We start from the raw sequence: 66,592 nt of genomic DNA, 5'->3' as shown, positions 1-66,592 counted from the left end.
CCCACGACCAGGGCTTCCTTTGGGCCAGGGCTGAGCCCCGGCACCTCCGGGCCCGGCTGCTCCGAGCCCCCCCAGCACCTCTGGGCCTGGCCGCTCCGAGCCCCCCGGGACCTCCGGGCCTGGCCGCTCCCAGCCCCCCCAGCGCCTCTGGGCCCGGCCGCTCCGAGCCCCCCGGCGCCTCCGGGCCCAGCCGTTCCGAGCCCCCCGGTGCCTCTGGGCCCGGCCGCTCCGAGCCCCCCAGCGCCTCCGGGCCTGGCCGTTCCGAGCCCCCTGGCACCTCCAGGCCCGGCCGCCCCGAGCCCCCCGGCGCCTCTGGCCCCGGCCGCTCCGAGCCCCCCGGCACCTCCGGGCCCGGCCGCCCCGAGCCCCCCGGCGCCTCTGGGCCTGGCCGCTCCGAGCCCCCCAGCGCCTCCGGGCCTGGCCATTCCGAGCCCCCCGGCGCCTCCGGGCCTGGCCATTCCGAGCCCCCCGGCACCGCTGGGCTTTCTCTCTCGGTTAGGAAAGTAACCAAATAAAAATGGCTTGAGCCGCGGCCCTGCTTTCCTTGCAAATCAACCTCTGCCCGGCTCCAGCCGGGCAGACGGGAAGCGGCTGTGGGGGGAGGAGGGGGCTGCCGAGCCCAGCACATTTGGGGGATGGGGGACTGGGGTGCCCCATTCCCGCTTCCACAGGCAGGCGGCTGAGACCCCCGCCCTTCCCACTTCCCGCACTCCCGAAAGGCAGGTGGTGCCTCTGCAGACCACAAGGTCGCAGGGAGGACACGGCCCAGCCGGTCACTGGAGCATACGGGGGGGGCGGGGGCTGCGGAAGGAGGGAGCAGGCCCCTGGGGTGGGAGCGAAGTGGGGAGCTGCCCGGTGGAGATGCCAGAGATGCTGAGAGTTCCCCCCCCCCCCCGGCCACCCCCTCAGAGCAGTCTGGTGCCGGGGGCACTCAGGGCCTATGCTGGAGCCCTGGGTCTGGGGAGGGCAGGTAGCTCTGAGACAATCTCCCCCAGGCCCAAGTATCCTGCTCCCTGTGCGTCTCTCTGTCCTCCGGACACAGGCGCCCATTGAAGAATCGCCCCCCACACACACACACACATGCACACACACACCCCACACACAGACACACACACGCACAGAGACACACACACACACCCCTCTCCCCCACACCCCAGCTGGGTTTTGCAGACAACAGGGCCTGCCCCCGGCTGCAGTGTTGCTACCACCTGGAGCCTGTGGCGTTGCCATGGTGATAAGGATCTGCAGCCACAGTTGCCATGGCGATGGGGATCTGCAGCAAAGAGGTTACCCTGGTGACCAGGATCCACAGTGCTGCCCCCCCCCCCCGCCCGGAGTTACCACGGCAACTGGGATCCACAGTGATGTTGAGCATCACAGCCCCCTGGCTGGGGGGACATGGGCGGGGGGGGGGTCTTGGCATGGAGAGACACTTACCTCCCGTTACAGCTGGGGCTGTGCCGGGGGAGGCAGGGGATCTGCAGAGGGGCCCCAGGGCCCCGAGGGGCAGGCAGAGAGCAGAGCCCGGGGGTCCCACGCTCCGCCCGGAGAAGCCGGTTCCCACCGCACACGGCACCGGCTGCCTGCCAGTGGGAAACGCCTGGCTCCCCGCTGGGGGCCTGCCAGCGGGGATTTAAACATTGTGTGTCCCCCCCACCCCCGGGGAACCTCTCCCCAGGAGACACAGAAACGCTCTCCCCAGCCCCTGACCTCCTGCTTCTCCCAGCCCTGGGAATCGCCAGGCCGGCGGGACGGCCCCCAGGCGCTGGGCTGAGATCACTGGGGGGGCTTGTTCCCTTTTGACCTACACCAGTTTGGGAAGCCAGAGGCCGGAGAACAAGAGCCCCCTTTGTGCTTCCCCCCCTCCCCGTGCCCCCTGGCCGATTCCTGGCCCGGCTCGGCAGGGACAGACGGGCCTTGAGGCGGTGCCTGGCGGGAGCCAGCAGAGGGGGAGTCATGGGTCAGCACGGGAGGGGCTCTGCCCCCCTGCTCCCAGAGCCAGAGATAGAACCCAGGAGTCCTGGCTCCCAGCCTGCCCTGCTCTAACCACTAGACCCCACTCCCCTCCCAGGGCCACGGATAGAACCCAGGAGTCCTGGCTCCCAGCCCCCCCTGCTCTAACCACTAGACACCACTCCCCTCCCAGGGCCGGGGATAGAACCCAGGAGTCCTGGCTCCCAGCCCCCCCTGCTCTAACCACTAGACACCACTCCCCTCCCAGAGCTGGAGAGAGAACCCAGGAGTCCTGGCTCCCAGCCCCCCCTGCTCTAACCACTAGACCCCACTCCCCTCCCAGGGCCGGGGATAGAACCCAGGAGTCCTGGCTCCCAGCCCCCCCTGCTCTAACCACTAGACCCCACTCCCCTCCCAGGGCCGGGGAGAGAACCCAGGAGTCCTGGCTCCCAGCTCCCCCTGCTCTAACCACTAGACCCCACTCCCCTCCCAGGGCCAGGGAGAGAACCCAGGAGTCCTGGCTCCCAGCCCCCCCGAGCTCGCTGGCTCCCAGCTGACTCTTGCAGGGCTGCGGCGCTCATTGCCAGGCTGCAGGCAGTTCCTGGCCGCGCTGCCAGGCCGTCGCTTTCCCTCTGCTGGGTTTATGCGACGAGGAGGAGCTCAGAGGGAAAGGAGGCTGCACCCGCCGCACGGCAGCCCAGCCCGGGAGCGGGAGGCCGCGACGCAGCTCGCTGTGCCCGGCTGCAGAGCAGCAAAAGAGACGGTAACAGAGGAAAACATCTGCCACAGAGAAACCCCCCCACCCCAAAACACCTGCTCCTGGCAGCCCAGCGCCCACCTCGCACCGTGCCAGGGCATCGGGGCCTGGCCTGACCCCCGACCTGCAGCCCAGCGCCCCCTAGCGTTGCCTTAGGGCACCGGGGCCTGGCTTGACCCCCAGGGCCCCCGACCTGCAGCCCAGCGCCCCCTAGCGTTGCCTTAGGGCACCGGGGCCTGGCCTGACCCCCGACCTGCAGCCCAGCGCCCCCTAGCGTTGCCTTAGGGCACCGGGGCCTGGCCTGACCCCCGACCTGCAGCCCAGCGCCCCCTAGCGTTGCCTTAGGGCACCGGGGCCTGGCTTGACCCCCGACCTGCAGCCCAGCGCCCCCTAGCGTTGCCTTAGGGCACCGGGGCCTGGCCTGACCGCCAGGGCCCCCCGACCTGCAGCCCAGCGCCCCCTAGCGTTGCCTTAGGGCACCGGGGCTGGCTTGACCCCCAGAGCCCCCGACCTGCAGCCCAGCGCCCCCTAGCGTTGCCTATGGGCATTGGGGTCAGTCCTGGCTGCCAGCGAACACCCCCAGCCATGCTCCCTGCAGCCCAGCGCCCCCTGGTGTCTCAGTGAGGGTGGGAGCCTGGGGGGGTGGCTGTTAGTGAGGCTGGTGGGGGGGATCTTTGGGGCTTTGCACCTGCGGCTCCAAATCCCCTTCCAAGGCGCCAATCCCAGCCTGGCCCAGGGGACTGACATTCCCTGTTCTCCGCTCCTGGCCCGCAGCCCCCCGCCCCGCCCACCAAGCACACCTCCTCCCCCCTCCACCCCCCCAAAAAAACCCTCACTTCGCCAGCCACAGAGAGAGGGCGGCGTACGGGAAGATTCTCCATAGCAACGCCGCTCACCATGGCGACAGGGGGATGCTGCTGTCTGGATAAAATACATATATTCTAGTAAGGAAAGAGGAGTGTGGGGGTATCCCATAATACTCAGCTCCCCTGGGATCCCACCCCACCGACTGGAGAGCGAGATGGGGTGGGATAGATAGGTAGATAGATAGATAGATGGGGTGGATGGGGATGGATAGATAGATAGATAGATGGGGTGGCTGGGGATAGATAGATGGGGTGGGTGGGGAGTGGGGGTGGCTGGGGATAGATAGATAGATAGATAGATAGATAGATAGATAGATAGATAGATAGATAGGGTGTGGGGGGGATAGATAGGGTGTGTGGGGGGATAGATAGATGGGGTGTGTGGGGGGATAGATAGAGTGGGTGGCTGGAGATGGATAGATAGATAGATAGATGGGGGGTGTGGGGGGATAGATAGATGGGGTGGATGGGGATAGATAGATGGATGGGGTGGATGGGGCGGGGGGCTGGATGGGGATAGATAGATAGATAGATAGATAGATAGATAGATGGCGTGGATGGGGATAGATAGATAGATAGATAGATAGATGGGGTGTGTGGGGGGATAGATAGAAGGGGTGTGTGGGGGGATCGATAGAGGGGGTGCCTGGAGATGGATAGATAGATAGATAGATGGGGTGTGGGGGGGATAGATAGATGGGGTGTGTGGGGGGATAGATAGACAGATAGAGGGGGTGGCTGGGGATAGATAGATAGATAGATAGATGGGGTGGATGTGGTGTGTGGGGGGATAGATAGATGGGCGGGAGGGGGAGAGAGAGAGGGGGGGGGTGGGGAGTGGGGGTGGCTGGATGGGGATAGATAGATAGATAGATGGGGAGGATGGGGATAGATAGATAGATGGGGTGTGGGGGGGGATAGATAGATAGAGGGGGTGGATGGGGCGGGGGGGTGGCTGGGGATAGACAGACATCAGTAAATGGGGGGGGACTGGAGAAACACAGAGCTCCCCCCATGGCCAGCGCCCCCTGCTGGGAGAGGCCGGGGCTGGCCTAGGCGGGAGCTCCCCCCACGGAGATTTCCCCCACTCGCCGGCATGCAGCGCCTCTGAGGCTATTTCCCTTTAGTCCCAAATTCCCCTTCCCTCCCCCCGCCCCCGGCCTGTGAGGCGTGGGAAACCCAGTTTCACTCCGCAAACGCAGCCCGGAGCCTGGTGTCACCACCTATGGGGCAGGATGGGGGATGGGGAAAGGCTGGGGGGGGGCTCTCAGGTGGAGGTGGGGGCTGGGTCTGACTGTCCCCTTCCACCCTAGGGGTACATTGCAAAGGTCACCCCCAAAGCCTGCCCCCCCCGGACGGCATCTCCACAGCTCCCTGCCCTAATCCATCCCCCACCCCCTGGGAGGGGGCAGCAGACCCACTGCCTCCCGGCATAGACCCCCCCCCTGCCCCGAGCAGAGCAGACCCAACCGCCTTGCACACCCCCCACTCTGCGAGCCCCAAACTCCCAGCAAGGCACGGGCCCCTCACAGAACAGCCTCCCTGGGTGTGTCATGCTAGCCACGCGGCTGGGAGCCAGGACTCCTGGGTTCTCTCCCCAGCTCTGGGAGGGGAGTGGGGTCTAGTGGTTAGAGCGGGGGGGGCTGGGAGCCAGGACTCCTGGGTTCTCTCCTTGCACCTGAGTGGCAAAGGAGATATGGTGGGGGGGAGGCCTAGTCCAGTGGCAGGTCCCTGGGGTCAAACCTGCAGCACAATTGGGGGCTGGGAAATAGCTAATAACCCCCTCCACACTGGGCACCACCCCACATCCTGCACAGCCCCCCCTGTCTCTCCCTGACCCCCCTCCCGCACTTTGGAGGTCTTCCCCCCAGCCGCTTCGAGAGGGTGGTTTTGCCTCCAGTGGCTGGGGCTCCCCGAAGGCAGCTCCCTGGCCGAAGTGTGTACGCTTCCCCTCTCGAGAGAAGAGACACCCAGCCTAGGCAGACCCTCTCCTCCACCCCCCCTCTGCTGGCCCCATGGGGAACGGAGCATTTCCCGCTGCAGGCCTCCATGTGTGAGGGCGGCTGTGGGCACATGCATCCAGTGCGGGGGGCGGGAGTTGGTGCCGAGGGAGGTAGGTGTGAGAGTGGGTGTGCAAGCTGCTGCATGTGAGGGTGGGTGTGCGAGCGAGAGTAAGCGTGCAAGCTGGTGCGTGTGAGGGTGGGCGTGCGAACTGGTGCATGTGAGGGTGGGCGTGCGAGCTGGTGCATGTGAGGATGGGTGTGCGAGCTGTTGTGTGTGAGAGCGAGCGTGCGAGCTGGTGCATGTGAGGGTGGCCGTGCGAGCTGGTGCGTGTGAGAGTGAGCGTGCGAGCTGATCCGTGTGAGAGTGAGCATGCGAGCTGGTGCGTGTGAGGGTGGCCATGCGAGCTGGTGAGTGTGAGAGTGAGCGTGCGAGCTGGTGCGTGTGAGGGTGGGCATGCGAGCTGGTGCATGTGAGGATGGGTGTGCGAGCTGGTGCATGTGAGGGTGGGCATATGAGCTGGTGCGTGTGAGGGTGGGCATGCGAGCTGGTGCATGTGATGGTGGGCGTGCGAGCTGGTGTATGTGATTGTGGGCGTGCGAGCTGGTGCGTGTGAGAGTGAGCGTGCGAGCTGGTGCATGTGAGGATGGGCGTGCAAACGGCTGCATGTGAGGGTGGGTGTGCGAGCTGGTGCATGTGAGGGTGGGCGTGCGAGCCAATGCATGCGAGGATGGGCGTGCACGCTGGTGCATATGAGGGTGGGCGTGCGAGCTGGTGCATGTGCTGGTGGGTGTGCGAGCTGGTGCATGTGAGGCTGTGAGGGTGGGCGTGCGAACGGCTGCATGTGAGGATGGGCGTGCGAGCCAGTGCCTATGAGGGTGGGCGTGTGAGCTGGTGCATGTGCTGGTGGGTGTGCGAGCTGGTGCATGTGAGGCTGTGAGGGTGGGTGTGCGAACGGCTGCATGTGAGGATGGGCGTGCGAGCCAGTGCATATGAGGGTGGGCGTGCGAGCTGGTGCATGTGCTGGTGGGTGTGCGAGCCGGTGCGTGTGAGGCTGTGAGGTGGGCGTGCGAGCCAGTGCATGCGGCTGGTGCACACTCCCTCCTTCCCCCATCCTCCCCCCCTACCCCCACCCCTGCCAGCTCTCGGAGAGACGCTTGTAAACACCTTTATGGATTTTATTAAAATAGGAAACTCGGACGAGACCCAGAAATGGTTGGGATCACAGGCTCCGGGGGAGGGGGGCAGGAGTGCACCCCCTGCAAACCCCCCCCTTCCCGGCTCCGCCCCTCCCAAACCCCGCCCCTCCCCAGATTATTACAAATTAAAAAATACCTCTGCTCTGCGTTTCGCGCGAGGAGCAAGGGCTGGGGTGCCCGGAGTCACATAGTCATTAAAAAACCCCACAGCCTGTGCCAGCCACGGCCCCATGGCTGAAAATAGACTCTCGACCGAAACAGCCGCTACCACAAAATAATATTTTGTCGACCCCCCCTCCCCCACCACCTCTTTCTCTGGGTGCCGGGGGTTTTTCCACCCTCCCCCCCACCCCGTTTAATCCCACGACCACCAAAAAAAAAAAAAATTTATTCCAGGGTTGGTTGGTTGGTTGGTTGGTTGGGTTCCTTTTTTTTCGCTTTTAGTAACCTGGCAGCCCAGGCGGGGCCGGGAATACCCAGCGGTATCAAAAGAGTTTCAAGTTTCGGGGAGCGGCGTGGGGGGGGGGGGGGATGGACACGCAACTTCCCGGCCTTTGATTGGGGCGGGGCGGGGGGGGAGAAACGGAGACATCTCGGTCAACTGGGCACTGAGAAAACTGCCAAAGTAAAAGCCAAAGGGTAAACCAGAGAGAGGTGGAAATCTCAGGGCAGGGGAGGGACAGACAGGGAGGGAGGGGGACAGGGACGGGGCAGGGGGGACACAGTTGGGGCGGGAGCCAGGAATTGGGGGCACCCTCCAGCGGGACATGGACATGGCGTCCAACGGGAGCCGATCCGTCGTGGGCGGGTTGGGGGGGTCTCTCTCCCCGGAGGCATTTCCCCACTCCCCCTCCCGGGGCTGCCGGGGGGGCGGGCCGCGTGGTCGGGGCGGGCGGAGGGGGGAAGGCAGGCAGGCCGCGAGGGGCGTCCCCGTCCTCAGATCTGCGTCTCCTGCACGTTCTCCTTTGAGCTGCTCTTGAACAGCAGAGGTTCGTGGATGGAGTTCAGCAGCGGGTTCTTGGCGCACGCCAGGGCCCCCGCGTTGTTGTTGTAGTGGGCCTTGAAGGCCGCGTAGTGGTTGAGGTGGTCGTGCTCCAGGGCCGGCAGGGCCAGGTGGCTGTCGCCGGGGGCGCCGGCCGCGGCCGGCAGCTCGTCCTCCACGTTGATGATCTCGATGGTGCGGGTGGGGCCGTGGTGCTTGTGGAACTGGTGCTGCTTGCGCAGCTTGTAGAAGACGATCAGCATGACGGCCGCCATGAAGGTGATGGCCACGAAGCAGCCGATGATGATCTTGGTGGTCTTCATCACGTCGTCCAGGTCCTTCATGCCGCCCTCGGCCGCGTCGGTGATGGGCACGGTGTAGGGCTTCTCCGTGGAGCGGGTGGAGCGGGGCGTCAGGGAGGTGGTGGAGTAGGTCACGTCCCAGCCCACGGCGGGCGTGGGGCCCGGCTCCTTCTTGGTGGGCAGCGCGTCCTCCTGGGCCGTCTCCAGCGTCTCCACGGTGACGGTGGTGAAGTAGGTGTAGCCGGTGGCGGCCGGGTCCACGGCCGAGACGTTGAGGGTGGCCGAGGCCGTGGTGTTGCCGGCCGAGTTGGTCACCATGCAGGTGTACTGCCCCGTGTCCTGCACCGTCACGTTGGTGAAGTTGAGCGTGCCGTCGTGCAGCACGGAAATCCGCACCCGGTACGAGCCGTGCGTCATCAGCGTCCCATTGGGCGTCAGCCAGTTGACCGAGGTCATGGAGGTGCCCGTCCGGCACTTCAGCTCCGCCGCCATCCCCTCCGTCACGTTGAGGTCGGTGGGCGGCTCGACGATGACCGGCGCGTAGCAGGTGAAGTGGCTCTGGTCCAGCTCGCCGATGTAACGCCCCTTGAGGTTGGCCGGGGCGTGGCAGCGGGCGCAGCAGGTGGTGTTGTTGGGCACCGTCTCCTTCAGCCACCAGCTGAGCCAGAGGACGTCGCAGTTGCAGTGCCAGGGGTTGTGGTTCAGGTGCACCCGCTCCAGCCGGTGCAAGGGGGTGAAGAGGTCGTGGGGCAGCGACATGAGGTTGTTGTGGGACAGGTTCAGCTCCTCCAGCGACTTGAGGTCGTCGAAGGCGTTGCGCTCGATGGTGGACACCTGGGCGTGCATCAGCCACAGCTTGCGCAGGCTGGTGAGGCCCTGGAAGGAGCCGGGGCGGATCATGTCCAGCCGGTTCCCCGACAGCTCCAGCTCCTCCAGCCGCACCAGCGCCGTCAGGTTGGGGATGTCCTTGAGGTTGCACATGCCCAGGTTCAGGTACCGCAGGTTCACCAGCCCTTCGAAGGCCGCCTCGGAGATGTACTCCAGCTTCTTCAGCTCGCCCAGGTCCAGGCGGCGCAGGGAGGGCACCCGGTTGAAGGCGTAGGACGGGATGCTCTCGATGGGGTTGTTGCGCAGCCACAGCTCCCGCAGCTTGGAGAGGTACTCGAAGGCCTGGGTGGGGACCGTGGCCAGGCGGTTGTCGAAGAGCTCCAGCGTGTTGAGGTTGGGCAGCCCGTTGAAGGCGCCCACCTCGATCTTGCGGATCAGGTTCTTGCTCAGCTGCAGGATCTCCAGGTGCCGCAGGTGCTTGAAGGTGTCGGTCTTGATGAGCTGGATGTTGTTCTCCTGCAGGTTGAGGTACCGGGTGTTGATGGAGATGCTCTCCGGCACCTCCACCAGCTCCCGGCGCGTGCAGATCACCCGGCTGGCCTGGTTGCTGCAGGAGCAGGCGGCCGGGCAGGAAGTGGGCGACGCTCCGGCCCACGCCAGCGAAGGCAGCCACAGGCCCAGCAGCAGGACCGGCTTCCAGAGCATCCTAGAGGGACGGGGAGGCGGCGGCCCCCTCCGGGAGCAGCAACGGGGGGCAGCCATGTCCAACGTTCATGCTTTAATGGGCAAAACCTCCTCTGGGCAGGCTCCTGAATCCCTAGAGACTGGAGACACAACGGAAGAGAGAGACTCGTTAGCGTCATCCCTGCACCTCGGGGGCCATCCCCACGGGGAGAGACCAGGTAACATCGTCCCTGGGCCCCGGGGCCCGACCCCATGGGGAGAGACCAGGTAACATCGTCCCTGGACCCCGGGGCCCGACCCCAGGGGGAGAGAGACCAGGTAACATCGTCCCTGGGCCCCGGGGCCCGACCCCAGGGGGAGAGACCAGGTAACATCGTCCCTGGGCCCCGGGGCCCGACCCCAGGGGGAGAGAGACCAGGTAACATCGTCCCTGGGCCCCGGGGCCCGACCCCAGGGGGAGAGACCAGGTAACATCGTCCCTGGGCCCATCCCCAGGGGGAGAGAGACCAGGTAACATCGTCCCTGGGCCCCGGGGCCCGACCCCAGGGCGAGAGAGACCAGGTAACATCGTCCCTGGGCCCCGGGGCCCGACCCCAGGGGGAGAGAGACCAGGTAACATCGTCCCTGGGCCCCGGGGCCCGACCCCAGGGGAGAGAGACCAGGTAACATCGTCCCTGGGCCCCGGGGACCATCCCCAGGGGGAGAGACCAGGTAACATCGTCCCTGGGCCCCGGGGCCCATCCCCAGGGGGAGAGACCAGGTAACATCGTCCCTGCACCTCGGGGGCCATCCCCACGGGGAGAGACCAGGTAACATCGTCCCTGGGCCCCGGGGCCCGACCCCGGGGGGGGAGACCAGGTAACATCGTCCCTGGGCCCCGGGGCCCGACCCCAGGGGGGGAGAGACCAGGTAACATCGTCCCTGGGCCCCGGGGCCCGACCCCAGGGGGAGAGAGACCAGGTAACATCGTCCCTGGGCCCCGGGGCCCGACCCCGGGGGAGAGAGACCAGGTAACATCGTCCCTGGGCCCCGGGGCCCGACCCCAGGGGGAGAGAGACCAGGTAACATCGTCCCTGGGCCCCGGGGCCCGACCCCAGGGGGAGAGAGACCAGGTAACATCGTCCCTGGGCCCCGGGGCCCGGCCCCGGGGGGGCGACCAGGTAACATCGTCCCTGGGCCCCGGGGCCCGACCCCAGGGGGAGAGACCAGGTAACACCGTCCCTGGGCCCCGGGGCCCGAGCCCCGGGTGAGAGAGACCAGGTAACATCGTCCCTGGGCCCCGGGGCCCATCCCCAGGGGGAGAGAGACCAGGTAACATCGTCCCTGGGCCCCGGGGCCCGACCCCAGGGGGAGAGAGACCAGGTAACATCGTCCCTGGGCCCCGGGGCCCATCCCCAGGGGGAGAGACCAGGTAACATCGTCCCTGGGCCCCGGGGCCCGACCCCAGGGGGAGAGAGACCAGGTAACATCGTCCCTGGGCCCCGGGGCCCATCCCCAGGGGGAGAGAGACCAGGTAACATCGTCCCTGGGCCCCGGGGCCCGACTCCAGGGGGAGAGACCAGGTAACATCGTCCCTGGGCCCCGGGGCCCGACCCCAGGGGGGGAGAGACCAGGTAACATCGTCCCTGGGCCCCGGGGCCCGACCCCCGGGGGAGAGAGACCAGGTAACATCGTCCCTGGGCCCCGGGGCCCGACCCCATGGGGGGAGAGACCAGGTAACATCGTCCCTGGGCCCCCGGGCCCGACCCCAGGGGGAGAGAGACCAGGTAACATCGTCCCTGGGCCCCAGGGCCCGACCCCAGGGGGAGAGAGACCAGGTAACATCGTCCCTGGGCCCCGGGGCCCGACCCCTGGTGGTGAGAGACCAGGTAACATCGTCCCTGGGCCCCGGGGCCCGACCCCAGGGGGAGAGAGACCAGGTAACATCGTCCCTGGGCCCCGGGGCCCGACCCCAGGGGGAGAGAGACCAGGTAACATCGTCCCTGGGCCCCGGGGCCCGACCCCAGGGGGAGAGACCAGGTAACATCGTCCCTGGGCCCCGGGGCCCGACCCCAGGGGGAGAGAGACCAGGTAACATCGTCCCTGGGCCCCGGGGCCCTGGCTGAATTTCTCCCTCCATCATATATGCCCTGTGGATCCCAGGCCCGTCTTTTTGTGCCCCAGTTTCGAGTTGAAGTGCAGGGACGGTGCTGGGTTCTGGGGCTCGGGGGGGGGTGGTTACATGAAAGGCCCAGTTATTCTGGCAGGGGGGTGACAGACGGGGCCAGCTATAGTTAGCCGGAGACGCGGGGTGAGGGCCGCACCACCTCCCTCAATGGCCCAGTGACCTTCCCTGCCACTCGCCGCAATGCTGAGGTCACTGTCGCAACAGGATCCACAGTTCCCTTGGGGCTAAAATCACCTGCAACAATAGTTCCTCCCTCCGCCATCCCCCTTTTCAAAAAACAAACACAAACTTTCTCTCCGGGAACAGTTTGCAAAGGCCCCAAACTTTCCTCCCCTAAATCCTTATGGAAACCCGAACACCCCCCCACCCCCACCCCGCCCCGCCCCGCCCGCTCCAAAACACGGGTTTGGAATCTCCACGTTTCTTGGTTCCGCATTTTAAAAAACGGAAATTTTTCGATGGGACGAGGAGGAAACCCACCCTCAAGTGTTTTGAATTTCCCACAACGAGTAACTGGCCCGTTGTGGGTCGCCCAGAGGAACCAGGACTCCGACGGGGGCTAATCCGACGCCCAGGACGGTCCCGTCCCAAGCCGGAAAACGCCTGGCTTACCCCCTAGAACCAGGGCACCGTCCCTCTTCGAACCCCCAGCGCTAACTGGTTTGCCTCTGAACATCCCCGCGACTCTGGCTGAATTCTTGGCTTCAAAGCCTCCAGCCCCACAGATGACCCATAGCTTCATAGCGTTTAGGGCCAGAAGGAATCATCCAACCATCCAGGAGGTCTTGGATATCACAGGTCATGAGATCTCGCCCGGTTCCCCCACTACTGAGCAGGGGTGGCTCTAGCCATTTCGCCGCCCCAAGCACGGCGGCACGGCGCGGGGGGCGCTCTGCCGGTCGCCAGTCCCGCGGCTCCGGTGGACCTCCCGCAGACGTGCCTGCAGATGCTCCACCGGAGCCGCGGGACCAGTGCACCCTCCACAGGGACGCCTGCGGGAGGTCCACCGGAGCCGCCTGCCGCCCTCCCGGCGACCGGCAGAGCGCCCCCCGCGGCAGCCGCCCCAAGCACGCGCTTGGCGTGCTGGGGCCTGGAGCCGGCCCTGATCCTGAGCCCAAAGTCTTGACCTGCGGTTCTCAAACGGTGGGTCGTGACTCCGTGTCGAGCAGGGGGCTGAAGCCCCGAGGGACTACACTATTGTGCACCACAGGGTCCCGTCTCCTCCTCTCACCCTCCCCAGCCCCTACTGAGATACAGACACGACACAGGGGATAACAACCTACCATACCCACCAGACCAACCCACGGTAGAGCAGCAACCCCTCAGTAACAACCGGCTCTGCACAGGGTATATCGCAACAATGCTACGGGAACAACTACCCCGACACACAGTGTATGTATACCAGCAACCCGACCTTGGCCACCATCCACACACCCAGCAACACCCCCCACGGGAACAATCGTGCTCACGCAGGAGGTATATAGGGTGACAGCAAATGTGAAAAATCGGGACAAGGGGTGGGGGGTAATAGGAGCCTATATAAGAAAAAGACCCAAAAATCGGGACCGTCTCTATAAAATCGGGACATCTGGTCACCCTAGAGGTATAGTAACACCCCAATATTAACACCTGTCCCCAGGCAGGATGTAGAGTAACAACCGTGGAGTAAAAATCATCCCCACACACACAGTAGACCATCAACCGTCAGACTTCCCCCAGCATCACTCCATAACCAACCGTACACACACACACACACACTAGCAACAATCCTACATTAACAACCATCACCACAGTATATAGCAACACCTCTACGGCAGCAAACACACACACACACACACACACAATAGCAACATCTTACATTAACAACCATCCCCACAAACAGCATCTAGCAACAATCCTACATTAACAACCATCACCACAGTATGTAGCAACACCTCTACAGCAGCAAACACACACACACACACACACAGAGTGCATATTGACTTCTTAGCAATATAAGCCATCTCTATATACTGGGTTACAGCAACAATCTGACCTTAAATACCACCGGGGGGTGGGTGGGGGGTGTAGCAACATTCCTACAATATCAACCGTTCCCCCGGTTATTGCATAGAAGCAACCACACGTTCACCACCACCACACCCACAGTGTGGAGCAGCAATCTGACATTAATAACTATCCTCACACACAGGGGATAGCAACATCTGTCCCATAGCAACCCTCCCCACGTGGACTGCAGAGAAACAACCCTACACTACTAACCAGCCCCACACACAGGGGATAGCAACAGCTCTACAGTAACACACATTTGCACACACAGTACAACAACCCATTAACAACCATACACACACGGTGTAGAGCAGCAAACCTACATTAACAACCAACCTCACATGCCACATGATAACAACCCTACCTTAACAGCCGTCTCCACACGCAATTGGTCGTAACAACCCTACATCAACCAATACACTACAGGTGTCATTGGTGCAACAGCCACACAATAACAACCCCCCTCACACACACACACACATGATCTAGCAACATTCTTGCAGTAACAACCTTTCCCACAGTGTGTAGACCAACCATTGTTCATTAACAAACCTCTTCACACACCACACATAGCTACAACCCTATATCACAGCCACTATTTGACACCGTTTATTGCAACACTCTTCCAAGAATAACGGTCCCCACAGTGCATTGTAGCAACCCCTATATAAACAACTATCCACACTCAGTGTGCAGTGACCATTTTAATTAACAACCCATTGCACCCAGTGTATGGCAGCAATCGGACAGTAACAACCCTCTCCACGGTGTACTGCAACAACCCTGTACATACGGAGCCTGGTCGACACACACAGTGCAGATCAACATCCCGACCATAACAACCGTCTCCACACACGGGGTAGCATAGAAAACGTACACTAATAACTATTCACACACACATGGCGTGTAGCAACCAGCCGACTGGTGTTAAGCAACCACCCACCATAAAAAACCATCCCCACACACAGTGTAAAGCAACAACTCTGCAATAACCACTGTCACTAGAGACTATAATAACCGCACATTAAAAACCATCACCACTCACAGACTATAGCACCCACCTGACATTAACAACCATGTATACACACACTATACCTGTATAGTGCCCGTCATCCACACCCACAGCATCGAGTTACAATCCTATATTAGCCACTGTTGACACGACAGTTTATTACAACCGTACCCACACACCATCTGTAGCGGCAACCCAACAGTAACAACCGTCCACAAAGTGTACATGAGAACAGCCAGACTGGGTCAGACCAAAGGTCCAGCTAGCCCAGTGTCCTGTCTGCCGACAGTGGCCAGTGCCAGGTGCCCCAGAGGGAATGAACAGAACAGGGAATCATCAAGTGACCCATCCCCTGTCGCCCATTCCCAGCTTCTGGCAAACAGAGGCTAGTGACACCATCTCTGCCCATCCTGGCTAATAGCCATAGATGGACATGTCCTCCATGAATTTATCTAGTCCTTTTTTGAACCCTGTTATAATCCTGGCCTTCACAACATCCTCCGGCAAGGAGTTCCACAGGTTGTCAGTGTGTTGTGTGAAGAAATACTTCCTTTTATTGGTGTTAAACCTGCTGCCTGTTCATTTCATTGGGTGACCCCTAGTTCTTGTGTTAGGAGCAGGAGTAAATAACACGTCCTGATTTACTTTCTCCACAGCACTCATGATTTTATAGACCTCTACCATGCCCCCCCCCCACCCCAGTTGTCTCTTTTCCAAGCTGAAAAGTCTCAGTCTTATTAATCTCCCCTCATACGGCCGCCGTTCCATCCCCGTCACCATGTAGGGCAAAGACCTTACCATAAAAGCAGTGCAGACACGCGGCTGCCGGGCATCAGGTTTGGATCATTTTTGGTGGTGCCCAGAACGGGGCCAAGCAGAGCCGTCCCGTCCATAGGACGGAACAGGGCAACCCCCCAGGCCCCACGCTTTGGGGGGATGTGGGGTCCAGGACGGCCTGGGGGCTTAGCGAGGGGCCTCGCACCGGCAGCAGCGAGCGAGTCGGCCCCAGCCCGCCCCTGCTCTGCTCTCTCCCCGCCCCCACTTCCCCCCTTCCCGGCTTCCGCCCCGAGCGACACCAGGAGCCGGCAGGGCGGAGCGGGGCAGGCTGGGGCCGGGTCGCTCGCTGGCTGCTCCCCCGCTGACCCCCCAGGCCAGAAGGGACCCACTAGATCGTCTCCTCTGACCTCCTGTCCCACCTCACGGGCCCCGCACGCTAAAGCCAGCGACCGAATCGAGACCCAGGGGGTCTCCCAGGCCACAGGAGACTGGGCTACGAGGCGCCACAGGCAGAGACGGGGGGACCAGTGTCCGAGGCAGGGAGAGCCGGAGAATCCTGGCACATGACCCGCACCCACACACTGCAGGGGAAGGCGAAAAGCCCTCGAGGCCACTTCCAATCTGACCTGGGGAGGGCGCGGGGGGGCGGGGGGGAGTTAGACCCTGCATGCCAGCAAGTCCCACCCAAGAGGGAGAACGCGCTGGGCCACCCCGCCCAGCGTCCCGTCTCCAGCCACGGGCATCCCTGAGGTTTCAGAGGAAGGAGATTAAAAAAAAAAAAAGTTACCCCTCCTCCACGCCCCCACTGCCTCGGAGGGAAACTGAGGCAGCGGGGGGGGGGGCTGACACTGGATGAAGAGAGACCCTGCCCCGGACACAGTTCCAGGGCAGAGCGTCCCTCCGGCCCCTGGCAGGTTTCAGACCCTGCATCTTCACCGCTTACGGAGACCGTGCCCAGGGCTACCCACCCCCCACCCCCCGGGTACCAGTGCTGCGGCCCCAGTGGGTCCGACTGGGACTGGCCCCCGTGGTTCTCCCCTCTGTGCCCACTGGGGAATCCAGTGCCCCGGGGCAGCCTGCTCCAATCAGAGCCTCCCCACCCCGCAAGGGGAGGACCCAGCCGGTCCAGCTCCGTCGGCCCCACCAGTGGTGTCCGTGCATCTGTCTGTCCCCCCTCCCCGCCCCCACCTCTGGACACACAGGGCCCTTTTAACGAGTTATCCGCCGGGTTCACGGCCTCGCCGAGGCCGGAAGGCAGGGTCTTCCCAGCGGCGAGCTCCGGGCTCCCTGTTCACCCTCCCCCCACCCCCCAGCCCTGGACGTTTAACCCACTATAACCACCCAGCCGCCACTTGCCAGCTCCAGCCGTCCAGCGACCTGCGCCACTATCAGGCCACCTAGCAAAACGCCCCGCTCTTTAACCCGAAATCAAGCACCCCCAAAACTTCACCCACGACAGCCCTCACCCCGCCCCCGAGGAGGGATTCGGCGACTGTTTCACACCGCAGTCCATCGACTCGCAGGAGCCCCGCGGCGGTTAGTGCGCGGCAAGCTAGCGGCGGGCCGTAGATTCGCTCGCTGTGCTCCATCGACAGGGTCTGGAAGCCGCTCGCCAGACCCAGGGTCTCCAAGAATACAGAACGGGAGGTGGGAGAATTTTCCGTTTCGCCCCCGGGATTCGCATCCAAAGCCACGGGGGCGATTCTTCCTCTTTGCCAAAGAGCAGGAGGAGGAGACCAGGGAAGACCCCCCGTCTCTCTGGGAAAAAAATCCAAACTTTTTAACAAGGGGGAAGCTTCAAACCGAAAGGGAAAACTCTGCATGGCGTCTGCCCCCTTCTCCAGCGGCGAAAACAACGGAGAAAAGTTTTCCTTTTGTTCTCCTGTTCGTTCGCAGTGGCCCCCTCGCTTTTTAAAAAAAGTTTGGATTCAAACTTTTTCCTTTCTTCTTTTACAACAAAATAAAAAAAAGAAACTTCTGGAGGGAAAAATGAATTTTCTTTGTTGACAATTGGTTTGTTTTCCCAGCAGCCCCTGGGATAGCCATCCGCCCCGTCACCGTTATCAGCTCATCTCACCGTGTCTGGTTCGACTCCCATTAGATCCTCCTTCCCACCTCCGACCCGCTCCTTTTTCAGCCCCCGGTAGCCACCAGAGCCAGGAGGGACCATTAGCTCAATCTAGTCTGATCCCCGCTGCGTCACACAGGCCGGAGAGTCCCACCCAGTTCCCCCTGTGCCGAGCCCAACGACTTCCCGAGAGGCCCCCAAGTCTGGAGCTGAAGACGCCAAGAACCGGAGAATCCTTAACAAGCTCACAGCCAAAGCTGCGACTTTAAACCCATTTCGTTCAGCCGCTGCCAACCCTGGGCGGACGCCGCTTAATCCAATTGAAACCCGGCTTAGCCGTATCGATTTAATCCGATTTCTGCCAAGCCCGGTTTAAGGGATCTCGAAGCAGCTGCACTTTTCGCCGGGGGCTTTGTCGGCGCGCCGCGCCCGCGTCGCTTTGCCACGCAGCCCGCCGGCGTGAGGCGGCATCCTCGCGGTTTCAAGCTCAGGGGAGAGCGACACCACGTGCGTGTGAACGCAACCCAGATCCACCCGCAGCCCCCGCCACGGCTTCCCTGGGGGGTCCCTCAATCGCCATGGGAGTTTAGTCCAGCGGTGAATCCCCCCTGCCCTGCCCCCGGTTCAAAATTGCACCCAATTTCTTTTTAGATATATACAAATCTCGTGATTTTTAACCCAACTCGTGGTTTTCAGGGACGCCATCACCGACGCGAGCTATCCCACCACCGCGAACCGGATTCACACCGGTTTGCGAGTCCACACTCAAACCGGGGCCAGTGGCCACTGAGGCAAGGTGGGGATAGAGGGTTGGGGGTCCCCCTGGGAGGGGAGACCTACATTGTGGGGTATTGCAGGGGGCAGCACCCCAGGGCAAGAGGCGCCAGGGTCCGGGAGGGACACGGGGCCCTGAGGCAGGCGAGACTCCGGGCAGCAGAGGGCCCTCCGAAGCTGCTGAAGAGCTAATTCCCAAGACGACCAGCAGGAGGCGCCGCAGCAGTGAGTCTCACTTCGCCACAGCAAGACAAATCAACCTCCTGAACGGGGGACGGTGGTCTGGACAGGTTGAGAACCACTGTGCTATGGTCATACAAAGAGTTAAATAATAACAGTAAGGTAGAGAAACCGCAAACTTTAGCGCTACGAGCCCTTCATGCTGATATTGGCAAGCAAAGAGCTACCTTAAAAAAAAAGTTAAGGTTGCAAAATCAAGCCCTGCAAAGTTAGGGGCTGCCAGCACGAAGGTGAGTACCCTTAACTCTGACCCCCAGAGCGTCTGCATGATCATACAGTCAGTAATGCCACGGCCACGTACCATATTTTCCACAAGGCCCCTGCCCGATTCAGGGCACAGGAGAGAGAGGCCTCGCGGAATGAGCAGCTATTCAATAGATCTTTGCATCCGCATTTCTCAAGACCAGATTTACCGCACACCATTCCAATCCCGTTCTGAGGACAGAATTATTCAGGGTCCGGCAGGTTTTCCAATGGCCTTCACCGCGCCCCTCCCAGAGCGCTCCGTGAGCACGAATAAATGCACGCTGTGGGGTGAGGAGCGGCATTCACCCCATTTTGCAGACGGGAAGCGGCAAAACGCCAAAATCTGCCAAAGCACCCACTGATTTCCGGTGCCCCATTTGTAAACCAGAAATTTCCTCGTGGGTCGCCCCACAGACCATCCCCACGGGAGGCCACCAGCAGGGCTGGGACCTTCAGAGCCGCCCCGCGTGCCTCTGCACTTGAGCTGATCAAGTGACTGGTAGCACTAGAAGGCTGTTATCCTCTCCGTGGGCCTCGTCACCAGAGGGTGACGGAGACACACACGTGGCCAGGGGCATTCACAGCCACTTGGGAACGTGGGGACTCAGGACTAGGGCTGGTCGATTCCCAGGGCTGGAGGGGAGCATGCTCCAGTGGTTACAAACCCTTCTGCCCAAGTTCCCCCCACCTCTCCCTGTTCCCTTCTGCTCCTAACCCACCGCCCAAGGTCCTGCCCCTGTTCCCTTCCCACTTGTACCCCTCTCCGCTCCCCTTATTCCAAAGCCCTCCCGCAGCCTTCTGACCCTTCTGCTCATCCCCTTGTTCCTCACCACGCCAGATTGGGCCAGGTTCTCACTGCAATGGCAAAAGGCACTTCCCTGGCCCCAGGGCAACCCCAGCCAAATGCTCCGAAGCGTGGTGTTCCTGGGAAAATCCATCCAGCTCGGCCGAGTTATTAGGCTCTGAAAATCGCTGTTCACACATAAAAACGGCCATAATGGATCCGACCCCTGGTCCATCTAGCCCAGAGTCCTGTCTTCTGACAGTGGCCAGTGCCAGGTGCCCCAGAGGGAGTGAACCGAACAGGGAATCATCAAGTGACCCATCCCCTGTCGCCCATTCCCAGCTTCTGGCAGTCAGCGGTCTAGGGACACCCAGAGCACAGGGTTGCCTGCCTGGCTAATCACCATGAATTTATCTAATTCTTTCTTGAACCCTGTTATATTTTTGGCCTTCACATCTGCCAGCAACAAGTGCCACAGGTTGCCTGTGCGCGGTGTGAAGAAATACTGCCTTACGCTTGTTTTAAACCCCGCTGCCTGTTCATTTCATTGGCTGACGCCTGGTTCTTGTGCTGTGTGAAGGCGTAAATAACACTTCCCGGTTCCCTCGCTCCACGCCAGTCATGGTTTTACAGATCTCGCTCATATCCCCCCGTAGCCGTCTCTTTTCCAAGCTGAGCCATCCCAGTCTTTTCAATCTCGCCTCACACGGAAGCCGTTCCACACCCTTGATCATTTTTGTGGCGCTTCTCCGTACGGTTTCCAATTCTGATATATCCTTCTTCGAGATGGGGCGACCAGAACTGCACCCAGTGTTCAAGGTGTGGGCGTATCATGGATTTATAGGGTAGCAATATGACCTTTTCTGTCTTATTCTCTCGCCCTTTCTTAATGGCTCCCAACATTGTTTGCTTTTTTTTGACGGCCGCTGCGCACGGAGTGGATGTTTTCAGAGAACTCTCCACAGTGACTCCAAGATCTTTCTCGAGTGGTAACAGCCAGTTTAGACCCCATCAGTTTGGATGTGGCGTTGGGATTCTGTTTTCCAACGTGGGTTATTTTGCATTTATCAACACTGAATTTCATCTGCCATTGTCCTGCCCAGTCACCCAGCTTTGTGAGATCCCTTTGTCGCTCTTCGCAGGCTGCCTGGGACTTAACTATCGTGAGTAGTTTTGTATCATCTGCCAACTTTGCCACCCGTTTTTCCTGTTCATTTATAAGTAAGTGAAGCAGCGCTGGTCCCGGTACAGATCCTTGGAGGACTCCGCTGTTTACTTCTCTCCACTGTGAAAACTGACTATTTCTACCTCCTATTTCTCATCTTTTAACCAGTTACTGATCCATAAGGGGACCTTCCCTCTTACCCCCAGGACAGCTCACTTTGCTTAAGAGCCTTTGGTGAGGGACCTTGTCAAAGGCTCTCTGATGGTCTAAGTCAGGGGTAGGCAACCTATGGCACGGGTGCCGAAGGCGGCACGCGAGCTGATTTTCAGCGGCACTCACGCTGCCCGGGTCCTGGCCACCGGGGTCCAGGGGCTCTGCATTTTAATTTAATTTTAAATGAAGCATCTTAAACATTTTAAAAACCTTATTTACTTTACATACAACAATAGTCTAGTTCTATATTATAGACTTACAGAAAGAGACCTTCTAAAAACGTTAACATGTCTGACTGGCACGTGAAACCGTAAATCAGAGTGACTAAATGAAGACTCGGCACAGCACTGCTGAAAGGCTGCCGACCCCTGGTCTAAGTACACCATATCCACCAGATCACCCTGGTCCACGTGGGTGGACCCCGCTCAAAGAATTCTAGTAGATTGGTGAGGCGTGATTTCCGCGTACAAAAGCTGTGTTGACTCTTCCCCACCATATCATGTTCATCCGTGTGTCTGGGAATTTTGTTCTTTACTAGAGTTTTAATCAATTTGCCTGGTACTGAAGTGAGGCTTATCGGCCTGTAATTGCCAGGATCACCTCTGGAGCCACTTTTTAAAATCAGTGTTACAATAGCCACCTGCCAGTCATCTGGTACGGAGCCTGATCTCAGCGATAGGTTACATACCGCGGTCAGTACTTCTGCACTTTCCTATTTGACTTCCTGACGAACTCATGGGTGACACCATCCAGACCTACTGCTGGCTAATGTATTGAATTGTTCCCAAAGCACCTCTACTGGCAGGTCAATCTGGTACAGTTCCTCGGGTCTGTCACCTTACAAGAATGGCTCAGGTGTGGGAATCACCCCCAGACCCTCTGCAGCACAAACCGACGGAAAGAATTCATTGAGCTTTTCCACCACAGTCTCGTTTTCCTTGAGTGCTCCTTCAGCCCCTCGATAGTCCAAGCTTCCTCCATCTGACGGACTTACAGCAAACATTGGTATTTTAGTTTTAGTTTTTGCGTCTTTTGCTAGTTGCTGTTCACATTCCTTTTCGGCCTGCCTAATTATACTTTTACACTTGACTTGACACCGAGCTTTTTGTTCCTTTCTCTTTTCCTCAGGAGCATTTGACTTCCAATTTTTAAAAGATGTTTCCTTGTCTCTAATTGCCTCTCTGACTCTGTGAGATACATATACAGTTTAAGCCTCTTTTATGGTGGGTTGTTGGGTTTTTTCTAAAGTTTCCATGCAGCTTGCAGGCATTTCACCCTGGCGGCTGTCCCTTTTCATTTCCATTTAATTAGCCTCCTCGCTTTTGCGTAATTCCCCTTTTTGAAGTTAAATACGACTGTGGTGCTTTTTATTTTCGTATTTTCCCCCCTACAAGGATGTGAAATTTAAGTCCATTTGGTCGCTATTACCGAGTGCTTTAGCTACACTCACCTCTTGGACCAGATCCTGGGCACCACTTAGGACTAAATCAAGAATTGCCTCTCCCCTGGTGGGTCCCCGGCCCAGCTGCTCCAAGAAGCAGTCATTTCGGGTGTCTAGAAATTTTCTCTCTGCCTCCCGGGCTGAGGGAGCATGTGCCGTCAGTCTGGGGCTAGCTGAAATCCCCCTCTCTAATCTCCCTGAGTCACTATCACCCTCCTGGTAGGTGGTCAGTCGTATGCTCCTGCGGCTGCACGCTTGTTATTCAAGCACAGAATTGCTATCGATATAGATTCGACGGGACACTTGGATTCATTTACTATATGACTTGATGTTTTATTTCACGTGTAGCGCCACCCCCCACACCCACTCTGTCATTGTGAGATATTTTTAATCGCTCTTCCCGTGCCGCAGGGATTATCGTCAATCCACCAAGTTCCTGGTACATCAGTCGCCTCACGATGCCAGGCACTCAACTTCACCCCTTTCAGTATTTCGACTCCTTGCACTGATCAGATGGGTCAATATGTAGTTGCCTGCCTTCCTGTGGGGTAATCAAAGGGGACTCTCACGTTTGACGGTTTGTCTTCAGTTCCTACCTGTTCTTTATCGACTTCTCTCCTCTCCTATTTACTAGGAGCGAGAGATTCCCTTTTACTAGCTCATCCCCTAAGGGTGCGTCCATCCAAACCACATGCACCTCCGCACCCGTCGGCCCTTAGTGTCAAAACTCCTCTGGACTCATACGACCTCAGGGTTGGAAGGGACCTCAGGAGGCATCTAGTCCAACCCCCTGCTCAAAGCAGGACCAGCTCCAACTAAATCATCCCAGCCAGGGCTTTGTCAGGCCGGGCCTTAAAAACCTCTAAGGAAGGAGATTCCACTACCTCCCTAGGGAACCCATTCCAGTGCTTCACCACCTCCCTAGTGAAATAGTGTTTCCTAATATCCAACCTAAACCTCCGCCGCTGCAACCTGAGCCCATTGCGCCTTGTTCTGTCATCTGCCCCCACTGAGAACAGGCTAGATCCACCCTCTTTGGAGCCCCCGTCAGGGAGTTTTTAATTTGACATGACAGGAATCTGGCTCCAGTTTGGTTTAGGTGGAGTCCATCCTTCCTGTCAGCGGTGACTCCAGGAACCAGCGCTCCAAGCGCGTGCCTGGGGTGGCAAGCCGCAGGGGGAGCCCTGCTGGTCGCCGTGAGGGTGGCAGTCAAGCTGCCTTCGGTGGCTTGCCTGCGGGAGGTGCCCGGTCCTGCGGATTCAGCAGCAATTCGGTGGCGGGAACACTGAAGCCGCGGGACCGGGGACCTCCCGCAGGTGCACCGCCGAAGCCGCGGGACCAGGGACCTCCCACAGGCGCGCCGCCGAAGCCGCGGGATCAGGGACCTCCCACAGGCGCGCCGCCGAAGCCGCGGGGCTGAGAACCTCCCGCAGGAGCGCCGCCGAATCCGCGGGACCGGGGACCTCCCGCAGGCGCGCCGCCGAAGCCGCGGGACCGGGGACCTCCCACAGGCGCGCCGCCGAAGCCGCGGGACCGGGGACCTCCCGCAGACGTGCCGCCGAAGGCAGCCTGCCTGCCGTGCTTGGGGCAGCGAAAAAGTTAGAGCCGCCCCTGCTTCCTGTACAGGTGCCTCCTTTCCCAAAAAGTTCCCCAGTTCCCTAATATACCTAAACCCTCCTCCCTACAGCATCGTCTCATCCACGCATTGAGACCCTGCAGGTCTGTCTAACTGGCCCTGTGCGTGGAACCGGGAGCACTTCAGAGAATGTGCCCATAGAGGTCCTGGACTCCGATCTCTTACCTAGCAGCCTACATCTGGCCTCCAGGACGTCTCTCCTACCCCTCCCCATGTCGTTGGTACCTACATGTCCCACGACCACCGGCTCCGCCCCAGCCCTGCGCGTGAGTCCGTCCAGACGTCTCGGGAGGTCCGCAACCTTCACACCCAGCCGTCAATTCACCCTGCAGTTCTCCCGGTCATCGCAAACCCAACTCTCTATATTTCTGATGCTCCAATTGCCCCTGAGTACTACCTGTCTCTTACCTAGCCTCAGTGTGAGAGGACACCATGACCATCTGGAAGGAGGGGCCCAGCTACTGGACTGTCTCCCTCTGCTCCAGCTAGATGTTCTCCTTCCCCGAGACTTTCATCCTCCTCCGCAGCACAGAGGGTGTCAGACCGGGGGTGGGTGAAAGTCTAGGTCCCTCTCTGTCTCCCTCAGCTCCTCCAGTTCCGCCACTCGGGTCTCCAGAGCCCGACCTCGGTCTCGGAGGGTCATGAGTGGCTGGCACCGAATGCCCACGTCCGCCCCCTGCCCAGACGGCGGGTAAACGGACTCTGCTCTCAGTGCTATAAACCGGGTGGGCCCTGCGCTGCGGCTGGACGGCCGCCTGCGTTCAGTTTACTCTTGCGGGGGTTTGTGGGTTTGTGTTCTTTGGGGGGGGGGTCTCTGCACGGGCGGGATGGGGGTCATTGGCCTAAATTTAGAGAATGTTTATTAGGTGTCTCTGGCTCGCATGCACCCTCTCTCAAGGCCGGGTCTGGCTGCGAAATTGTCCCCAAATGATGTCTGCACGGAGCATGCTCCCGTCCCACAGAGCTCCATCAACCACACAGAGCATGCTCCTGCCCCACAGAGCGCCCTGAAAGCTGCACGGAGCATGCTCCCACCCCATAGAGTGCCCTGAAAGCTGCATGGAGCATGCTCCCGCCCCACAGAGCACCCTGAAAGCTGCACAGAGCATGCTCCCACCCCACAGAGCATCAACCACAAGGAGCATGCTCCCGCCCCACAGAGTGCCCTGAAAGCTGCATGGAGCATGCTCCTGCCCCACAGAGCTCCCTGAAAGCTGCACGGAGCATGCTCCCGCCCCATAGAGTGCCCTGAAAGCTGCATGGAGCATGCTCCCACCCCACAGAGCTCCCTGAAAGCTGCACAGAGCATGCTCCTGCCCCACAGAGCTCCCTGAAAGCTGCATGGAGCATACTCCTGCCCCACAGAGCGCCCTGAAAGCTGCACGGAGCATGCTCCCACCCCATAGAGCGCCCTGAAAGCTGCATGGAGCATACTCCTGCCCCACAGAGCTCCCTGAAAGCTGCACGGAGCATGCTCCTGCCCCACAGAGCTCCAACAACCATACGGCGCATGCTCCCACCCAGGGGTGAAAGTAACTTAAGGGACTTACTGGTCCGCAGGGCGGCCGGGGGTTCTGAGCAAGGAGGGGGGGGCTCAGGCAGAAGGGGCGGGGCTTCAGGCAGAAGGGGCGGGGCTGGGGCCCTAGGCTGCCCAGCTGGTCTCGCTACAGCTGCCCCTGCGGGTGGCACCAGGCACCAGAACTCAGAGCCCAGACGCCCTCGCCCCGGGGCGAGCCCCAGCTGGGAGGCAGAGGGGAGAGGAGCAGGGGGGCAGGAGAACAGGGCGACCTCTCCAGAATCTGCAGCCGAACCCAGGAGCGGAGGTCAAAGGTCCCAGCCACAGGATGAAATTTCCATTTCCCCCCCACCCCACCCCAGTTTATTTTTAACAACCTAGGAAATTAAAGGCAAAGAACCACGTCGCCGAGCGTTACGGCGGCAAAGTCAAGCCCACAAAAGGTGGGGGAATTCCAGGGGTAATAATAGGGCGTTAACTCTCCCCCCCGCCGCCCCCTCGCCCCAACCAGCTCCGGGGCCTGCACCAGGATCTACTCTCACATCCGACTTCCCTGCAGGCTCCCAAACCGCAGTGAGTGCACAGCACCCCGAGATCAGGGTCCCCCAGCTGCTGCCCGGACACGCACCCCCCCCCCTCCCGAAAATGAGATACCAGCCCCAGCGAGCGCTCGGTGACGCGACAAAGAATCTGAGCGGCGCTCTCTGTGCTGCCAGCTAGCGTCCCGTGGAGCGCGGGCCAGAGCCCCCGGCCCCCCCAATCCCCCAGCGGGGGAACATCCCTGTCCCTCTCCCAACCCATCTGGAAAGGGCAGACGCTCATGCGGGGCTGTGTTCCTGAGGGAGGGTTTTGTGGGGGGGGCAACTGCCCCCCGGCAGCAAATCCGCTTCCTGCCCTCCCTCTGAACCCCCCAGACGTGCCCTGCCCCAAATAGCCACCTGGCGTCCTCCCCACACAGGGGACCCTGTGCCCCCCAATACACCCCCCACACCCTCTGTACAGACGTGTCCCCTCACCAACCGGTACAGCCTGCACTGCCCACCCCCAGCCCCAATGCACAGCCCCTCCCCCACCCACACAGCCTACCCCCCCAGCCCCAATGCACAGCCCCTCCCCCACCCCACACAGCCTACCCCCCCAGCCCCAATGCACAGCCCCTCCCCCACCCCACACAGCCTACCCCCCCAGCCCCAATGCACAGCCCCTCCCCCACCCAGCCTACCCCCCAGCCCCAAAGCACAGCCCCTCCCCCTCCCCCCCAGCCTACGCCCCCAGCCCCAATGCACAGCCCCTCCCCCACCCACACAGCCTACCCCCCCCAGCCCCAATGCACAGCCCCTCCCTCACCCCCCAGCCCGAAAGCTCAGCCACTCCCCCACCCTGCCTTCCCCCCCAGCCCCAAAGCACAGCCCCTCCCCCACCCACACTGCCTAACCCCCCCAGCCCCAATGCACAGCCCCTCCCCCACCCACACAGCCTACCCCCCAGCCCCAAAGCACAGCCCCTCCCCCACCCACACACCCTACCCCCCAGCCCCAATGCACAGCCCCTCCCCCACCCAGCCTAAACCCCCCAGCCCCAAAGCACAGCCCCTCCGTCCCCCCCAGCCCCACTCCTCAGCCCCTCCCCCTCCCAGCCTTCGCCCGCAGCCCCACTGCACATCCCCGCCCCCCCCAGCCTACCCCCCCAGCCCCAATGCACAGCCCCTCCCTCACCCCCCAGCCCCAATGCACAGCCCCTCCCCCACCCCCCAGCCCCAATACACACACACACACACACACACACACACACACACACCAGAACAGTTTGACCGCAAACCCATTAATCTCTCTCACACACACACGTGCTATTCTGGGGCCTATCAGCCCCCTGAGGGGAGGGGGTCCCCTCAGCCCTGCCCCCCCCCCGGAGACGATACCAGCCTGGGAGGGGGAGGATTAGAAGCAGCTGGGGTGGCGGGGGGGGGAGAGGAAATGGGGGGACGGATCAGTGGGGGAAGAGGCTTCAGTGCAGGAAAAAAGGAAGGAGAAACCCCCCCTTCCCCCACCCCCACCGCTCAATGGGTCGGCATGGGCCGCGCTCACCTTCTCCCCCCCCCCGGCTCCTCGCAGGGCTCGGGGGGGGCGCTCCGAGCCGGGGGGGCGGGAAGGGATGGAGGGATGCGGGGAGGGAGGGAAGGATGCAGGAAGGAGGGATGCGGGGAGGGAGGGGGGATGCGGTGACGGAGGGAAGGATGCGGGGGGGGGGAGGATGCAGAAATCAGCACCTGGTTGGGGGGGAGGAAGCGGAGCGGCCCCCCCAGCCCCGGTCCCTCGGATCCTGCTTCTTCCCCCTGCTCCGACCCCGGATCCTGCCCGTCTTCCGACGACACAACGCGCCTCCGTCCCCCCCCCCCCCGCCTCCTCCTCCGACGCCGCTCCCTCCCCTCCTTCCGCCGCCCCCGCCCCCCCCGCCAGGAGCCCGAGCCCCCCCCAGCCCCGAACCCCGCTCCCGCCCGGCCCCTGCTCCGGGCGCTAATTAGGGTTTCCAGTCACACTGCGGTGCAGGGGCCTGCGCTGCTCCCCGCCCCCCAGCCCAGGGCACGTCCCCCCCCGTTCCTCCCACCCCCGGCACCTCCCCCTCCCCCCGGTTCTCCCCAGCCCAGGGCACGTCCCCCCCCCCGTTCCTCCCACCCCCGGCACCTCCCCCTCCCCCCGGTTCTCCCCAGCCCAGGGCACGTCCCCCCCCAGGCACGTCCCCCCCGTTCCTCCCACCTCCGGCACCTCCCCCTCCCCCCGGTTCTCCCCAGCCCAGGGCACGGCCCCCCCAGGCACGTCCCCCCCGTTCCTCGCACCCCTCCCCCCGGTTCTCCCCAGCCCAGGGCACGTCCCCCCCCGGCACGTCCCCCCCGTTCCTCGCACCCCCCCCCGGTTCTTCCCAGCCCAGGGCACATGTGCCCCCCCCCGCACCTTCCCCCCACCCCCGCTTCCACCCTCCCCCCCTGTTCCTCCTGCCCCTCGTCACCTCCCCCCCCCCACTGGTTCCTGCCAACCCCGGGCACCTGCCCCCCAACTCAGGGCACCTCGCCCTCCCCCCCATGGCATCCCCCACCCATGCTTCCTCCCCACAGCCCAATGTGCCTTCCCTCCACCCACCCCCCGCTCTCCTGCCCCCCCATGCCAGCCCAGGGCACCTCCCCCCCTCCATTCCCACAGGCTCCATCCCCCTCCCCCAGCTCCAGGTCCCGCCCCCGTCCCCTTCCCGCCAGCTCCAACCAGGACATTTCCAAACCCCGACCCCAGGCAGGGCCCGTCTGGCCCAGCCCTTTGCCTCAAGCTCTCAGAGTAACTGGGCTGCTCCCCGGTCCGTCTCCCCAACCCCCCGGGCAGGTCAGTCACTGGTGCGGCCCCCACGCCCAGAGGAGCCGGGTGACTCACTCTCCTCACAGCCCCGCAGGAGGCAGGGCAGCACCACCAGCCCCGTGTACAGGTGGGAAACTGAGGCAGGGGGAAGGCAAAGGGGGCGCCGAAGGTCCCACCAGAACAGCAGAGCCTGGCACCCGGCTCGCCCAAGCCCAAATCACTGGTCTCCGCCTCCTCTGGCGACCTTGGCATTTTGAACCCAGGACCAGACACAAGCCCCCGAGTCCCAGGCCAGCTCCGGACTGGGTCCCGCTCTCTCAAAGTGCCTCCCTAGCTCGACCGCCCGATATGGGCTGGAGGCAGGAGTCGCCGGGCGACGTTCCCCGGCCGAGGGCTACGGAGGCAGCCAGACTGGCTGACGCTATCGTCGCCGTGAGCTGGGTTGCATTTCCCAAAGCGCCCGCGCGGCTTCGGAGTTTTGTTTGATGCGGGCACCTGGGGTGGGAGAGGGACCCGGGCCCCTAGGGGACGGGGTCACAACGCTCCGGCCTGCTGGCTGAAACAGGACGTCCCGCTCACTCGAAACCAGCGAGCCAGCAAGCCCGGGCTACCTACCTCCAGGAGAGCATCCCATCCCCTCAACCCGGGGCCACCAGCCCGTCCCTAGCTCTGCGTCTCACTCCGGCTCAGCTTGCTGGCTTCGGAGGAGCCGTCTCCCTACAGGAGCCTCCGGGGCCCTGTTCTCCCATAATCCCGCTCAGAAACGTCACCAACTCACTCTTAAAACCAGCTCAGCCCCATGTCCCCACCCAGAACCTCCCCCCGGCCCGGCTGCGGGTTAGAAACCTGCTCATTTCCAGCCTAAACTTCCTCCCGGCCGGTTCTTGTGCCAACGGAAAAGACAAAAGGCTCCTCCACTTCCCTGGTGTTTCCCCCACCTGATCCCGTCCGTCCGGCTGCGTCCCTCCGGTGTGAAAAAGCCACAGCCCCGAGAGACGGAGCTAGACAGACCAACCCCCGGCCCTGGGTCCGACTTCTTCTGCCGCCCTAGCTAGCGCCTCACCGGCGTAGGTCGCGGCTACGCGGCACCAGGCGGGAGCGTTTTAAGTGTAGACCGGGGAGCTGAGGATCACACTAGGCCGTGGGCTTGTCTGCACTCAAAACAAAAGTGCAGAGCCACCGTAGCCGCGGCCTATGCCAATTCTGCCCTCAGCAGAGGTAATCCGTCACCCCGAAAGCCAGGAGCTAACTCGACTGAATGCGCCCAGCGGCGTAACCCTGTCTACACCAGCGCTGCGGTGCGTCCAGCCCCGTCTCTCAGAGGCGGGTGGGTTTTTCCCCGGAGCGACGCCGCTATCAAACCCTCGTGCAGACCAAGGCCGCGGGTTAGGTAGCGTCGCACCAAAGTACCTTTTGTGCCGCCAGCCCTTATCCGCCTTTGAAAGTTACTTCCCGTGTGGACCCCCCCAAAACCCTCGCCCGACCCAGGAGAGTCTCTTTGAATTGTTGTTGTGGTAATCACGTCCCCAGCTGGGTCGGACGACTTTTTAAACACACCCAGAGTGGGTGCGTGGGAAGGGGGGAAATGAAACAGTTTTGCCCATCTCTGGAGAGGGAGGCACCCTACCAAACCCATGTCCCCGAGGGGACCCCAAGCAGCCAGGAGGTGGGAACAGCTTTTCGCTTCTGCTTGACCGGGCAGGATTCAGCCCGGGGCCCTGCCCGCTCCGGGCGTGTCCCCACACGCACCCCCACCCCCAGGAGAGTGACAAAGTTCTCGGGCCACAGGAGCAGCATCTCCCACACACTGACACCCCGCTCGCACCCCCAGGCCAGCTCCCCTTAGTCAAGCGCAATTCCTGGGAAAGCAGCCGCGAGAAGCCTAAGACCACAACATCCAAAGCCAACCATTTGCCACCCAGAAACCACTCCAGCTATTATGAATACGGATGAGGGCTGCGTAGTGGCTGGCACAGGCCTGCCGGCTGATCGCATCGGGGGCTGCCATAAAGACACCTAATAACAGGTTCAGACTCAACCTGATTCAGAGACGAGTTTTGGGGTTTTTTTTCCTGGAGAGAATCCCAACCCGCTCTGGCGATCGGAGCTCAGGTGCTGGGATCTGGTTTCATACAGAACCACGGTCCAACTCCCGCCCCCCAGCGCAGAAGGGACTGAACCAAGCGGGCGTCGCCCTGAGCAAGTCTCACTCGCACAGCGTCCGGTGTCTTTCATGAAGCCCCAGCTCCCGGAGTCAGGGGATGACGCGAGTTGCTCTGCGGCCACTTTTTTAAGCGCGAGTCATTGTCTCCCGCGCGCGGCTGCAGAAAGGGGCTTGGAAAGCTGACGTGAGCACAGCCTAAAGCCTCAGAAACCACACGGCCCGGAGAACACACTCCGCAACTGTCCTGCTTTTTTAAAAATAAAACTCTTGGGCTTGACAACGCCGCATCCTCCTCGTTTCTTTTTCACCTTCTTTAAACCACAGCCAAGCTGCTTGTCTGACTCCTCGGGAGCAGCGCACCATGGCTGACGAGCCCTCGACTGACCCCCGTTTACCCCAGCCGTGACGGCAGCCCACAGCACCCATCAGCCCACTGTCCCGCAAACACTCTGAGGCTTCTCCCGTGGGGGCACTTCAATCTCCGCAGCCCCCCCCCCCGTGCTCGTGAATCATGGGTCAGGCCACAGAAATCAAGAGATTGGCTGACAAATCACGAGATTTGAAAAGACACCAGTAAGAACACAAGAATGGCCAGACTGTGTCCATCTAGCCCAGGGTCCTGTCTTCTGCCAGTGGCCAGTGCCGGGTGCCCCAGAGGGAACGAACAGAACAGGGAATCGTCAAGCGATCCAGCCCTCGTCGCCCATTCCCAGCGTCTGGCTAACAGAGGTAGGGACCCATCCCTGCCCCGCCTGGCTAGTAGCCAGCGATGGGCCTGTCCTCCGGGAACGTCTCTAGTTCTTTTCCGAACCCGGTTCTAGTCTGGGCCTTCACAACTGTGACAAAGTTGGGGATTTGTGTGGTGTTGTACATGAATCGCGGGTGCGCGCCTCAGTTTCCCTGCGTGTTTAACAAGGTGGTGGGAGAGGGTTTGTTGGTGCAGAGGACCAGGGGTGACCTCGCCTAGCGGCTGTGACCCCCGGACAAGGGCCTGGGGATGGGGGACCCTAGGACTGGTGACCAAGGGGCCCGCCCCAGCTTGGAAGGCAGCCGGTTCTGGCCAGTGGGAGGACAAAGGGCTGAGGAGACAGGACCTCATTGAGCTGTTTACTTGGGACAATGGACAGGGGAGGAGCTGTTGGGGCCGGGGGTCTCAGATGCCCAGCTGGGAGCAGGGGGGCTCGGGGCTGGAGGGGGGGGGCAGAGCCCCCCTGGCTGCAGGGGGACTGGGACGTGCTGGGCTGAGGGGGGCCAGGCCTGAGGCTGGAGAGTTTCCTGTGCTGGGTTCAACGCTCAATAACCCTCCTGTGTTACGCTGGCTGAGTCGCTCCGGGCTAGAGAGCAGGGCGGGGGGGCATCTGCCCCTTCGGAGAGTGGAGGCCCCAGGGGTCCGGAGCAAGGGGACTCCCTGAGGGGGCCCACGGCAGAGACAGACGCGCTGAGGCTCAGAGAGGGGCGGCTCCAGGAGGTGGAGGGGCCTGACCCCAAGAGAGAGTGGAGCCCCGGGAAGGGCTGTCGCACTGAAGGGGGCACCCCCCAGGGGCCGCACAGGGCCAAGAGTGGGCACGACCTGTGAGTCCATGACAATAACATCCTCCGGCGAGGAGTTCCACAGGTTGACTGTGTGTTAGGTGAGAAGATACTTCCTTGTGTTTGTGTTAAACCTGCTGCCTGTTCATTTCATGGGGTGGCCCCTAGTTCTTGTGTTCTGAGCAGGAGTAAATAACACGTCCTGATTTGCTTCCTCCGCACCAGGCATGAGTTTATAGACCTCAACAATATCCCTCTTTAGTCGCCTCGTTTCCAAGCTGAACAGTCCCAGTCTTCTTACTCTCTCCTCATACGGAAGCCGTCCCAGACCCCGATCATTTTTGTTGCCCTTTTCTGAACCTTTTCCAATTCTAATCTATCCTTTTGGAGATGGGGCGACCACATCTGCACACAGTATTCAAGGTGTGCGTGTCCTGTGGATTGATATAGAGGCAACATGATCAACACTGGGTTCATTTAATTCGTCTTCTGTTCTCAGGTCCTGTTTGTAAACGTCTCTCTCCCACCCCCTAATTCCTGATTCTCCTTAAATCCCAGGACTCCAGCACCTGGCACTTTAGGAAACCCAAAAGACCACAAGACTCCCAACCAACCTGCGCCCCTCCCCTCTAAAATCCCCTGCAGATTCACCTCCGCCTCGAGTCTTATTCCCTGTCTTGCGGCTGCAACTCGAGACCCCGACTGAGATCAGGGCCCCCGTCACACCAGCTGAGATCGGGACCCCCACCATGCCGGGGGGGGGTTCCCCCCGCCCCCTCTTATGTTTAAAAATACCATCCTCCTTTTTCATCTGGCACCAGCTCCCATTCCCCCGCCAGCTTAAAGAGCCCCGTAGTGCCCCGGGAAAATACGTCCTCAAAAATCTCCTTCGCCGGATACTGACGAAACCCCAGCAACGCGCAGCCTACGTCACTACGCACGATGCCAACCACCGTCGTCTCACAGGGCGGGAAAGGACCTCGAGACGTCATCTAGTCCAGTCCCCCGCCCTCAAGGCAGGACTATGTATTCCAGTGGCTTTCAACCAGGGGGACGCACCCAGGGGAAGACCTCTGCATACCCCCAGGTTCGTAACAAGGGCCAGGCGACTGAGGCACTTGCCTCGGGCGCGCAAAGCGGAGGGGCGCAGCTCTCCCGCGATCGGCGGCAGCTCTCCCGCTGCCACTTCTTTGGCGGAAATTCGGCGGCGGGTCCCTGAGTCCCTCTCGGAAGGAAGGACCCGCCGCTGAATTCCTGCCACAGCTTCATTCATTCTTCGGCGGCAATTCGGCGGCGGGTCCTTCTCTCTGAGAGGGACTCAGGGCCCTGCCAGCCCTTTGCCTTGGGCACAAAAATTTCCTTGTTACGGCTCTGGCGTCAAGTCCTCTAGAGAGTCACCTAGTTTTACAACCAGCGACGCAAAAAGCCCGAGCGAAGTTGGCACAAACTAACCTTTCATCCGGGCCCTGGCTCGTCCGTACTGCTCAGTGCACTCGACACTGGAACGGCAGCCCGGGATTTCTGTGCCAAGGGATTTCTTTCATCGTTTTACGGTAAAACTGAGCACGTGAGGCACTTCTCAGCACGAGGGTGGCTGGGACACGTCTGTATTTCGACGCCGGGTTTTGTAAGGAGGTCGTTTTTCAGGGGGAGAAACTTGGGGTACGCAAGACAAATCAGCCTCCTGAAAGGGGGGCAGCCATCTGCAGAGGTGAGAGCCGCTGACAGGGGTTTGTCCAACCTGCTCGTAACGATCCCCAACGACGGCGATTCCACCACCTCCCCGGGCGATTTATTCCAGAGCTTCCCCACCCGACAGGCGGGACGTTTCTCCAGCCGAACCCTCCCGGGCTGCAGGTTAAGCCCGTTGCTTCTTGTCCGATCCTCAGATGTTAACGAGAACAATTTTTCTCCTTCTCGTAACCACGTTTTCTGGACTTGCAAACTGTTCCCCCCCCCCACCCCCGGCTTCTCTTGTCTGATATTTTGTAGGCAGGCTCCTTGGGGCAGGTTCTGTGTCTGAACGTGCCCAGCGCACCGGGGTCCTGGCGCATGACCCGAGCGCCGAGCCCCAGGCACTGCCGGGAATAACCCCCGAGCCCCCTCCCCGTGGGCCCTGAGACTCACAGGCGCTGACTTCTCGTTTGCTCCACCCCCACTGCAGCCTGAGGCTCCGCCCCTCGCTCCGCCCCTCTCCTGAGGCCCCGCCCTCTCCCCCACACGGGCGTTCAAATGGGAGAAGAGACATGCAGGTGCCCTCCCCATTACGCCTGGTTGGGGGGGGTCTGACTCCCCCTTTTTGAATTGTTGGCGAGGGGGTGCAGCCGATGGGTGGGGATGGGGGCAGGGAGACGGGGATGGAGTGGAGGTGGCGGGGGGAGCCCGTGTAGCTGGTTAGTGGTGGGGCCGGCTCTGTTGTGGTTTGGGCACATACTCATCTGAGGAGGAGAAAAGGCAGGGGTGGGAGGGGGGCAGAGGATCAAAACGTAAATGAGTTAATTAAACAGCCAATGAATTATCCAGCCAATTGGTTCTGGGGCCGGCGAATGACCAGAGGGAAGTGGCTGGGAGGCTCGATATCGAAATAATCGCTCAGTGGGGCTGGGGGGGCAGCGCTGGCACCGGTCAGGGGAGGCTGCGGGGGGAGGGGGGAGATGTTTCCCCCAGGGTTTCTACCCTCGCTCTGGGGTCCGGACGCTGTGGACCCAGCAGGACCCGGCCCGATCCGCACGGGGTCCCAACGCACCGAAACCCGGGGCCGCTGCCGGAGAGGATCGGGGGGACGAGCGCGGACCAGAACGGGGTCCCTGCCGGGGACCGGAATCTGTCACACGTGCCCCCCCGCCCTCGCCCCCGGTCACCATGGACCCTCAGCGCTAAGGGGAGCCGCTCGGGGGATCTGGCGCAGGGCGGATAGTGGGTTTAGGGGGGTCAGGAGTCCTGGAGACCAGGGTCAATGAATGTGGGGTTACAGGCATCAGGGCCGGGCACTGGGGGCTGGGAGTTCAAGGCTTTAGGGGTTTGGGGGGTCAGGCACTCGGGTTGGGGGTCAGGAGGGTGGGGGTTGGCGGGGGTTCGGGTTACCAGCGGATGGTTGTGGGGTTTGGGACGTCCCCCCAGGGCACCAGGCGCTCCCTCGCACGTGTCCCCACACGCTGGTACACAGGGAACAACGGCGAGCAAAGCTCCTGCCGGCGGGTGGCTCCGTTACACACACACACGGCCACGGCCTGGGAGCTTCCGGCGAGCCCACAGGACCCCCGGCAGGGTCACCCGGTGCCGTGTTCTCTGCACAGCGATCCCACGAGGAGCGATCCACACAATGCGTCCTCCACATCGTCACCCGCAGCACATTAACCACACGGTAACCCAAAGTACACGTTAGCCACATGGTAACACGCAGCACACGTTAGCCACACGCAATTCCTTGGGCTCAAGCTCAGACACCTCTTAGCTACAAGGTCACCCGTAACATATTATCCACACAGTAACCTCAGTACGCATATCCACACACAATACATCGGGATCGGTGTCAGACACGTGTTAGCTACACAGTAACCGCAGTACATGTCATCCACACACAATGCATCGGGATCGGTGTCAGACACGTGTTAGCTACACAGTAACCGCAGTACACATTATCCACACACAATACATCAGGATCGGTGTCAGACACATGTTAGCTACACGGTAACCACAGTACACGTTATCCACACACAATACATCGGGATCGGTGTCAGACACGTGTTAGCTACACAGTAACCTCAGTACGCATATCCACACACAATACATCGGGATCGGTGTCAGACACGTGTTAGCTACACGGTAACCACAGTACACGTTATCCACACACAATACATCGGGATCGGTGTCAGACACGTGTTAGCTACACAGTAACCTCAGTACGCATATCCACACACACAATACATCGGGATCGGTGTCAGACACGTGTTAGCTACACAGTAACCACAGTACGCGTTATCCACACACAATACATCGGGATCGGTGTTAGCTACACGGTAACCGCAGTACACGTTATCCACACACAATGCATCGGGATCGGTGTTAGCTACACGGTAACCGTAGTACACGTTATCCACACACAATACATCGGGATCGGTGTTAGCTACACAGTAACCGCAGTACACGTTATCCACAGACAGTGCATCGGGATCGGTGTTAGCTACACGGTAACCGCAGTACATGTCATCCACACACAATGCATCGGGATCGGTGTCAGACACGTGTTAGCTACACAGTAACCGCAGTACACATTATCCACACACAATGCATCGGGATCGGTGTTAGCTACACGGTAACCGCAGTACACGTTATCCACACACAATGCATCGGGATTGGTGTTAGCTACACAGTAACCGCAGTACACGTTATCCACACACAGTGCATCGGGATTGGTGTTAGCTACACGGTAACCGCAGTACACGTTATCCACACACAGTGCATCGGGATCGGTGTTAGCTACACGGTAACCGCAGTACACGTTATCCACACACAGTGCATTGGGATTGGTGTTAGCTACACAGTAACCGCAGTACACGTTATCCACACACAGTGCATCGGGATCGGTGTTAGCTACACGGTAACCGCAGTACACGTTATCCACACACAGTGCATTGGGATTGGTGTTAGCTACACGGTAACCGCAGTACACGTTATCCACACACAGTGCATCGGGATCGGTGTTAGCTACACAGTAACCGCAGTACACGTTATCCACACACAGTGCATCGGGATCGGTGTTAGCTACACGGTAACCGCAGTACACGTTATCCACACACAGTGCATCGGGATCGGTGTTAGCTACACAGTAACCGCAGTACACGTTATCCACAGACAATGCATCGGGATTGGTGTCGGACACGTGTGTTACTCACACACCCTCTGTTGCGCTTGACTGCAAACCCATGTTATCCACACGCAAATCCCCAGCTCCCGTGTTCCCCGCACACCAATCCCCAGGGGTTCCCCACTCGGCGGCCGGCCAAGCAGGGTGGGGCACGTCCAACCCCACTGCGATACCGGGCCCCAGTTCCGCTCCATCTCTCCCTCTCCTTTACTGCCAGAGCCCCGGCCGGCTGCTCCCCCGGCCCGGCAACAACTCGGCAGGACACAGCGCATCCCATGGCGGAGTGCGGAGACCTCGGCCCAGCACAGCTCTGGGAGGGGAGTGGGGTCTAGTGGTTATAGCGGGGGGGGCTGGGAGCCAGGACTCCTGGGTTCTCTCCCTGGCTCTGGGAGGGGAGTGGGGTCTGGTGGTTAGAGTGGGGGGGCTGGAAGCCAGGACTCCTGGGTTCGATCCTGGCTCTCAGAGGGGAGGGGGGGTCTAGTGGTTAGAGCGGGGGGAGGGGGCTGGGAGTCAGGACTCCTGGGTTCTAGCCCTGGCCTGATCTCCCCGACCTCACACACGCAGGTCTGTGTGCAAGAGGACAAGACAACACCTGCGTGGAGGGGGGGTGCAGCAGCACGCCTCCCCCCATTGCCAACCCCACCCTCCTCGATGGGAGACGGGAGCGGGGTGAGATGCCAGGGAGCAGGTTAGCCCCAGACCCAGGAATCAGCATCTGATCCGGTGCCACGCGGGGGGCGGAGCGAGGGGGGGATGCAGAACCATCAGAGAAGGGAAGGTGGGGGTGGGGGGGTCATCAGGATTTAGATGAGGGGGGGTTGGGTGGAGCAGTTACCGAGCCCTGCCTGGGGGGGGAGCTCTGTAACTCGGACCACAGCCAGGCCTCCCACTTCCTACCCTCCTCAAAGCTGTGTGGTGACAGGTTATACAGAGAGACCGTGACAGAGCCGGGAGAGAACCCAGGAGTCCTGGCACCCAGCCCCCCCTGCTCTAGCCACCAGCCCCCACTCCCCTCCCAGAGCCAGGGAGAGAACCCAGGCATCCTGGCTCCCAGCCCCCTGCTCTAACCACCAGCCACCACCCCCTCCCAGAGCCAGGGAGAGAACCCAGGAGTCCTGGCTCCCTCCCCCCCCTCGCTCTAACCACCAGCCCCCACTCCCCTCCCAGAGCCGGGAGAGAACCCAGGCGTCCTGGCTCCCAGCCCCCCCTGCTCTAACCACCAGCCCCCACTCCCCTCCCAGAGCCGGGAGAGAACCCAGGCGTCCTGGCCCCTCCGCCCCACTCCCCTCCCCTGGCAGTGCTGAGGCAGAAGGGGAGGATTCCAGGCTGGCAGAGGGGGCTGGGGGGGCTGGGCAGGAGGCAGAGGGGAGGAGGTGGGAGGGGGGATTCCCTCGCTGTGGGGCCCATCCCCCCCTCGCCCCCCACCCCGTCTCAATGTCAGCGGCTGGAGCAGGGCTGCCTGGCAAACAGGACGTGAGGAGCCTGCAGATGCTGCACGATGCAGAGAAACTTCTCCCAGAACACGGCTCCCCCCGCCCCCGCCGCCCAAGCCAGGCAGTGCGGGGGGGGGGGGCGGGAGGGCAGGACGCCTGGGTTCCAAACCCCTTCCCCCAGTCCTTGTCGGATACCAAACACCTGAACCCCCTGCCGGTGCCCCTCACTCCCGACCCGCAGCCCCCTGCCAGCCCAACCCTGCCCCCCCAGCCCTGCCGGTGCCCCTCACTCCCGACCCGGAGCCCCCTGCTAGCCCGGCCCCGCCGGTGCCCCTCACTCCCGACCCGCAGCCCCCTGCTAGCCCAGCCCTGCCGGTGCCCCTCACTCCCGACCCGCAGCCCCTGCTAGCCCAGCCCTGCCAGTGCCCCTCACTCCCGACCCGCAGCCCCCTGCTAGCCCGGCCCTGCCCCCCCCAGCCCTGCCGGTGCCCCTCACTCCCGACCCGCAGCCCCCTGCTAGCCCGGCCCTGCCCCCCCCAGCCCTGCCGGTGCCCCTCACTCCCGACCCTCAGCCCCCAGCTAGCCCGGCCCTGCCCCCCCCAGCCCTGCCGGTGCCCCTCACTCCCGACCCGCAGCCCCCTGCTAGCCCAGCCCTGCCGGTGCCCCTCACTCCCGACCCGCAGCCCCCTGCTAGCCCAGCCCTGCCGGTGCCCCTCACTCCCGACCCGCAGCCCCTGCTAGCCCAGCCCAGCCGGTGCCCCTCACTCCCGACCCGCAGCCCCCTGCTAGCCCGGCCCTGCCCCCCGCCAGCCCTGCCGGTGCCCCTCACTCCCGACCCGCAGCCCCCTGCTAGCCCGGCCCTGCCCCCCCCCAGCCCTGTTGGTGCCCCTCACTCCCGACCCGCAGTCTCTCTCCCCAGGCTCTTAGCCCCAGATTTGCCATTTCTCACACTTGTGTCTCTATGGACACGTACACCCCCCCCACCCCCGCCACTCACAGCTGCCCCCTGCTGGAGTGTGAGGCCAGACGGGGGCGGCTCCTGCGCTGGGCCCAGGAACTGTTCCCCAGAGCAGAAACCGTCCCCCCCGCCCCCCCCCACTGGTCAGCCCCTGCCCCCTCCCCAAGACCCCAATTCTCCCTTCCCCACTGCCCCTGGGACCCACCAGCCCCCCCCCCCCACCTCTCCCTTCCCCGCTGCCCCTGGGACCCACCAGCCCTCCCCCCCACCTCTCCCTTCCCCACTGCCCCTGGGACCCACCAGCCCTCCGCCCACCTCTCCCTTCCCCGCTGCCCCTGGGACCCACCAGCCCTCCCCCCCACCTCTCCCTTCCCCGCTGCCCCTGGGACCCACCAGCCCTCCCCCCCACCTCTCCCTTCCCCGCTGCCCCTGGGACCCACCAGCCCCCCCCCCCCCACCTCTCCCTTCCCCGCTGCCCCTGGGACCCACCAGCCCTCCCCATCTCCTCTTCCCCCAGCCACGACCCTGAGCTCTCCCTCCCCCACTGCAACCCCCCCCCATCTGGTCCCAAATATCTCAGGCCTGCCTGATACACCCTGCCCCCAACACACCCAGCTCCCTGCTGCCCCCCAGTCCTTCCCAGTAACCCCCCCAACAACCTCTGACCCCCCAACCCCTCCCCCAGCTACCGGCGCCTGCCGGGGGGGGGGGGGACTCAGGTTGTGATTGCACCAGTCTGGGGGGGGAGGGGGGCTGCTGTTTAACTAATGGGGGAGGAATGGGGTGCGTGGGGCCCGTTGCCCAGCAGCGAGGGGGGGGGGGAAGCCCGACTGTTTGGGGGGCCCCACTGCAGCATCGCCCCCCCATACACCATGTTTCCATTTTCTGTCCCAACCCCGTTTTCATGAGCTCCAGTTGCCGTGGAAACAGCTGCTGAGTAGCACATTGGTTTCTCCCTGGCGACTGCTGCATCCCCCCCGCCCCGACCTGCCCCCCATCCTCCCCCATGTACCCCTCCCCCAGGTACCCCCGACCCCCATCCTCCCCCGTGTACCACTCCCACAGGTACCCCCGACCCCCATCCTCCCCCGTGTACCCCTCCCCCAGGTACCCCCGACCCCCATCCTCCCCCGTGTACCCCTCCCCCAGGTACCCCCGACCCCCATCCTCCCCCGTGTACCCCTCCCCCAGGTACCCCCGACCCCCATCCTCCCCCGTGTACCCCTCCCCCATATACCCCTCCCCCAGGTACCCCCGATCTGCCCCCCACACACCTGCCAATCCATTGGATCCGAGACAGAAAATCTGCCCCCCCACCCGAGGATGCACTTTCAGTCTGCCCAGCCCCCCAGGCTCCCAGACACATGGACTCCCCCACCCCCAATCCAGCCTCTGAGACAGGGTCCCCCCACCAGAAGGCCCAGGAGCCCCCCGCTGCCCTCCCAGTCCCCCGTCCCCCAGAACTGACTCAATTCCACCATCATCACCCGGACAGACCCCCCCTCAGATGTCTCAGTGTCCCCCAGCTCGCCTCCCCTACAGGTCACCCCCCACAGCGATAGGTCAGTCCCCCACTCCACCAACATGGCACCCCGCCAGCTGTCCTGGCACCCCTCAGCTCATGGGCCGTACCCGCAGTCCCCCCCCCGTGTCCCAGCACCCCTCAGCTCATGGGCCATACCCCCAGTGTCCCCCCCATGTCCCAGCACCCCTCAGCTCATGGGCCATACCCCCAGTGTCCCCCCCGTGTCCCAGCACCCCTCAGCTCATGGGCCGTAGCCGCAGTCCCCCGTGTCCCAACACCCCTCAGCTCATGGGCCGTACCCCCAGTGTCCCCCACATGTCCCAGCACCCCTCAGCTCATGGGCCATACCCCCAGTGTCCCCCCCATGTCCCAGCACCCCTCAGCTCATGGGCCATACCCCCAGTGTCCCCCCCGTGTCCCAGCACCCCTCAGCTCATGGGCCGTAGCCGCAGTCCCCCGTGTCCCATCACCCCTCAGCTCATGGGCCGTACCCCCAGTGTCCCCCACATGTCCCAGCACCCCTCAGCTCATGGGCCGTACCCCCAGTGTCCCCCCCGTGTCCCAGCACCCCTCAGCTCATGGGCCATAGCCGCAGTCCCCCGTGTCCCAACACCCCTCAGCTCATGGGTCGTAACGCCAATCCCCCATACACAACCGATCCCCCCCCCCAGCTGGCCCTGATCCCTCCCCAATGGGTCACACACACCCCTGGCATCCCACCACTCCCCCACCCCACCCTTACAGGAGTATCCCACCCCCCACCCAGCTTCCACCCTCAGTGGGTCCCCTCGCAGCATCCCCCATCTCCCCACCATGGATCACTCCCCCACTACAGGCCAACCCCCCCCCCGCCAGCAGGCTCAGCACCCCTGGACGGATCACACTCCCCCACCATGTGTCCACAAGCCCTGATCCCCCCATAACCTGAACATCCCGCCCCCCCACATACCCAGTTCCCCGCTGCTGCACCAATGAGAAGCAGGACCAGGCTGCCCCCTTCTGGAAGCCCAGGGACCTGGGGCAAGAGGGGCCAGGGCTCACTGGGGGGGGGACGGGGGGCGGGGTGCTGAGGCAGCAGGAAGGGAGAAGCAGCTGGCAGGCTGGTGGGGGAGGGGGATGCTGAGGGTTGGGGTGGGGGGTTGGGCCAGCAGGGGGTGCAACACAGAGATGCTCGACTGGGAGGGGGCGAGGAGGAGCCTGGGGATGCTGGGGGGGGGGCAGGGAGGCTTGGGGGGACAGGGGCCTGGTGGGGAGTCCGGGGATGCGGGGGGCGGGAGGGGGGTTAGGGATGCAGGCGGGGGTCCCGGGGGGCAGAGGGCGGGGGGGGCAGGCGGCGGCCCCGGGGGGGAGAGGGCGGGGCGGGCAGGCGGCGGCCCCGGGGGGGCAGAGGGCGGGGGGGGCAGGCGGGGGTCCCGGGGGGCAGAGGGCGGGGGGGGCAGGCGGCGGCCCCGGGGGGCAGAGGGCGGGGGGGGCAGGCGGCGGCCCCGGGGGGGCAGAGGGCGGGGGCCCCAGGGGTGCAGGGGAAGGGGGGGCCGGGATGCGGGGGGGGGCTGCCGGTCTCCGCTCCAGCCGCAGGAGCCGGGCACTCACCGGGGCGGCGGGGGGAGCATCCCCCTCCCCTGGGTCCGGCGTTGGGGGTCCCCGGCCCCGGCCACTCAGCGGGCGCTCGCCATGGGGCGGGGGCGGGGGGCGCGGGGCGAAGGCGGCGGAGCAGCTCCCCGGCCCCGCCGCGCAGCGCTGGATGCGGCAGAGTCTGGCAGGGCCGCGGGGACGGGAGGGGAATGTTAATGGGGGGGGGAGGAGAGCGAAGGGGGGGGGGGAGGAGTGAGAACAAGGGAGAGGGGGGGTGAGAGGGGAGCGGGGGAGAGAGAGACGGGGGGGGGGAGAGAGACAGAGACCGAGGGGGGAGAGAGAGAGAGAAGGAGAGAGAACAAGGGGGGGGGGAATGAGAGGGAACCGGGGAGGGGGCAGAGAGAGAGGGAAGGAGAGATGGGGGGGGGGGAGAGAGAGAGAGGAAAGGAGTGAGGGGGGGATGAGAGGGAACGGAGGGGGGAGGGGGGCTAAGCACACAGAAGGGGGGGGACCGGAGGAAGGGGTTGAGCCCGCAGCTCTGGGTCCCCCTCAGCTACAAACCCTCCCACCCCAAAGGCCGTTAACTTCTGGTGGCGCTGGGAGAATGGGGGGAACCCGGCCTGTCAGACCCCTGGTTGCTGCCACCAGTAATCCCCCCCCCCAGCCCAGCGCCCCATTCCCTGTTACCCAGAATCCCCCGGGGCCCCAGCCTGCCCCAGCGCCCCGTTCCCTGTTACCCAGAATCCCCCGGGGCCCTGCCCCAGCGCCCCGTTCCCTGTTACCCAGAATCCCCCGGGGCCCCAGCCTGCCCCAGCGCCCCGTTCCCTGTTACCCAGAATCCCCCGGGGCCCTGCCCCAGCGCCCCGTTCCCTGTTACCCAGAATCCCCCAGGGCCCCAGCCTGCCCCAGCGCCCCATTCCCTGTTACCCAGAATCCCCCGGGCCCCAGCCTGCCCCAGCGCCCCGTTCCCTGTTACCCAGAATCCCCCGGGGCCCTGCCCCAGCGCCCCGTTCCCTGTTATCCAGAATCCCCCGGGGCCCAGCCTGCCCCAGCGCCCCGTTCCCTGTTACCCAGAATCCCCTGGATCCCCAGCCTGCCCCAGCGCCCCGTTCCCTGTTACCCAGAATCCCCCAGGGCCCCAGCCTGCCCCAGCGCCCCGTTCCCTGTTACCCAGAATCCCCCGGGGCCCAGCCTGCCCCAGCGCCCCATTCCCTGTTACCCAGAATCCCCCAGGGCCCAGCCTGCCCCAGCGCCCCATTCCCTGTTACCCAGAATCCCCCGGGGCCCTGCCCCAGCGCCCCGTTCCCTGTTACCCAGAATCCCCCGGGGCCCTGCCCCAGGGCCCCGTTCCCTGTTACCCAGAATCCCCCGGGGCCCAGCCTGCCCCAGCGCCCCGTTCCCTGTTACCCAGAATCCCCCGGGGCCCCAGCCTGCCCCAGCGCCCCGTTCCCTGTTACCCAGAATCCCCCAGGACCCTGCCCCAGTGCCCCGTTCCCTGTTACCCAGAATCCCCCGGGGCCCAGCCTGCCCCAGCACCCCGTTCCCTGTTACCCAGAATCCCCCGGGGCCCTGCCCCAGCGCCCCGTTCCCTGTTACCCAGAATCCCCCGGGGCCCTGCCCCAGCGCCCCGTTCCCTGTTACCCAGAATCCCCCAGGGCCCTGCCCCAGCGCCCCATTCCCTGTTACCCAGAATCCCCCAGGGCCCTGCCCCAGCACCCCGTTCCCTGTTACCCAGAATCCCCCAGGGCCCTGCCCCAGCACCCTACTACCTTTTAGCCACAATCCTCTAGGGGCTGCCCCAAGTGACCCATTTTCTGTTGCCTAGAGGCTCTGGGGCTCTGCCAGCTGTAGTGGTCCATTCCCTGCTCCCACAATCCCCCAGGACCCAGTGCCACATTCTCTGTTACCCAGAATCCCCTGGGGCACCCATTTTCTCTTACCCGAATCCCCCAAATGACCGCCCCCGTCCATGTGACCCCAGGCCGAGAGCCCCCCCCCCTTGGCGGAGGGGACAGGGCTGCTCCGGATTTACACTGAGTCCCTGTCGCAGCCCCGGGCAGAGCTGCAAAGAGCAGCCACGCGGCGCAAGGTGTGAGCCGGAGCTGTTGTTGACGCAGAGCATAAATTAGCAGGGCCGGGTCCCGTGGTCGGGCCCAGCCCAGGGGCAGAGTCAAGCACAAGAGGGCAGCTGGCTCTGGGGGGGGGGAGCGCAATACAGCATGAAGCCCTGGCACCGTGGGAGGAACGCCTGGGACCACCACAAACCGCAATAAACGAACAATGCAGGGAGCGGGGTTCAACAGGGGGCACGCTCCCCTCAAAGTCACTGCTGACCCCCATGCCCCGGTGTGGCACTAGGGGGCGCTGTGCTGCAGGGAGTGGGGCGGGGGGGGGTTCGCTCCAGGTGTAGGGGCTGCTGTGCTGTTGCTGTAGGAAGGGAAGTGGGGGGGCTCAGTCTCCAATGGGGAACCCGGCCTGTCAGACCCTGGTCGGTGGCACCAATAAATCCCCCAGAACCCAACGCCCCAGTCCCTGTTATCCAGAATGCCCCGGGGCCCACCCCATGCCAGCACCCCATTCCTTCTTACCCAGAATCCCCCAGGGCCCAGCCTGTGCCAGCGCCCCATTCCCTGTTACCCAGAATCCCCTGGGTCCCCAGCCTGCCCCAGCGCCCTGTTCCCTGTTACCCAGAATCCCCTGGGTCCCCAGCCTGCCCAGCGCCCCGTTCCCTGTTACCCAGAATCCCCCAGGGCCCAGCCTGTGCCAGCGCCCCGTTCCCTGTTACCCAGAATCCCCTGGATCCCCAGCCTGCCCCAGCGCCCCGTTCCCTGTTACCCAGAATCCCCTGGGTCCCCAGCCTGCCCAGCGCCCCGTTCCCTGTTACCCAGAATCCCCCAGGGCCCAGCCTGTGCCAGCGCCCCGTTCCCTGTTACCCAGAATCCCCCAGGGCCCCAGCCTGCCCCAGCGCCCCGTTCCCTGTTACCCAGAATCCCCTGGATCCCCAGCCTGCCCCAGCGCCCCGTTCCCTGTTACCCAGAATCCCCTGGATCCCCAGCCTGCCCCAGCGCCCCGTTCCCTGTTACCCAGAATCCCCTGGATCCCCAGCCTGCCCCAGCGCCCCGTTCCCTGTTACCCAGAATCCCCTGGGTCCCCAGCCTGCCCAGCGCCCCGTTCCCTGTTACCCAGAATCCCCCGGGGCCCAGCCTGCCCCAGCACCCCGTTCCCTGTTACCCAGAATCCCCCGGGGCCCAGCCTGCCCCAGCACCCCGTTCCCTGTTACCCAGAATCCCCCGGGGCCCAGCCTGCCCCAGCACCCCGTTCCCTGTTACCCAGAATCCCCCAGGGCTCCAGCCTGTGCCAGCGCCCCGTTCCCTGTTACCCAGAATCCCCTGGGGCCCTGCCCCAGTACCCCATTCCCTGTTACCCAGAATCCCCCAGCACTTTTCCCAAAAGCCAAGGACAAAGTCCTGGCCAAACTCTGTCTAGCAAGAAGAGGGCTGACCCAATCCACGCACGTCACAATTGTGTGGCTGGGTAAGGGGGTGCCTCTGGCGGGAGGGGAGGGGGCTGCTTCCCACTGAGTAGAGGGGGCCGTGCACACGCCCTGCTGCATAGCTGTGCTCTGGCTGTGTGTGTGGAGTGGTGTCCAGGGCTGTGTTGTGTATCCATTCATGCACGTGGGTTAGCAGGGGGGGGTCGCAAACTTCATCGCACCACGACTCCCTTCTGACCACAACGTTACTGCATGTCCCCATATGGGGGGGAGGGAGAGGGGGGCGAAGCCCGAGCCCCCCGGCCCCAGGTCAGGGAGCAGCACAGGCCCCAGCCCTGGGCCCCAGCACGTCTCATGGTGGCCCTGGTGACCCCATGAAAACGGGGTCGTGACCCACTTTGGGGTCCTGACCCACAGTTTGAGAGCCGCTGAGTTAGCGTGTGGCTGCTCAGGGTGTGTGGCCCTCAGTGTGTGTGTGTGTGTGTGTGTGTGTGTGTGTGTGTGTGTGTACACACGCTCTGTCCTCTGCACACTGCGCTGGGTGGGCCAAGGGGAGCTGGTGGGTGTGTGGAGTGTGTGCACTGGCACAGGACTGGGGAGGTGTGCAAGGGGGGGGCTCTGTTACTCTCTGCCCCTTCCCCCCGCCCTCCTGCCTCAGGACCCTCCGGCCCCTCCTCCATTGCTCCCAGGCCCCATAACCCTCCGCCTCCCACCCTGTCCTCTGCCCCGATTGCCCCTCTGCCCCCCCCTCCACCCCCGCTCTGAGCTCAGAGACCCCCATTCCTCGGGCCCTTCGACCCCCTGCCAGTGGGTCGAGTTCGGTGCCAGCCCCCTGGCCCCGGGACGCGATCACACCGTGACCCCCACCCCGCCAAGGGGCCGGGCCCCGGGGTTAGGGTCTGCGCCCACCGCAGCCGCCCCATGGCTGAGGAAGCAGCGACACCTGGTGGGCAAATCGCTTCTCTGCAGCTACCGCCAGGATCCCGCATGCAGCGAGTGAACAGTGGCGCAGTGTCATAAGCCCCCACTTCCCCCAGTGGGGCGCCAGGGGGCACTGCAAGGAAGTGGGGCAGGGGCTCCCTAGGGGGCGCTGGCCCCCAGTGCCCCACTGCGACGCTAGGGGGCACTGTGCTGCACTCCCTTCCCAGAGCTTGGGATAGGACCCAGGCGTCCTGGCTCCCAGACCCCCTGCTGTGCCCAATGCAGCCACCAGAGGACACACACACACACACACACACCCAAGACCTCCCGGGCTGCAGATTGCACCGTGGAGTGTGAGGCTCTCACATGCCGTGTTAGCGATAGTGGAGCCAACCGGGCTGGGGTGAGGGGTGGGTATCCCCCATTCGACTAACGCTGGGATCCAGAGTGGGGTCCCGAGATCAGCACCATGGACTTTCACTGCGCAAGGCCCACAAGGCTCGGAGCCCCCTGACACCATCCAGCTAAAATCCGTCCCCAAATACCCCTCTACCTACTCAGCCATCTATCCCCCACACCCATCTAGCCATTCCCTACACCCATCTACACCCTACACTGATCTATCCCCCTACACCTATTTATCCCCCTACACCCATCTAGCCATTCCCTACGCCCAACACTCATCTAGCCATTCCCTACACCCATCTATCCCCCTACACCTATCTAGTCATCCCCTACACCCATCTAGCCATTCCCTACACCCATCTACACCCTACACCCATCTATCCCCCTACACCTATCTATCCCCCTACACCCATCTAGCCATTCCCTACACCCATCTATCCCCCTACACCTATCTAGTCATCCCCTACACCCATCTAGTCATCCCCTACACCCATCTACACCCTACACCCATCTATCCCCCTACACCTATCTAGTCATCCCCTACACCCATCTACACCCTACACCCATCTCGCCCCCTACACCCATCTAGCCATCTATCCCTCTACACCTATCTAGTCATCTCCTACACCCATCTATTCCCCTACACCCATCTACCCCTGTATACCCATCTAGCCATCTATCCCCCTACACCCATCTAGCCATTCCCTACACCCATCTACACCCTACACCCATCTATCCCCCTATACCCATCTACCCCTGTACACCCATCTAGCCATTCCCTACACCCATCTAGTCATCCCTTACACACATCTATCCATTCCCTACACACATCTACCCCTGTACACCCATCTATCTCCCTACACTCATCTACTCCTATACACCCATCTAGCCATCTATCCCCCTACACCCATCTAGCCATCTATCCCCCTACACCCATCTATCCATTCCCTACACCCATCTACACCCTACACCCATCTAGCCATTCCCTACACCCATCTAGTCATCCCTTACACCCATCTATCCATTCCCTACACACATCTACCCCTGTACACCCATCTAGCCATCTATCCCCCTACACCCATCTATCCATTCCCTACACCCATCTACACCCTACACCCATCTATCCCCTACTCCCATCTATCCCCATGCATCTATCTCCCCATAAACCCATCTATCCCCCTACACCCACCATCTATTCATCTATCCCTCTACATCCACCTAACCCCATACACACCCATATCTATCTATCTATCCCCCTACACCCACCCATCTATGCATCTACCCCCATACACCCCTGCATCTATCTGTCTATCACCAGAAGCTGGGAACAGGCAACAGGGGATGGGTCACCTGATGATTCCCTGTTCTGTTCACTCCCTCTGGGGCACCCAGCACTGGGTACAGGGAGACAGGACACTGGGCTAGATGGACCTCTGGGCCATTCTTACGTTCTTATGTGTGTACACACACACACACACACACACACACACACACACACACACACACACACTCTCTCTCTCTCTCTCTCTCTCTCTCTCTCTCTCTCTCTCTCTCTCTCCCCCCCGCCCCCAGTGCGTGTCTGTCTGTTGAGCACATCCTGGGCCTGTTAGTGGAGAGAGCAACAGCACGTGTGTGTGTGTGTCAGGGAGGCACCTGTTACTCTGTGGGGGGCGGGGGGGGGAGGTGTCTGGGCCTGTCTATAGCAGAGGCCTTGTGTGTGTCGGTACAGACAGTGCTGTGCGACGGGGGGGGGGGGGGTGGAGAGGGGCCAGGGCTGTTTGTCTGTTCCTGTGTCTCTCCCCACAGCGCTGGCTCGCTCTCTCACACACACTCACACACACACACACAGAGTCTCTTAGACAGGAGCAGAGCCCCACGCTGAGCAATACGCGGGGGGGGGGTTGCACAGCCCCCGCCCCCTCCCCGCACGGGGCTGGGGACAGAAAGCGGCGCCCCTCACCGCAGCGCCCAGAGAAGAAATGCCTGGCGGGGCGGGGGGGCGGGGGCAGGCTGGAGTCCGTGGCTCTGCCCGGAAGCCGAGGATTTGCGGGGGGGGGGGAGAGACAAGGGAAGCCCTCAGCCGGGGGCGGGCGGAACTGGGAACCCCCCACACACACACCCCCAACACACACACACGGGTTACCGCTGCGCCTCGGGGGGGCGGGGGGCTCGCTCTGGAGATCCGCATTGTGGGGGGGGGATACACGGAATAACCCCCCTTCGAGGGGGGGTGTCCTCCCTTTCTCCTCCCCCCTCCAGCGCCCGGGCTTTCCCCAGCGCGCAAGCAGCCAGCTCTGGGGAGGAGCGCAGGTTCCTCTCCGCCACCCCCACCCCCCCGCGGAAGGGGGACAGGGCGAGTCCCAGCGGCGAGGGGGGGGGGGCTGATGACAGGGGGCAGCGCAGGGCGCATGCGCAGGTCTCCCCATATAAGCTATAAACGCTGGGCCGGAGGAGACGCGGGGGTCCATGGGGGTCCCCTGCCCGGAGACCTGGGGGGGGGACCTATGGGGCAGGTCTGGAGCGAGTCCCGCAGGAGGGGGGTGGGACTGATCTCGCGGGGCCGGTCCTGAGTGGTGGGGCGAGGGGGGGGATCCCGGACGCTGGGGGGCTCAGGGGGGCGCTAGGGGGAAGCTGCTGGGTCACTTTTGGGGAGCTGGGCTTTCTGGCTCTGCCCAACCGCCGTGTCAGACACAGCCCCCCCCGACCCCCCAAAACACTCGGGGTTGCACGAGGACATCGCTGGAGCGGCGGCGGGGGGGGCACGATGTTTGGGGGGGATTAGGGGGGGTCTCCTCCCTCTATGGATCAGTGCGGGGGAAGATTAGCTGGAGCCCGAGCCCTGGGGAGCCCCTCCCTTTCCCCCGCCGCTCGTCTGCGCGGGTTTTAGGGACGCCCACCCTGATCTCATCTGAAAATAGCTCACCCCTTGTGCGCCTTTCCTGCGCTCCGGCTGCGCGCTATTTTCAGCTGAGCCACCATCCCCCAGTGTTTGCGACGGGGGGGGGGGGTTTCCTGGATCTCTAGCCCGAGGCAAATTTTTTGGCCCAAGGGCCACATCCGAGTTGTGAAACTGTATGGAGGGCCGGGAGGGGAAGGCTGTGCCCCCTTCCGCCTTTCCACCCCCGACTGCCCCTCTCAGAACCCCCGACCCATCCAACAACACCCCCCACCCCCGCTCCTTGTCCTCTGACTGTCCCCTCCTGGGACCCGATCGCCCCCTCCCGGGAGCCCCAACCCATCCAACCGCCCCCCACCGCTCCCCGCCCCCTGACTGCCCTGCCCCCTATCCACACCCCCGCCCCCTGACAGGCCCCCCCCACTCCCCGCCCCCGACTGCCCTGCCCCCTATCCACACCCCCGCCCCCTGACCGGCCCCCCCCCCACTCCCCACCCCCGACTGCCCTGCCCCCTATCCACACCCCCGCCCCCTGACAGGCCCCCCCGGACCCCACCCCCTGACCATGCCCCCCCACTCCCCGCCCCCTGACTGCCCTGCCCCCTATCCACACCCCCGCCCCCGACAGGCCCCCCCGGACCCCACCCCCTGACCATGCCCCCCCACTCCCCGCCCCCTGACTGCCCTGCCCCCTATCCACACCCCCGCCCCCTGACAGGCCCCCCCGGACCCCACCCCCTGACCGTGCCCCCCCCCCACTCCCGCCCCTGACTGCCCTGCCCCCTATCCACACCCCCGCCCCCTGACAGGCCCCCCCGGACCCCACCCCTGACCGTGCCCCCCCCACTCCCCCCCCCTGACTGCCCTGCCCCCGATCCACACCCCCCCCCCCCGACAGGCCCCCCACGCCCCGCACCCTGACTGCCCTGCCCCCTCTCCACACCCCCGCCCCCTGACAGGCCCCCCCGGACCCCTGCCCCCTGACTGCCCTGCCCCCTATCCACACCCCCGCCCCCTGACAGGCCCCCCAGGACCCCACCCCCTGACCGTGCCGCTCAGAGCAGCAGGAGCTCGCAGCCCCACTGCCCAGAGCACTGACGGGGGGAGGGGCAGTGGGGAAGGGGCTGGGAGCTCAGGGGCCGGAGTTTGCCACCTCTGGTCCAGGCCCAGGATTCCAGACGCATCAGAGCCCCCCCCCCAGCGCCGAGACCGGCCTCACCGCAGGGCACTGGAGATGGTTCCGCCCCCCCCCCCGCAACCCCGCTGGTGCCCCTCACTCCCAACCCGCAGCCCCCTGCCAGCCCTGCCCCCCACCAGCCCCGCCGGTGCCCCTCACTCCCGACCCGCAGCCCCCTGCCAGCCCTGCCCCCCACCAGCCCCGCCGGTGCCCCTCACTCCCGACCCGCAGCCCCCTGCCAGCCCTGCCCCCCACCAGCCCCGCCGGTGCCCCTCACTCCCGACCCGCAGCCCCCTGCTAGCCCAGCCCTGGGCTCCGCCCCCCCCGTTAATCTGGGCTCTCTGCCCTGGCCCCTCTGCCCCGCCCCCAGGCCCGGGGTGGGGGAGGGGCACTTTCTGTGGCTGCCGCAGGAAACGTGACCGAGGCGTGGGGCCGCCCACGCACCAGAGCTCCAGGCCGCGAGACACGTGGGAGCCCAAAATAGCCCAGCGCCCGCCCCTCCCCCGCCTCCTGCCTGGGAGGGGCTGAGGCCTAGGCACTAAAAATACCCACCAGGCCAGCAGACCCCCCTGCCCCCCCCACACCAAGAATGGGGGGCACCGGCAGGGCCGGGCTGGCAGGGGGCTGCGGGTCGGGAGTGAGGGGCACCGGCAGGGCTGGTGGGGGCAGGGCCGGGCAGGCAGGGGGCTGCGGGTCGGGAGTGAGGGGCACCGTCAGAGCTGGGGGGGGCAGGGCTGGGCTGGCAGGGGGCTGCAGGTCGGGAGTGAGGGGCACCGGCAGGGCTGGGGGGGGCAGGGCTGGGCTGGCAGGGGGCTGCGGGTCGGGAGTGAGGGGCACCAGCAGGGCGCGGGGGGGCAGGGTCGGGTTGGCAGGGGGCTGCGGGTCGGGAGTGAGGGGCACTGGCAGGGCTGGGGGGGGCAGGGCCGGGCGAGCAGGGGGCTGCGGGTCGGGAGTGAGGGGCACCGGCAGGGCTGGGCAGTAAAGCAGGCCCACGGTGCTGAGGTCAGGCTGGGGGGCACAGCTCCCACCCAGCCCCACACAGTCGTCATCCTGGCTGGATCCGAGTCCCTGACTCTGGGGATGTACCTGTGCAAGGTGGGGGGGTGCCCTGTGCAAGGCTGCAGAGCATTGGGGGGGGCACTAGGCTGAGGCCTGGTACATAGACTCGTGGGGCAGGAAGGGATGTGGGGGGTCACTGGGTGGGGTCCGCCCCACGCCCCCCTCTGTGCCAAAGCAGGACCAAGCAAACCTGGCCCAGCCCTGACAGGGGTGTGTCCGACCTGGCCGGGGACCCCCCAGCTCCCCCTCCCTTAGCGTTCGCTATTAGGAAACCTGCCCCGCTGCAGATCACAGCCGTGGCCTCTCGTCCTGCCATCAATGGGCACCGAGACCCGCTGGTCACCAACCCCTGCAGAGAACCCACGACAGATTCGCAGACCGGATCCGGATCCGGATCCCTCCCCCTTTCTCCTCTCCCAAGGCTCAGCTGGAAGATTTGCTCCCGCAGCCGCGTTACGCCGCCAGGAGGGAGCTCGCCCGTCGCCTGATCAAACCAGCTCTGGGCTCCCGAGCGCTTATACCGGCAAAACTTGTGTCGCTGGGCGGGGGGTGTTTTCTCTTCATGCCTCAGCGACAAAAGTTTTGCCGAGATAAGTGCGAGTGTCGGCGCAGGGCTGGGCGAGACGACCTGCCGTGGTCCCCTCCCGTCCTACGCCCGCTCAGGGGGGTTCCCCCCCTTGCCTTGGCAGCCAGGTTTGTTAAACCTTCGGTCGGTTTGGGTTGCTCTTCTCTGGACTCCCAAGGCCCGGCGCCCCGACCCGGACACGCTCCTCGAGCCGAGCGGGACAAGGAGCCACGCGCCGGGTACGACAGCCCAGCTTCTTGGCACCACGGTGACTCACTTCCGTCTGTGATTCGCCCGGACTCCGGGGTCCCGGTTCTGCCGCCCAGCTCCCTCGCCAGGCCTCCTTCCTTCCCTGCGGCGTTTGGCTGGATCGCGTCGATTTCACGCCTAGAGCTCGGCCCAGACGCCAGAGCGTTTCTGGTCCCGGTGCTGCTAACCCCGCGGCAGCGCCAGGGCCAGGTGGGCGAGACGGGGGGTCTCCCCTCCACACAGGAGTCCCCCGCCTCCCCCGAGGGGTCGTCGTCCAACGGGGACGGAGCCGTGTGCTCCCGGCCTGGGGGTCCCCACCCAATGCACGGCCAGAGATGGAGCAGGACCAGCCCCCCGGCTGCCAGCGCCCCCGGCTGGTGAGGGTGGGGGTGAATCCTCCCCCCGGTAATCCACAGCCAGTGCAAAGTCTCCCCGCACCCCCTGGCACAGAACTGTTCCTGGGAAAGATGGAGCAACTCTGCTTGGGCGGTGAACCGCACCCAATGAAAGGGCCCTGCCATGAACCAGACACTCCTCCTTCAAACCGGCCCCCCAACAAATGAGTGTTAATTAAAGAATCCCCTCCCCCCTGAGCCAGCATAGAACCCAGGAGTCCTGGCTCCCAGCCCCCCCAGCTCTAACCACCAGCCCCCACCCCCCTCCCAGAGCCAGGGAGAGAACCCAGGAGTCCTGGCTCCCAGCCCCCCCAGCTCTAACCACCAGCCCCCACCCCCCTCCCAGAGCCGGGGAGAGAACCCAGGAGTCCTGGCTCCCAGCCACCCCTGCTCTAACCACCAGCCCCCACCCCACTCACAGAGCCGGGGAGAGAACCCAGGAGTCCTGGCTCCCAGCCCCCCCTGCTCTAACCACCAGACCCTGCTCCCCTCCCAGAGCAGGGGAGAGAACCCAGGAGTCCTGGCTCCCAGCCCCCTCAGCTCTAACCACCAGCCCCCAGCCCCCTCCCAGAGCCGGGGAGAGAACCCAGGAGTCCTGGCTCCCTGCCCCCCTGCTCTAACCACTAGACCCCACTCCCCTGCTAGAGCCGGGGAGAGAACCCAGGAGTCCCGGCTCCCAGCCCCCCCCACACTCTTTGCAACCCAGGGTGGGTGGGGCAGCAGGGGGCAGTGTCTTGCTGGGGGGGGCGGGGGGGGTCCCGGACACACCAGGCCCAGCCATCACCTCTCACCAGGTTTATTGTTAAGGTCACATTAGCAGCAGCTCCGAGTTCCCGTGAGGCTATTGCAGAATGTTATGGACAGAGCCCTGCCCACCCCCCCGCCTCCCGCCCGGGACGCTGGGTGCCCTGGCCCCGGGGCTGGGGGGCGGGCAGGGGTCTATGGCTTTTCCAGGGCGGTTTCCACGTGGTCAGGTGGGCCTGGGCGGGGGGGGGGGGTTCCCCCCACACAGACACTTAAAGACCCAGGCCGGATCATCGGGGGACGGACGGACAGAGAAACACAGACGGACAAAGGTACAGACATGCGTGGGGGGGGGACAGACCTGGACTGGATGTCGGGTTCTCCGAGACGGATTCCCCCCACACCACCGTCCCTACACTCTCGGGGGGGGGGGGATCCAGATGCCTGGGTTCTCCTCCCCCTCCACACCCACCCACCACGGCGGGGGGGGAGACACTTTCCTGCCCCCCCAAGTCCAGATCAAGCATGAAGTCCCCTGGGGGGGGCTGACCCCCATTTCAGTCAGGGGAAGCCAGGTGCTTGGGGGGTCGATGCAGACAGCCCTGCCCCCCCCATGAGTCAGTCTTTGGGGGTGACGCAGCCACCGCACAGTGCAGGGGTCTCCTCTCAGCACTGAGGGGGGCAGCAGGAGCCGACGGCTGGAGGGGGGGGGGAACCAGGCCACAGGCCCTTCCTCTTCAGGATGAGAGGCAGATCCCCGGACACCTGGGTTCACAGTGCGTGGGTGCGGCTAAAGCCAGGCGACCGGGCCCCCCACCAGGGGCAGGGGGTGCGGCCCCCCCACCCCACAACATGCAAGTCACTGAGGAGAGGGGGGTGCCCAGCCTCTGCCCTGCCCCGCAAATCAGCTCCAGGAAGGGAGGGGCGTTGGGAGACAGCTCAATCCTGGCTTCTCCTATGGCTTTGAGAAAAGATGTGTCCCCCTCCCCCCGCCACAGCCCCTCCCAAAACACACACGCAGCTCCTGACAGCGCCTCCCCCTGGACACGGAGAAGAGCGCAGAGCCAGAGAGACCAGCCACGATCCTGGGGGGGGAGGAGAGAGAGAGAATCCACTCAGCTCTGCCGGTGCCCCTCACTCCCGACTCGCAGCCCCCCAGCCCTGCCGGTGCCCCTCACTCCCGACCCGCAGCCCCTGCTAGCCCAGCCCTGGGCTCCCCCCCGCCCTGCCGGTGCCCCTCACTCCCGACCTGCAGCCCCCTCCCAGCTCTGCCGGTGCCCCTCACTCCCGACCTGCAGCCCCCCCCCAGCTCTGCCGGTGCCCCTCACTCCCGACCCGCAGCCCCCCCCAGCTCTGCCGGTGCCCCTCACTCCCGACCCGCAGCCCCCGCTAGCCTGGATACTCACGGCCTCGGGGGGGCTAGTCCGATGGGACACTCTGCACGACGATGCTGGGCTTGTCGCGCTGGGCGCTCTTGGAGATGTAGCTGTTGAGGGTTTTCTCCTGGGGGGGGCAGTGGGGTCAGAGATGGCACCAGCCCCTTCTCCCAAGCCCCCATCCGAGCCCCCCAGCATCCCTCCCTGACCCCTTCCCCATGGTACAGCCCTGCCCGTCCACTGCCCCTCTGCCCCAAAGCCTGCCCCCTCCCGACACTTCCCCACCCCGTCTTCCCTGCACCCCCCCCGTGCCCCCAATGCCCCACAGCACAACCCACCTCTCCCCTGCCCCCTCCCCCGCCCCATTACCTCCACCAGCTGGTGCCAGTGCTCGATGGGTTTGCGGGGGTTGGCCAACATCTCGGCCCAGTGCTCCCGGCCCGGCCCCTCGGCGTCGCTCCCCACCCGGCACATCCCGATCACCTCGTTGTGCCCGATGCTGGGAGAGAGACCGACCGGTCAATGCTGGACCCCTCCCCTGCCATGGGGACCCACAGCTGGGGAGAGAACCCAGGAGTCCGGGCCCCAGCCCCCTCCCCCTTGGACCCTACTTCTCTCCTCCAGAGCCAGGGCCTAAAACCCAGGAGTCCTGGCTCCCAGCCCTCCCTGCTCTAACCACCAGACCCCACTCCCCTCCCAGAGCCAAGGAGAGAACCCAGGAGTCCTGGCTCCCAGCCCCCCCCCCCGCTCTAACCACTAGCCCCCACTCCCCTCCCAGAGCCGGGGGGGAACCCAGGAGCCCTGGCTCCCAGCCCCTCCTGCTCTAACCACCAGCCCCCACTCCTCTCCCAGAGCTGGGGATAGAACCCAGGAGTCCTGGCTCCCAGCCCCCCCCCCCGCTCTAACCACTAGCCCCCACTCCCCTCCCAGAGCCGGGGGTGGAACCCAGGAGTCCTGGCTCCCAGCCCCCCCTGCTCTAACCACTAGACCCCACTCCCCTCCCAGAGCTGGGGGTGGAACCCAGGAGTCCTGGCTCCCTGCCCCCGACGAGCGGCCGTGCTCCGGGCTCACCAGTCGTAGTCCATGACGGTGATGGTGAGGCTGACGTGCTCGGCGCTCTCGTGCGGGATGTCGAAGACGAGGGCCTCGTTGTAGCTGGGGTTCAGCGTGTTCTTCTTGATGGACGTCTTGCGCTTCTTCAGCCGCCGCCCCTCGCACATGAGCGAGGCCTTGACGTAGGGGTCTGGGGGGACCCGACATGGCCCGGATGGGGAGGGGAGGGGGAGTCCCCAGCTCCACATCTCCCAGTGCCAGCAGCCCCCCTCCCCAGCCACCCCTTCGGTGCCTCCCCCAAGCCACAAGCAGCCCCGTCTCCCCCTCCTGTAGCCCCCCCAGCCCCCCACTCCCCCGAGCGCAGCCCCCCGGCCCCTGACCTGAGAAGCCGGTCAGGTCCATGGCTTTGAGGTTGGAGGCCCGGATGATGGTCACGGTCAGGCGGCCGGCGGTTGGCAGGTAACAGAGGGAGAAATTCACCTCTCCCAGGTCGGCCTTCTCCTGTGGGGGGGCGGGGGGCGGGTGAGTGACCCCGGCAGCCGCTGCTTTCCCCAGCCTGAATATTTCATGGCCCTTTACCAGGCTGGAGCCACTTCCTGCCCATGAATATTAATGCCCGTCTGGCCCCGGGCACCGGCCCAGCCCGCGTGTTACAGCCCCTGGCGCCCGGCCACCACCGGCCCCCGGGAACGGGCCGCGGAGCGAGAGGCAGAGAAATTTCCTGAGTCAGAGCTGACCCCAACGCGGTGCCCCTCACTCCCGACCCGCAGCCCCCTGCCAGCCCAGCCCCTTCCCCAGCCCTGCCGGTGCCCCTCACTCCCAACCCGCAGCCCCCTGCCAGCCCGGCCCCTCCCCCAGCCCTGCCGGTGCCCCTCACTCCCGACCCGCAGCCCCCTGCCAGCCCGGCCCCTCCCCCAGCCCTGCCGGTGCCCCTCACTCCCGACCCGCAGCCCCCTGCCAGCCCGGCCCCTCCCCCAGCCCTGCCGGTGCCCCTCACTCCCGACCCGCAGCCCCCTGCCAGCCCGGCCCCTCCCCTAGCCCTGCCGGTGCCCCTCACTCCCGACCCGCAGCCCCCTGCCAGCCCGGCCCCTCCCCCAGCCCTGCCGGTGCCCCTCACTCCCAACCCACACCCCACCTGCTGGGAATGGGGCAGGGACTCAGTAGGGGGTGGTCTCCCCTCAGCTTCTGCACTGGCTCCGTCCCCCAGAGTGGCGCTAGGGGGCGCTGTGCTGCAGGGGTGGATGCTGCCCCATGGGCTCCGTGGGGGGTTGTGGGGCCGGAGCTGTAGGGAGCAGGACCAGGGACTGTCTGGGGCTGGTTCCCAGCTCACCCTGTTAGGATGCTGGGGCAGGAGCTAGAGCAGTGGGTGGATTTTCTGGTGGGGAGGGCGTGGGGGAGGGGGGACAGTAGGGGGCTCAGCTCCTGCTGCCCACCACCACCACCCCAGGGACCAACACTGCACCGTGGGGGAGGGGCAGGGCGCACCCCCCCCACCGCTCCTTACCCTCCCCCGCCCTTTCCCTCACCTGAAAATCAGCTGACTTCCAGCAGCTCAAACCCCAAACAGCCTCCAATTGATGACAATTGGATTTGATACCGGAGAGCGAGCGCATTATGGGACAATAATAAAAGGCAGAGCGGGGGGGCAGGGCCTGGCTAACAGGGGCTGCGGGTCAGGAGTGAGGGGCACCAGCAGGGCTGGGGGGGCAGGGCCAGGCCAGCAGGGGCTGCGGGTCGGGAGTGAGGGGCACCAGCAGAGCTGGGGGGGGGCAGGGCTGGGCTAGCAGGGGCTGCGGGTTGGGAGTGAGGGGCACCGGCAGGGCTGGGGGGGGCAGGGCCGGGCCAGCAGGGGCTGCGGGTCGGGAGTGAGGGGCACCAGCAGAGCTGGGGGGGGGCAGGGCTGGGCTGGCAGGGGCTGCGGGTCGGGAGTGAGGGGCACCAGCAGATCTGGGGGGGGCAGGGCAGGGCTAGCAGGGGCTGCGGGTCGGGAGTGAGGGGCACCAGCAGAGCTGGGGGGGGCAGGGCTGGGCTAGCAGGGGCTGCGGGTCGGGAGTGAGGGGCACCAGCAGGGCTGGTGGGGGGCAGGGCTGGGCTAGCAGGGGCTGCGGGTGGGGAGTGAGGGGCACCGGCAGGGCTGGGGGGGGCAGGGCCGGGCACGCAGGGGCTGCGGGTCGGGAGTGAGGGGCACCAGCAGAGCTGGGGGGGGCAGGGCTGGGCTAGCAGGGGCTGCGGGTCGGGAGTGAGGGGCACCAGCAGAGCTGGGGGGGGCAGGGCTGGGCTAGCAGGGGCTGCGGGTCGGGAGTGAGGGGCACCAGCAGGGCTGGTGGGGGGCAGGGCTGGGCTAGCAGGGGCTGCGGGTTGGGAGTGAGGGGCACCAGCAGAGCTGGGGGGTGCAGGGCTGGGCTAGCAGGGGCTGCGGGTCAGGAGTGAGGGGCACCAGCAGAGCTGGGGGGGGCAGGGCTGGGCTGGCAGGGGCTGCAGGTCAGGAGTGAGGGGCACCAGCAGAGCTGGGGGGTGCAGGGCTGGGCTAGCAGGGGCTGCGGGTCGGGAGTGAGGGGCACCAGCAGGGCTGGTGGGGGGCAGGGCTGGGCTAGCAGGGGCTGCAGGTCAGGAGTGAGGGGCACCGGCAGAGCAGGGGGGAGCCCAGGGCCGGGCGAGCAGGGGCTGCGGGTCGGGAGTGAGGGGCACCGGCAGAGCAGGGGGGAGCCCAGGGCTGGGCGAGCAGGGGCTGCGGGTCAGGAGTGAGGGGCACTGGCAGGGCTGGGGGGAGCCCAGGGCCGGGCGAGCAGGGGCTGCGGGTCGGGAGTGAGGGGCACCGGCAGAGCAGGGGGGAGCCCAGGGCCGGGCGAGCAGGGGCTGCGGGTCGGGAGTGAGGAGCAGCAGCCGCTCTGGGTGGGGGAGGGGCACACACATACCTGGCTGCTCTAATTACCCGACAGTTTCATGAACAACAAATTCAGCTGAAATATTCAAAAACACCCAGGCCGGAAATCCAGGCAGAATTGGGTCGAAGGCACCAGGCGCTGGGGGGAGGGGCAGGGGTGGGTGCTGCGGGGGAAGGGCAGGGTCCAGGGGGAAGCTGGATGGAGGGTCGTTAGATACCACGGCCCTCGCCAAGCTGGGACCCCACCCCCCACTCGAGGCCGCCCCCTCCCCGAGATTGCATCTCTCCCGCCCTGGCCTGGGCCCCATCCCATCTCCCTGGGGTCTCACCACGCTGGCCTCCAGGGGGTCCCTCCAGACTAGACACCTGCTTCCACTCCAGCAGGACGGCTGGGTGTGCGCACTGCGGGCTGGGCTGGGCTGGGGCATGGGCTTAGGGAGAGGGGCTGGAACGGAAGGTGGATCGAGTCGAGTTGGTTTGAACGTTGGACGTTGGGTTTGAGTTGAACTGGGTTGACACGGGGTTGAGTTGGGTCAGTCTCCCCTACGCCCCCTTTCCCCAAGGGGTCTCACCCATCGGGGTGGCCTGCAGGATGCCCCTCCAGATGGGTTCTGCTGCTGCATCTGAAGCAGGTTGAGGTTGGGGGTTGAGTTGAGAGTGGAGTGCGGCTTAGAGTGCAACTGAATTGAGTTGGGTTGGGCTGAGTTAAGGTTGGGTTGGGCTGAGTTAAGGCTGAGTTGGGTACGGGCTCAGGTTGGGGTTGGGTTGAGAACTGGAGTTGAATTGAGAGTTGAGTCTGGGCTGGATTGAGATGAGTTGGGGTTGGATTTGGATTGGGTTGTGTGACGAACTGGGACTGTTCTTAATGTGGTCTGTGAATGCTGAGTGGGGGGTGTTGGCCTGGGAGGACGGTCTGCATTGGGGGATGGGAGACTGGCTGGAGGGAGGAGACCTGAGCATGTAACGTGGGAACCCAGGAAGGGGTTAGAGGCCAGGTGACACCTCTGCCCGGGAAGCTGAACAAAGGCTGGGGGGAGGAGGAGACGCTGGAGAGTGAGAGAGTTTCAGGAGCTGGCTGGGGAATGGAGGGAAGGACAGACAGGGCTCTGACCCCCCAATGGGGCTGTGGTGCTCCTGGGACCCCAAGATGGACCTAATTGGGGAGGATCCTGTTGTCTGTACCGGCAAGACCTGTTTTGGACTGTGTTCCTGGTGTCTAAATAAACCTTCTGCTTTACTGGCTGGCTGAGAGTCGTGGTGAACCGCAGGAAGCTGGGGGTGCAGGGCCCTGACTCCCCCACACTCTGTGACAGGTTGATTTAAGGTTGAGTTGCATGGAGATGGGTTGAGTTAAGGTTGGGTTGGGGTCAACCTGTGGAACTCCTCACCAGAGGATGTAGTGAAGGCCAAGACTATAACAGGGTTCAAAAAAGATCTAGATACATTAATGGGGGATACGTCCATCAATGGCTAGTAGCCAGGCTCGGCAGGGAGGGTGTCCCCAGCCTTTCCTTGCCAGAAGTTAGGAATGGGCGACAGGGGATGGGTCACTTGATGATTCCCTGTTCTGCATCGACCACTGTTGGAAGACAGGATGCTGGGCTAGGTGGACCTTTGGTCTGGCCCAGTTGGGCTGTTCTTATGTTCGGGTTGGGATAAGGCCTTGCTGGGATTGAATTTGGATTGGGTTGGTTTGAGGTTGAGTTGAACTGGGATGGGTTGGGTTTGGGTTGGGATAAGGGCCCATTGGGATTGAATTTGGATTGGGTTGATTTAAGGTTGAGTTGAACTGGGATGGGTTGGGTTTGGGTTGGGTTAAGGGCCCGTTGGGACTGAATTTGGATTGGGCTGATTTAAGGTCGAGTTGAACTGGGATGGGTTGGGTTTGGGTTGGGATAAGGGCCCGTTGGGATTGAATTTGGATTGGGTTGGTTTAAGGTCGAGTTGAACTGGGATGGGTTGGGTTTGGGTTGGGATAAGGGCCCGTTGGGATTGAATTTGGATTGGGTAGGTTTGAGGTTGAGTTGAACTGGGATGGGTTGGGTTGGGTTGGGATAAGGGCCCGTTGGGATTGAATTTGGATTGGGTAGGTTTGAGGTTGAGTTGAACTGGGATGGGTTGGGTTTGGGTTGGGATAAGGTTCCGTTGGGACTGAATTTCGATTGGGCTGATTTAAGGTTGAGTTGAACTGGGATGGGTTGGGTTTGGGTTGGGATAAGGGCCCGTTGGGATTGAATTTGGATTGGGTTGGTTTAAGGTTGAGTTGAACTGGGATGGGTTGGGTTTGGGTTGGGTTAAGGGCCCGTTGGGACTGAATTTGGATTGGGCTGATTTAAGGTCGAGTTGAACTGGGATGGGTTGGGTTGGGATAAGGGCCTGTTGGGACTGAATTTGGATTGGGTTGATTTAAGGTCGAGTTGAACTGGGATGGGTTGGGTTTGCGTTGGGATAAGGGCCCGTTGGGATTGAATTTGGATTGGGTAGGTTTGAGGTTGAGTTGAACTGGGATGGGTTGGGTTTGGGTTGGGATAAGGGCCCGTTGGGATTGAATTTGGATTGGGTAGGTTTGAGGTTGAGTTGAACTGGGATGGGTTGGATTTACGTTGGGTTAAATTCGGGTTGGGGTGAAGAGTTGAGCTGAATTGAGACGGACAGGGGCTGAGATAACGATTGGATCAGCCTCCCGTCCCGCTCACCCCTCCCACAACCCACCCGTGATCTCACTCACCGAGCTGCCCTCCAGGATATCCCTCCAGATGGGCGCCTCCTCATCCCGCTCCGCCATCTCCAGCAAGTTGTCCAGCACCACCTGCCCGATGAGGTCGTGGCGGGAGAAGCGATCGAAGTCGTAGACGCTGAAGTGCAGCTTGCGTCCCGGCAGCTCGGCGAAGGGGACGTTGAAGTTGAAGGTCTCGTTGAAGATGGGGTTGAGCGTCTTGCGGTGCACCTTGGTCTGGAACTTCTTCTTGCGGTCGGGCAGCAGGTACATCTTGACGTAGGGGTCGGAGAAGCCGTTGGCGTCCTTGGCCGGCAGGTCCAGTGCCCGCAGGATCTTCACCACCAGCTGCTCCGAGGCGTAGGCGTAGCGCAGGGCGAAGCAGATGCGCCCGCAGGGAGGACCGTCCGCCTTCCGGGGCTCCGCCTCGCCCGCCCGCTGCTTGTACAGCTCCGGCTTGATCTGGCCGATGCTGGTGGCCTGCTCCGGCTTCTCCTCCCCACCGTGGCCAACCACCTCCGGGCTGGAGAGCTGCTGGGTCAAGGGGCGCGGCAGGGTGTTGTACCTGCGAGGGGTCGGGAGTTGGGAGGGGCGGACCGAGACACGGGGAGCCCCCAACCCACCTGGGACAGGAGCTGTGGGGCTGGGCGGGGGGGCATTTCCCCTGCCTGCACTCCCCCAGGAGCCCCCGCACCCCAGGGCTCCCCTTGGGAAACCCCAGCTACGCCACCGGCCCCCCGGTTCCTCCTCCCGAGCCAGGCCCTCTCCTGCTGCCCCCTAGTGGGAGACGAGAGCGGCCCCGGGCCTCACCTGGGGGCGGGCGCCAGGGTGGCCACCTGCTGGTGGGAGTGTGCGTTGGGCATGCCGGCGCCGCCGCCCTCCTTCGGGCCGACCTGCCCCTCCACCGGCAGGTCGGGCGAGGTCTGGCTCAGCTTGAGGGTGGCCTCGGGGTAGGAGTCCATGTCGAGGTAGGAGCGTTCGGGCATCTCGGGGCCCAGCTCGACCCGCTCCACCAGCAGGTCACCGTAGGGCGAGTGGTGCAGGTGGCCGTGGAGGCCGTGGTCCTTGCGTGGCGCCAGCGAGGCCCCCTTGTCCCGCCAGGGGATCCAGCAGAGCTTCCAGGAGACGAAGAGCGAGACGCCGAGCAGCACGATGCCGCAGAAGGTGACGATGACGGAGAGCAGGCTGACGGAGATGTCTGTGTGGGGCAGAAGCTGTGAGCGGCGGGAGGGGACATGGGAGAGGCAGGCTGGAGACCCCGACCTCCCACCGGTACCCCAGACCCCTGGCCACAAAGACAGAGCCGTGCCCCCACCCCCAATATCCTACCACCACCGCCTGGAACGTCGACGTGACCTCATGTCCCCCCATATCCCATCACCCCCTGCAACGTAGACACGACAACGTCCCCCTGTAATATCCCATCACCGCCTGGAACGTAGACACGACCACATCCCCTGTAATATCCCATCACCCCCTGGAATGTAGACACGACCACATCCCCTGTAATATCCCATCACCCCCTGCAACGTAGACACGACAACATCCCCCTGTAATATCCCATCACCGCCTGGAACGTAGACACGACCACGTCCCCTGTAATATCCCATCACCCCCTGGAACGTAGACACGACCACGTCCCCCTGTATATCCCAACACCCCCTGGAACGCAGACACAACCATGTCCCCCTGTAATATCCCAACACCCCCTGGAACGTAGACACAACCACGTCCCCCTGTAATATCCCATCACCGCCTGGAACGCAGACACGACCACGTCCCCCTGCAATATCCCATCACCCCCTGGAACGTAGACACGACCACGTCACCTGTAATATCCCATCACCGCCTGGAATGCAGACACGACCACGTCCCCCTGTAATATCCCAACACCCCCTGGAACGTAGACACGACCATGTCCCCCTGTAATATCCCATCACCCCCTGGAACGCAGACACAACCACGTCCCCTGTAATATCCCATCACCGCCTGGAACGTAGACACGACCACGTCCCCCTGTAATATCCCATCACCGCCTGGAACGTAGACACGACCACGTCACCTGTAATATCCCATCACCCCCTGGAACGTAGACACGACCACGTCCCCCTGTATATCCCAACACCCCCTGGAACGTAGACACAACCATGTCCCCCTGTAATATCCCATCACCCCCTGGAACGCAGACACAACCACGTCCCCTGTAATATCCCATCACCGCCTGGAACGTAGACACGACCATGTCCCCCTGTAATATCCCAACACCCCCTGGAACGCAGACACAACCACGTCCCCTGTAATATCCCATCACCGCCTGGAACGTAGACACGACCATGTCCCCCTGTAATATCCCAACACCCCCTGGAACGTAGACACGACCACGTCCCCTGTAATATCCCATCACCGCCTGGAACGTAGACACAACCATGTCCCCCTGTAATATCCCAACACCCCCTGGAACGTAGACACGACCACGTCCCCCTGTAATATCCCAACACCCCCTGGAACGCAGACACGACCACGTCTCCCTGTAATATCCCATCACCACCTGGAACGTAGACACAACCACGTAACCCTGTAATATCCCAACACCCCCTGGAACGTAGACACGACCACGTCCCCCTGTAATATCCCATCACCACCTGGAACGTAGACACAACCATGTCCCCCTGTAATATCCCAACACCCCCTGGAACGTAGACACGACCACATCCCCCTGTAATATCCCATCACCACCTGGAACGTAGACACGACCACGTCCCCCTGTAATATCCCATCACCACCTGGAACGTAGACACGACCACGTCCCCCTGTAATATCCCATCACCGCCTGGAACGTAGACACGACCATGTCCCCCTGTAATATCCCAACACCCTCTGGAACGCAGACACAACCACGTCCCCCTGTAATATCCCATCACCGCCTGGAACATAGACACGACCACATCCCCTGTAATATCCCATCACCGCCTGGAACGTAGACACGACCATGTCCCCCTGTAATATCCCAACACCCTCTGGAACGCAGACACAACCACGTCCCCCTGTAATATCCCATCACCGCCTGGAACATAGACACGACCATGTCCCCCTGTAATATCCCAACACCCCCTGGAATGTAGACACGACCACGTCCCCCTGTAATATCCCATCACCGCCTGGAACGTAGACACGACCACATCCCCTGTAATATCCCAACACCCCCTGGAATGCAGACACGACCACGTCCCCCTGTAATATCCCATCACCGCCTGGAACATAGACACGACCACATCCCCTGTAATATCCCAACACCCCCTGGAATGTAGACACGACCACGTCCGCCTGTAATATCCCAACACCCCCTGGAACATAGACACGACCATGTCCCCCTGTAATATCCCAACACCCCCTGGAACGCAGACACAACCACGTCCCCTGTAATATCCCATCACCACCTGGAACATAGACACGACCATGTCCCCCTGTAATATCCCATCACCGCCTGGAACGTAGACACAACCATGTCCCCCTGTAATATCCCAACACCCTCTGGAACGCAGACACAACCACGTCCCCCTGTAATATCCCATCACCGCCTGGAACATAGACACGACCATGTCCCCCTGT

At 63.4% G+C, this 66,592-nt stretch overlaps 2 protein-coding genes across 7 annotated transcripts in view; both read right to left on the bottom strand.

Annotated features, from left to right (window-relative positions):
- Positions 1-6,803: 6,803 nt before the first annotated feature.
- On the bottom strand, positions 6,804-43,210 carry LRRC4B (leucine rich repeat containing 4B). 3 transcript variants are annotated; one of them, XM_044989270.1, is made up of 2 exons: positions 43,069-43,210; positions 6,804-9,712 (listed from the first exon to the last, which is right to left on the bottom strand). In XM_044989270.1, the coding sequence occupies exon 2, from the start codon at positions 9,648-9,650 to the stop codon at positions 7,713-7,715; it is 1,938 nt and encodes a 645-aa protein (XP_044845205.1). In that variant the 5' UTR covers positions 9,651-9,712; positions 43,069-43,210; the 3' UTR covers positions 6,804-7,712. The 3 variants fall into 3 exon arrangements, with proteins under 3 accessions (XP_044845205.1, XP_044845206.1, XP_044845207.1); XM_044989271.1 differs by lacking the exon at positions 43,069-43,210 and adding an exon at positions 27,927-28,020; XM_044989272.1 differs by lacking the exon at positions 43,069-43,210 and adding an exon at positions 17,655-17,784.
- Positions 43,211-56,360: 13,150 nt separating this feature from the next.
- The window catches only part of SYT3 (synaptotagmin 3), a 16,602-nt gene continuing 6,370 nt past the window's right edge, over positions 56,361-66,592 (bottom strand). For all 4 annotated transcript variants that reach the window (XM_044987984.1, XM_044987986.1, XM_044987987.1 and 1 more), the window contains 6 exons: positions 63,794-64,181; positions 62,996-63,548; positions 57,764-57,884; positions 57,402-57,573; positions 56,700-56,829; positions 56,361-56,457 (listed from right to left, as the gene is read on the bottom strand). In XM_044987984.1, coding sequence (XP_044843919.1) covers positions 56,374-56,457; positions 56,700-56,829; positions 57,402-57,573; positions 57,764-57,884; positions 62,996-63,548; positions 63,794-64,181 — 1,448 coding nt within the window. In that variant the 3' untranslated portion in view covers positions 56,361-56,373. The remainder of the gene's footprint in view (positions 56,458-56,699; positions 56,830-57,401; positions 57,574-57,763; positions 57,885-62,995; positions 63,549-63,793; positions 64,182-66,592) is intronic.

This window comes from Mauremys mutica, chromosome 15, assembly GCF_020497125.1.
Source record: "Mauremys mutica isolate MM-2020 ecotype Southern chromosome 15, ASM2049712v1, whole genome shotgun sequence".
In the NCBI taxonomy this organism is placed as follows: Eukaryota; Metazoa; Chordata; order Testudines; family Geoemydidae; genus Mauremys; species Mauremys mutica.
Note: the sequence above shows the minus strand (reverse complement) of the source record. Positions and strands in the feature narration are given on the sequence as shown.

What these genes read in the sequence shown, in the direction of transcription:
- LRRC4B (XM_044989270.1), bottom strand. Translation starts at nt 9,650, where the DNA reads ATGGCTGCCCCCCGTTGCTGCTCCCGGAGGGGGCCGCCGCCTCCCCGT.